Source organism: Elgaria multicarinata, chromosome 7 (assembly GCF_023053635.1).
Source record: "Elgaria multicarinata webbii isolate HBS135686 ecotype San Diego chromosome 7, rElgMul1.1.pri, whole genome shotgun sequence".
Classification (NCBI taxonomy): Eukaryota; Metazoa; Chordata; class Lepidosauria; order Squamata; family Anguidae; genus Elgaria; species Elgaria multicarinata.
In genome coordinates, this window is record NC_086177.1 from 99040695 (window position 1) to 99112783 (window position 72089).

At 43.9% G+C, this 72089-nt stretch overlaps 1 protein-coding gene across 2 annotated transcripts; it reads right to left on the reverse strand.

Annotated features, from left to right (window-relative positions):
* Positions 1-22604: 22604 nt before the first annotated feature.
* Positions 22605-58884, reverse strand: FAM91A1 (family with sequence similarity 91 member A1). Of its 2 annotated transcripts, none has more exons than XM_063131102.1 (24): positions 58738-58884; positions 55353-55437; positions 54073-54224; positions 51197-51254; positions 50046-50113; positions 48589-48702; positions 47100-47190; positions 45894-45956; positions 44497-44603; positions 42068-42106; positions 41833-41945; positions 40511-40629; positions 39331-39443; positions 38577-38663; positions 37327-37459; positions 35170-35318; positions 33628-33762; positions 32594-32707; positions 32061-32133; positions 31008-31157; positions 30561-30668; positions 29549-29672; positions 29367-29436; positions 22605-27356 (listed from the first exon to the last, which is right to left on the reverse strand). In XM_063131102.1, the coding sequence occupies exons 1-24, from the start codon at positions 58807-58809 to the stop codon at positions 27150-27152; spliced, it is 2544 nt and encodes an 847-aa protein (XP_062987172.1). In that variant the 5' UTR covers positions 58810-58884; the 3' UTR covers positions 22605-27149. The 2 variants fall into 2 exon arrangements, with proteins under 2 accessions (XP_062987172.1, XP_062987173.1); XM_063131103.1 differs by lacking the exon at positions 58738-58884 and adding an exon at positions 57746-57790.
* Positions 58885-72089: the final 13205 nt, after the last annotated feature.

Below are 72089 nucleotides of genomic sequence, written 5' to 3' on the forward strand. Positions count from 1 at the left end.
ACCTTAGAATCTGCTTTGATTGTGAAGTACTCCCATGCATCCTGCCTTAAAATTTGAATCAAATTGGGTCATCGGTTGATTTTTTATGATTTTTTTTTTAACATTTCCCCCCTCTTTGCAAAGGAGCTGAGGAGTGCTCAAAGGATCGCTGTAGCTCCGTGCAGGAAAATTAACAAGGGTCCAAAGTCCAAAACTTATGACCAGCGGGGCTTCTGCTAAAACTTTTCAATTTGGTCTTCCATCCCAACCCTGACCAGACCCAACCCAGCTTAGCTTCAGCAAAGTGGCTGGCTCCTATGCACTCAAACTATTCCCCAGGACCTGCATTAAGATGTTTTGGGAGGGGGTTTGTGTGTGTTTATGACTATTGCCCTGCACTCCTGGCTAGGAATGAGGCAGGCAGTGGGCAGAGCAAACCCAGCAGCTTTCAGAGAAGAGGGAGGGAGAACAACAATGTGCCCTGCGGTAACGTTACAGCTACAGAGAACCGATACAGAGAACCACGTTAGAAAGGGACACTAGCAATGTTATAAGACTAGTGTAGATCCGGCCCAGGACACACTCCAGATACAGTTTTCAAACTGTTTTCAAAGTGTCATATCTCGCTTCGTGTAGATCTGGCCCTGGGCTTTTGCATTCATTTGCTCCGCAGGAACACTCAGGTCTGACATCTTGATTCAGGCTCTAGCCTAGCAAACCCAGCTGAACTCTGACCCATATGTTTAAATTGCCTAGCGCTACTTGGGTAGCCTTGATACCAAGCCCCTCCAACCTCCTGCAGAAGGTGGGTTTTCCCCCCTTCTAATTACGGCTCTGCCTCTAATGGAATGAAGATGCCATTGGATTCTGAGGATCCCTCCTGTGCCTTAAGGGAGGCTAGACTTTCATCTACTGATATTACATATTACTGACTGATAGTGAGCTATGGGGCTTATTTGTATTAAGGACTAGTGAAGACGCAAGGGGAAAAACAATGACCCTGTTCAGACGCCACGCTACGCCACGGTGGTTAAGCATTTTGGGCTAAACATTATGGCTTAGCGTGTCGTGTGAACCATTCTTAACCGTGGTGGCTACATAAGCACGGTTTAAACACACTCACTAACCATTTGTTGCAAAAGGTTAGCAGCCTAACCATGGCTTAGCGTGTTGTCTGAACAGGCCCAATCCCAGATTTATACTGTTTACCCCCTTCTACATGGCCTAGTAAGGAAAATGAAATTGTGGGGAGCACTGTCTGCTGCAAATTTTGATGGTCCTTGGGCAAAACACCCTCAATGGATTTCCTCCCTCAGTGAGTCTGCAATCCCACCGCCATTGTCACCAGCTGCTGGCGCTCTTCTTCCTCTTCCTCCTTATTGCTACTACCTGCATGCTTGACCCAGAGAGAACAGAGCCAGTGAGAAAGCAGGCAGTGGCACCTTTCGCTCCTCCTTCTCACCACTGCAGTTGTCTGGCACAGAATGAGAGGCTGGTGAGGAGCAGGTCCAGGGGGCCCTTAGCGAGAACTCGTGGGCAACCCTAATCTTAATGCAAGTCTCAGCTACAGGTTTTATGGGATTATTTTAGCCCTGTATATTTTGCTAACTGCCTTTACCTTCCCAGGGGAAGGAAAGGGAGGATATGAAAGTTATAAATAAATAAAATGTCAGAGTATTAACAAAGCAATGTTCAGAAATGCTATCTCTGGATTCTTCAAATATGTGCTGACTGGAGAAGGAAAAACATGGGCATTACTTGCCTTTACAAAATGGTCATAATAATTAGTGGCCACCTTCGCTCATAGCAGTAAGTCAGAAATCTGGAGGATCCTGGCCTCTCGTTCATGGGAAGAGCATTCATGCACAATGTCTGGTTGCTCCTGCTTGGCTCCTCCTGCCATCGAGAGCAGCTAAACAACCAGAAGCTATACAGAAGGCATAGGACCCTTGGCTTGTCCCTCCCATACAAGGCAGGAATTGGAAACTAAATGCAAAGCCTAGCTTCAGGTCCTGGCATGGTAGGAGAGAAAGAAACTAGGGTCTCATCTAAGCGAGTGATTTATTGCACACTTGTGATTGGCCACTCATGGAAGTTTTTGGGTCAATTTCATGACGTCATCAACAACCAGGAGTCTCCTGTGGAATCCTCTAGAAAACCATAGATAAAAAGAACCACTTTTAAAGTGGTAATAGAGTTTCGGCTATTGGGCGGTATAGAGATAAGTAGTAGCCATTTATCCTTGAGTTACATAGTTAGTATCTTTTACAGTTTAAACAGTCCTTCTGTGGATAATATAGCAAAAGAGACTTTAGATTTTTTGGATAAACGAATTTTGACGACGATACAGGTCAGTCTTTGTTATGTTTGTGTCTGTAGGAGAGCAGAGAACTAGGAGAAACTGGCAGCTAAGAACTATTTATTAAGGGAAGCTTTTTTCGTTTGGTGAGTAGATAACCTATGGGCCAGGGAGTTATGGTTATACGTAAGCTTACACAGCACATTAAAAATATTGGAGTTATAGTATAGGCTCCCTGAGTTCATGGCAGTGGAATCCTTTGAGAAAGATAGGTCGATTAAAAACTGATTGCTGAAAGGCGTTTGCTTGCATGAGTGTTGTTCTTTGCTTGTATTATATATTGAAGATAATATGTAAAAAGTATGTCTATTTTTAAAGAGATGTTTTCTGATAGATTGTATGATTTGTTTGCAGCTCCAATCAATCAATCAATCAATCAATCAATCAAATAACTGGAAAACAGCAGGATCTTCCACCACTAGATGGCGCTGCCTTAATAGAACTCAATGGAACTGAACCGAGGGAAAGTATTCAATTCAAGCCCCTTGTCGCCCATCTTCTCCCATGTAATGCGGCCCATAGCAATAGCGTCAAAGAACCAGGAAGCAGAAAAGCCCTTGGTAAACAACACGATTTGCCTTAATGTAGAGATGCTCTAGGAGTACTGGTTTGAATGTAACTAACTAGCTTCTTAGTTAGTTTGCGATTACTTTCGCTCAGGGATCTCAAACCTGTTTCAGCCTGAGGGCGAAATTCAATTTCAGAGAAGCCTTGGAGGCTGCATTCCAGTGGCGAGTGGGACTAAAGGCCGAAGGGGTGGCACCAAAAGCAATAGAGGTGGGGCCAAAATACCAGCATATTTTAGCTTTCAGCTGTTACTGCTAATAACAAAGCCATAGGACAGGCCTCTCTACCTTTAATAATGGGGTGCAATTGCATAAAACTGGGAACAAACCAAACTATCGGTGGTTGAGGGAAAGCAGTGGTTCCGGGGGAAGGCGGCATGGCCTTCTGGGGAATCCAGGGGAACCCACTGGACGGAGGTTTGACACCCCTGCTTTAATAGTTCCTGTTAATGGGAAGAGCACAGCAGGAGCAAGCAGTGTGCACCAGCATCTGTCTTGTGAACAAAAGCGAGGATTCTCCAGAATTCCGGCTTATCATCACATGCAACACAACCACAGCACTATTGGTTATTTTCATCTACAAGTATTGTGTTTATGGATGCTCCCTAGAAAGAATGATGGTCCGAGAAGATTTTCACAGTATTTTGGACACTGTCTTCTCTCAGTCACAGAACTCCCTGGGTGGCCAAAGGGAAGTTGGCCTCCTCACAGGCATGTTGATAAAGATGCATCACAGCCCGTGGAACTGGGGCAGGAAAGGAAATCTAAATAGATGACTAAAATAAATAAATGCACCTGGATATATTCATCTCCCAGTTGCCTGCCTCTTGACAAATTAGGGGTTTTCCAGATGATTTGAAAAAGCTGGAGCATAATCCAGCTAACGTTTAAATCACAATGAATTCAGCAGGAGAGGACTGGTCCCCAGCGCCATGTCAGGGTCGGGGTATGTGGGTAGGAATCTGAAGCGAGCCAGGAAGTGGGAACCAAGGGTTGTCTATACACACTATATACCCCGTTGTGGCTGCACAGTGATGCCCCACTGTTTATATGACGCAGCCACCAACTCACTGCCACATTGGGCTTTTCTCCCCAAAACTGCACTTTTTCGCAGTGTGGTTTTACTGCAACTTTTTCAGTTTCTCCGAGGTCACCCCCAGATCATCCTGCCTTTTCCCCTCCTTAAGGAACCCAAGGTGGCGTACATAATTCTCCTCCTCTCCATTTTTTCCTCACAACAACAACCCTGTGAGGTAGGTTGGGCTGAGAGTCTATGGCCTTAGCTAGACGGGGCTTTATCCTGGGGCAAACCCCGGGATCGTCCCTGTCCGTCCACATGACGCACAGGGGTTCCCGGGATCAGGGAGGGATCATCCCTCCCTTGCCCTGGGATATAGCCCTCCCCTTTGGCCCTGGTTTTCCTATGGTTCCAGGCTGAGCCCGAGACCGCGGAACGTGTGGCCAGGTGCCGCAGGTTGACCTCAGCAATACTACAAATGAGAAGAATCTTGGAATTGTTGTAGATCGCAAGCTGAATATGAGCCAACAGTGCAATATGGCTGCAAGAAAGGCAAACGCTATTTTGGGCTGCATTAATAGAAGTATAACTTCCAAATCACGTGAGGTACTGGTTCCTCTCTATTCGGCCCTGGTTAGGCCTCATCTAGAGTTTTGCGTCCAGTTCTGGGCTCCACAATTCAAGAAGGACGCAGACAAGCTGGAGCGTGTTCAGAGGAGGGCGACCAGGATGATCAGGGGTCTGGAAACAAAGCCCTATGAAGAGAGACTGAAAGAACTGGGCGTGTTTAGCCTGGAGAAGAGAAGATTGAGGGGAGACATGAAAGCACTCTTCAAATACTTAAAAGGTTGTCACACAGAGGAGGGCCAGGATCGGGCTCCAGTTAAAGGAAGCCAGATTCCAGCTGGACATCAGGAAAAACTTCCTGACTGTTAGAGCAGTACGACAATGGAACCAGTTACCTAGGGAGGTTGTGGGCTCTCCCACACTAGAGGCCTTCAAGAGGCAGCTGGACAAGCATCTGTCAGGGATGCTTTAGGGTGGAGTCCTGCATTGAGCAGGGGGTTGGACTCGATGGCCTTGTAGGCCCCTTCCAACTCTGCTATTCTATGATTCTATGATTCTATGGCCTGACTCCGCGTGATTCATCGCAAAGAGCCGGGAGCTGCGCACGGGTGCAGCGCTCCTCAGGAGTGCTGTGCCCATCGGGGGTAGGGTGGGGGGAGTGGGGGAAATAATTTAAATTTTAAAAAGGACTTACCTGTAGCGCACAAGCGTTCGTGCACAGCTGACCCTTTAAAAAAATTTTAAAAATGGCGGACGCGACGCCTCTCCTGCTGAGGTCTTCGTGTGTCACGTGTAGACAGAGGAGGGATCTTGCATTAAACACAACATGAAATCTTCCCTCCTCCGTCATGGGATAGCAGGTGGGTCTAGCTAAGGCCTGGCCCAAAGTCACCCAGTGACCTTCCATGGCGGAGTGGGGACTAGAACTCAGATCTCCCAACTCCCGGTCCAACACTCGAACCACTACACCACACTGGCTCTCGATGGGCAACTTCAAGGCCCAGCTCTTCCTTTTGATGGTTCTTTATCTTTAAATTGGAGTTGGGACTGGACAGTCCTCTAAATAGAAATTGCCCTTCAAATAGAAGACTGTAAAAGAGGACACCTGGCCACCCTATGGCCAAGGCATAGGGCCTCCTGGGGACAGTGGGCTCTTGACAGCTGTCAATTGCTGATGCCAGTCCTGGGATTATTGATGGATTTCTCAGAACTTTACTTTTGGATGAGTGTGAAAGTCCCCATTGGCACTGTCTGTGAGCCTCCATCGTTGTAACCTTGCCAGTGACCTCGCTTGAATTACACTCCGCTCAGAGCTGTGGCAGGACAAGAGGGGGCACGGAGTCTATCAATGTTGCAAACGAGCTCATGGCCCGAGAGTGGGGATTGTGTTTCTTTTTTTTGGGTACACTTTTGGAACCCGTCTGAGAATTCGAGTAAATGTGAAGCAAGCATTTCACTCCATCTGCTTCTTTCTTTTTCATTTCACATGCCATGTGCAGAGCCAAACTGGCTGATATGAACTCGAGAATACCTTTCTACGTGAATATTTGGAAAGTGAATTGATTTCATTTTTTAAATCCTAGTCTTAGGCACACTGCCGTGAATATCATGCGAACTGGCATATTTGTTAAAAAGTACCGGTAAAACTGAAAGTAAGGAAGGACTGGGGCAGATTCCAACCTTTTCAATCAGTACTGCTTCAGATCTCATTTCAAAACAGGGATATTTTCAGTACAGCTTATTCTGCTTTCACATTCCTGAGCTGCATGAGATGAACTTTGATTTACGTGCAGCTACAGTGTTCTACAATTCTAAGCAATTAACCTGAAGACGAAAACAATAGGGGGAATCATACAATACCCCCTATAAAATTATGTATTTGTTTATTTTTTTATCTTATATAACAATATGATAGTGTAAGGCTTATTACTTGAGACCTGCCAGACTGATTTTGCTCATTTTTGTTTTAAACTGAAGCTCAAGCAGTGTAGATGCGCAGAAAATTTTGAAAGTTTGAAAAAGTTCAAAGCTTGAGCTTGAATAGCAATTTATTTCTTCCCCACCAAACAGTCAGGGCAGGTAATGGAGTTGTATCTAAATACAGTGGAAGGGCTCCTGCTTCCTCTTCCTCTGATGTCCTCAACAGTGACAGCTTCCTCCCCAAAGAATTTCTACAGCCCCCCTTTTAAAGCCATCTAAATTGGTGGCCATCACTACATCTTGTGGTACCGAATCCCATACTATAACTATGCGCTGTGTGAAGAAGCACTTCCTTTACTCTGTCAACATACAAAGTTCATGTATTGGTTTGAAAACGCCATGCGATTCATTGGGCTGTAGGACTAATAATGAGTGAATGACCCCCCTGGGATACCATGCCGCAACACATGGCAAGAGAACCGGTCTCTGAATAATCATAAATACCACAATCCTCTCAAGATTCGTGCTAGGGCTTAACTCCAAGAACTTTGAGCAGTCCTTATGTGTTGATTTAATAACATTTAATACATTTCTATCTGAGCTGTGACTTCCATGCTAATAGCTTCAGATGAAGGGAGCTAGAGTTTGCCCACCCACCCCATTCTCATTTATTCCCTCCAGTACTGCTCTGTTATTTTTAGAATATGAGTCAAATTTCAGCTGAATGCTTTATTTTTGAATTGACTTCCACTCCTGTCTGTGTTGCAGTCCAGTTGTACTTCTGCCCCAAAGGGATCCCTAATTTACTAGAATCTTCGTTAATTTTTTTGAGGCTTTTGTAGACTCAGAACTACAGTAGATCCCAGTATGAATATCTGGGAGATGGAGTAATTATTTATAGCTCTGTATCAGCATGCTCCTGTTACAGAAGCATTGAGGCGTCTGGAGGTTTGTGGGATGTGGGCATCGTTCTCCTCTTCTCCTGGAGTCTAAGTAGAGGAGAGCCGCCTCTGGGAATTGTTCCTCCGCACCAAGGATGAACAACTGATGGCCCTCTAGATGTGTGGGCCTAAAACTCCCATCATCCCTCACGATTGGGCTGTTTTGGCTAGTCCTGATGGGAGCTGTAGGCCAAGCCATCTGGAGCGGCTTCTCCAAGCTGGTGCCCTCGAGATGTGTTGTTGGACTGCACCTCCCATGATTCCCAGCCAGCATGGCCAATGGCCATACTGGCTGGGAATTATGGGAGGTCCAACACATTCTGAGGGCACCAAGTTAGGGAAGGCTGACTTAGAGGGCCACAATTTGCCTCCCCCGCACCTCTTCCACATGTTAAAGCTGTGCTCTCCAATGCAGATACCTCTATTGGAGTCCGCCAGGCTTCCTGACCAAAATATTTTTAACTGGATGGCCAACATGCTGCAAAGTGAAGAGTCATTCTCCAATGCCCCACATCTCTGAGCCTCAACAATTTGCATTCTGGGAAATGAGTGTTGGAGCAGAAACATGTGGGTTCAAGAGAGCCATTTTGTATTTGGGAGCTCAGACCCCGCCACCCCACCTTTTACTTAGGTTTGGGGGGAAATTACTTTTCTTTTAGTCTTACCAGTTTGCCTTCTGGGAAATGGGTGTTTCATAACACCTCCCCCTGCCACGGCAGCCATTTTTAACGGGCAACCTCTAAGGCAGTCATTATGTGAACGTGCCCATGAAACGCAACATTCCAAATGTGCCCACTAACAGAAAAAGGTTGGCAGCCCCTGCATTAAAGGATGTGAGGGGACGGACACATGTTTGACCTACTCACAACATCCTCAACCCCGCCAGCTTCACCCCGGCTGTTGCATATTAAGCAGAAGGTCTGAAAGTGTAACCTACACACTTTCAACTGAACACACTTTGGATCCTCCACACAGGGTTCTTGTGTAAGTTTGCTCTGGTGTTTTTATGCTTTTGATTTGTTTTTGTTTTGTTTTGGGGATGTTATTTGCATGGCGCTGTTGCGTCATATTGTGGCATATCATTCCTTTATTAAAAAGACATTAAAAATATCCTCCCTTCATTACCAAAATCATTACCAAATTTACGTTGGTAGGCTCTTGTATACCATCTTGGAATTTGAAGAGGAAGTTCAGGCAAAAATTACTTTGAACCAATAAATAGTACATAATAAATAATAAGTGAAGACGTGGGTTACACAAGAAGATTTGGAGGGGAGGTGGGGAACTCGGGACAATGAAAATCAATCCCTTAATTAAAACGATGGGCCATGTTTGGCATCAAACGGTTGTTGTTGTTGGTTGTCGTAGCAGTGGTGGTGGCTGTTTTTGCTCGGTGGTGTTTCATTCCGCCCAGAGATCGGGCTCAGCTTGCAACGTTTACTTGTGTTCTGTGTTACATCTGTCCACAGCATTCTTCACGGTGCCAGAATAGAATGGAAAAAGAGATGCTTCCCCCACATTGACCTCTTACGATGGCTTATCGCTTATGCAATTCGGCCACGGGTGTGTTTACTTGGAAGCATGTTTACTTGGAAGCAAGTTCCACCGTGCTCAATAGGGCTTCTTCTCAGGTCAGTGCGTAAAGGGTTTTTTAGTATTACTTTTCAAAGGGCCATTTAACCTGCCTTCAACTCTACCTTAAACTTAAATTATTATTATTATTATTATTATTATTATTATTATTATTATTATTATTATTATTATATTTATTTGTATCCTGCCTTTTGCCCAATACTGGGCCTCAAGGCGGCCTTACAAAATTTAAAACATATACATTTTAAACCCAGGAAAAGAAATGTACAATTATTTTTTTTAAAAAAATACAATATTAAAACATTAAATGTTTAAAACACACAACAATTTTAGAAGACTTTAACATAGATGGAGGACCAGATTATTGTCCGAAGGCCTGTTGGAACAAACAAGTTTTCGCCTGCTTCTGAAAGCCCATCAAGGAGGGAGCCAGCCTAGCTTCCCCGGGAAGAGAGTTCCAAAGCACTGGAGCAGCCACCAAGAAGGCCCTCTCCCATGTTCCCACCAAGTGCGCCTGTGAAGATGGTGGGTCTGAAAGAAGGGCTTCTCCAGAAGATCTCAAAGCACGGGCAGGCTCATAAGGGAGAATACAGTCTCTCAGATAACCTGGACCCGAGCCATATAGGGCTTTATAGGTCATAACCAGCACTTTGAATTGTGCCCGGAAACAGACTGGAAGCCAGGGGAGCTGTTTTAACAGGGGAGTTATATGCCTCCCTGTAACCAGCCCCGGTCAACAATCTGGCTGCAGCTCTTTGAACCAGCTGGAGTTTCCTTCTTCAAAGACAGCCCCACGTAGAGTGCGTTACAGTAATCCAATCGGGATGTAACTAAGGCATGTGTCACCGTGGCCAGGTCCGACATCTCTAGGAACGGGCACTCTCTCTTCCATTTTACCAGACTGACGGCAGGGCCGGCCCTACCATTGGGCAGAGCGAGGCAGTCACCTCAGGCAGCATTTTATTATCGATATACAAAGGATCTCATGTACGTTTGAAATGTAAAGATTTGTTATTATTATTTTTACTAACTGCCTTTCTCCAGACAATTACACAGCAGTGGAAAAACTTGGACAATTTGAACTTATCGGCATGTTACTGAAATATATGGTTAGTGGCAATATCAGAAAAAATAACTCACGACTTGCTTTTAATCCAAGGAAAAACAGAACCACTATCTTTTTATGCTATATGGAGGAGATTTATTCATCATACGTCACAATCGGGCCTACAACAACATATGCCCACTTCAGCTTTGAGCATCTGGACATTGTAACAACAAATGAAGATTATACAGCACACTTATTAATTAGTTTAAGTTTATTAGTTATTTCCCCCCTCTCTTTTTCTTTCTTTTCTCTTTTCTTTCCTTCTCTGTATTATCCCCCCCCCAAAAAAAATTGTATTAATTGATTTTCTATAACAGTTGTTTAGACATCAGTTGTTAGGGGACGGATCACTTTTTGGTTACAATTAAAATAAATATTTTTCCCCCAAAAAATAAAAATAAAAGGGCTGCAAATGGCTAAAAGCAACAACAACCACCAAAAAAACCCACACCCCTCAGCAGCAGATCCTGGTGGTGAAGGGCAACAGTATGGCATTACAGGGCAGAGCTACAGCATGTATCTCAGGTGAGCTGTCCTGTACCCACTAAAGCGTGATGGAGGATGCCATGCCTAATATTCAAGGGCCTATCTAGTTGGCTTCTGAATGTGGAATGCAGGGTGTGTGTGTGTGTGTGTGTGTGAGAGAGAGAGAGAGAGAGAGAGAGAGATGCCATCTTATCTTTCACCATAGGGAGCCCTGATGCTGAAAGGCTGTAATTTACAATAGGTTCTGACTGCCAAAAGAAAAAGAAAGTGTCACATGATTAACCGGTACAATTCAAAAACACAAAACACGCTAATGGCCACTGCTTAGATGGTGTTGAAAATGGATTGAAAAGTTTTATTGCTTTATAAAACTGTACGATGATGTCTACAAATGAAATGGCTATGTACAGAGACAGGACACCATTGGGTACCAGAAATTGGAAGTCATGGAAAGGTAATATGGTTCCCATGGTTACCAATATGCCCCCAGACACCTTCTGTGGTGCCCGCTAAGGTGAACATTTTCTTGCCGGCAGGTGGGACTGCTGTGAAATAGGTTTCTGTTGGTGCCGAAAACTACGGGTTCAAAGGAGTTGTTTCATCTGGTAGGGCCCAGAACCCATCCCTGCCTTGTACTAAGTCTTTTGGGCAAGTTACTTGTCCTTTACCACCCCACCCCCCCACGGCAGCCATCTTGTGATGGTGCCTAGGACAGTTTCTTATGCCAGATCAGGTAATATATCCACCTACCCAGCACTGTCTATTCTAATTGGCAGGAACTCCCCAGGGTCTCGGGCAGATGTCTTTCCTCTCTTCAGCTACCTGATCCTTTTAACTGGGGATACCAGCGATTGAACCCGGAACCTTCTGAATGCATGCTCTGTCAGCCCCACCCTGCTGGTTTAACTCCCAGAGACGTTTAGCTGCCTGGCTGCTGTTGGAAGCACGCTAGACTAGATAGATCTTGACATTCTTACGGTCACACAGTGAGCCATAGAGATGGGACTTGAACCCACATGCCCCTTCCACAGGGCTCCCTGAAAAGACCATCAACACAAGGACAGGCACTCTGGTTCCTAGCCAGGCCAGTTATTCTTGGATAGCCTGGACGGGAACTTTAGCCTCCTCTGGCCACTGTCCAGGCCTCCATGAGGAGACCTACGGCCTATTTTGAGAATTGCTGGGTGCTGGAAGAACTCTGCTCATTGAGTGAAATCCAATTTCTGTCGCTCTGCTGATGGAAGGCTTCCATCAGCGGAACAGTAAGGGGGCGATTTTTCCTTCCGCCCTGCAGCCCACCACACCCCAGAATCTATCTGGACCAGACTTTTTAAGGGGGGCACGTGGGGTAGGAGAGGAAAGGGAAGTTGCATTGCGCAAGTGGAAGTCTTCTCGTGCAACACTGGATGCAGCCCGTTGCCTTAATTTAACACCCCACCCCTGAAATAGTCATCGGCTAGAGCTGTTGAAATCCAATTCCTCCTCACTTCTATAGTTATAAGTGACGCACTTTACAACAGTTGAAAGAAGACAAATCCTGCCCATAGATTCACTTGCCTCCTAGCCTCATGGAAATTACCTTCCCCATCAGGTTGTCAACACAGCAGTCATAGAGAGTTCAGTTCCTAAGACAGCCTTCCCCACACTGGCAACCTCCAGATGTGTTACAACTTCCATCACCCCCAGCTAGCATGGTTGGGCATGATGGGAACTGTACTCCAACGTATCTGAAGGACATGAGGCCTCAGAGTATACAGCATATATGTTTTTGAAATAACAAAGGAGGAAGCATGTTTGTGCATACACACATACTTCTTTTCCACACAGTAAGGTGCTGATCTCAAATTCCATTAATGCCATTTAAATAATTTCTATCTGACATGACATCTTAAAAAAGCAAAAAAGGCAGATGGATATGCCACATGATACCCTGTCATAAATCTGAGACCTACAAAGGCCCAGGGTTTCTTGATAGAATGGTCCATAACTGCAAAGCATAAGAAATCAGTTTATTTCAGTGATGGTAACGCCTTATCATCATTATCATCATCATCTCACTTGTGTATTATTATTATTATTATTATTATTATTATTATTATTATTATTATTATTATTATTATTATTATTCCATATCTATACTAGCCAATAACCACCCAGTGAACTTCACAACAGTTCACAAAAAACACTGATACAAGATAATAAACTACAGCATAAATAATTGAAACAGCTAAAAACAATTTCAACAAAAAATACTTGAATACTTGCCCCATCATATGCCATTAAATGCATGGGAGTAGAGGACAGCCTGGACCACATTCCCCTCACATGACTAGCCCTCCTCCTAACACCCGATCTCCCTTCTATCCGTCACTGATTTCCCCCTCCCCCACAGGCCCTGATTAAGCAAGAATCCTTTCATTTAGGGATCTCTCCTTTCGACAGGGAACGTAGTGCAGCAACGCAAAGGTTTTAAGAACCGGAAGCTTCTTAAAATCTCCCAAAGTGTCAGATTGGATGGGCTCAGCCAGAGATTCGTTATACATTTGCTGAAACGTCTCTTTGAGTGATTGAAGGTCAATCTTAAACAAATGGAAAGTCAGAAGGATGAGCAGATGACGAGCCACAGGGTTTTCCAGCCAGGAATACCACAGAATTCCCAATGGGTTAAAAGTGAGAAATGGCAGAAGTGAGCTCTCTCCCGTGGCTCTCATTAACATTTTACTAGCTGTGGCTTGTGAACCTCCAGCCCTGCCCATATACAGTTAACGTTTGGAGCAAACTAAAAAAAAGTTGGAATGCAAGATTCCCCCCAGGGGCTTCGATACCATCCTGCTTTCACATGATCTGACCAGACTCCGCCCCCCCTTCTTCAAGGGACTGATCTTTCATCCTGTTGAGGATTCATTTTCGCTCTCCAGCCTGTCTTCAGCTAGGGATGGACAAATCTGTCCATTTCAGTTTCGACCCGTTTCTAATTTGGTCAGACTTCCGTTTATTTTGTCCCACTTCCGAATCAGTTTGCAAAGTCTACCTGGAAATTCAAACATTTTCATGTATATTTCTCTTAATAAACACAGTTTTACACACTTTCCCTCTAATATATGCTTTCCTTGGAAGTAATCTTCCTTAATATACACAGGGGAAAGTCACGTTTGCTTACCGTCACTTCTCCACCCATGCATCTGTCCCTCATTACTCCCTCTTTTGAAAGAGGAAGTAAACAATGTGCACGTGGCTCATTCAGTGGGCCATTTTGATCCCGATGCTTTTCCTGCACACAGCAGGAGATAGCAGCAACTTCTGTCTTTAAAAATAAGTCAGATTTACTGGGGTGTTTTTTTGTTGCGTGAAGAAGGCTAGAAGAATGGGAGGCAGATGATGTCATGAGAGGGACCTGCGAAAATCCATGAGTGCCCAGTAACGAGTGTGCAATAAAACACTCATCTGATAGAGCTCATAATGCATATTTTGTACATTATGTTCTGTTACACATTTTGTGTGTGTATTTCTCTGTAACATACATTCTTTTTTTTTTTTTTGGTTGGGGAACTGTATCACAAAATTAAGAAAATTGTGAATATTTAAGTATAACTGTCTTTCAGTTCACATATGGGTTCCGGAAGTTCTTGCTTTTTGCAAACTAAAAACTTCCTGACAGCTGAACACCCACAGCTTTTTTTTGCTGCCCTCTAGTGTACATTGTGAAACAGTGCTAGGAAAAAATACACAAAGGCGGTTCTTTGCTGTTGTCATTTGCTTTTTGTCCCTGTCAGGGTCCCTTCCATGTCCTGGACCCCTTGAGCAACTCTTTAAAGATCTCTTACCTTCTTAAAAGTCCCACTTTCCTTCTTTTTACCTTCCCCTTCCCAATAATAGGGGGTTTAAAATGTAGATGTGGGGTGAGTGACACTCCAGACACTTGTAGCTTAAGACAACCCTTTACTAGTATATTAAAACAACCAAATTACAAATGAAGCTCATTTAGTCAACAGAGCTGAGTGATACAAAGGCATTAAAAGAAAATAAAAGTTGCAAAAGTGCAACTCTTTTACCCTAGCTGCATTTAGGCTTTTCCAGCTGCCTCTTCCTCATGCTCTCTTCTTTTCCTGCTCTCTCGCTCCTTCATACCCTATTTCCCCAAAACCAGAAAATATTGTTTCAATCTTAAAGAAATGAAACTTACCTGGAAAAATAACTGGGAGATGAATGTTAACCAGAGAAATGAAACTACTGCTCTCAGGAATACCCCCACCCAACAGAAAACCCCAGGCTTCTGTGGCCTGACCCTTTTACTTTGCCTCTGTAGGCCTCAAACTCTCACAATCCCCTAAAAGAAACCCTTTATACATCCCACGGACTTTTTCCTAAACAGTAGCTAAAAAGAACAAAGACAATAAGTTTTCCCACACAAAGATTAGGTTCAGACAACATAATAACCAATGATGGTTTAAATAGTCGAGGGATGGTTATTTAACCCACCATGGGTTATTGTGTTGTGTAGAGGGAGTTTTTTAACCAACGGTTCATTATGTGGCTGAAATAACCAATGCAAATAACCAACGCTGTGGAGAGTTGTCTCTATGAATCACCATTGGTTATTGTGTTGTGTGGAGGGCACCGTTGGTTATTTCCTTGGCCATCATCACCGATTTCGTCATCCACAGAGTCGCAAGGAAAGACCGGTCAAAGCACCGGCAGGATAGTTTTTTGGCAGCAATGGCTGATGGGATACTAGCGAGAGGACTGAGGGGGAGAAGGGTGGGGGAAGAGTGAGTCAACTCAGTGTGGACTAATAATCAACCCAACACTGATCCTAATTCACACCACGGTTGATTATTATCATGTTGTGTAGGGAGCACCCCCTAGATAAACAACTGTCAAGTTGATTGTTACCCTACCGTTGACTATCATGTTGTCTGAATGCAGCTTTTGTGTGGAAGACCATGACTAGGAACCCGTATTCCTGCCTATTCAGTCTGCTCTCCAGGACCTAATTGCTGATGGCCATCTTATGGTTATCTTTAGACTAGAATGGGATAGGACAACCATTCAAATAGAGGACTATCCTCTGTAAAAGAGGAGACACGGTTCCCCTACCCCCTCTGGGGCAACAGAGACCAAGTCTGCTCTGTCTTCTGCATGACAGCTCTTCAGATATTTGATGACCACTATCATGTCTCCCCTGAATCTTCTCTTCTCCAGGCTCAATGTACGCAGTCCTTTCAACCATTCCTAATTGGTTTCCAGATCCTTCAGCATTGTCATCCACCCTCCTCTGTGCATGCTCTAGTAATTTCCCAGTATTCAGAAGAAGCTCCATTCTATCTGAAGTCCTGTTTACTAAGACTGTCTACCAATTTGTTTTTATTAGACAGCTGGCTGGCTTTGAATCAATCCATTAACCAAATTTAAATATGTGTCCTTTTTACCCATTTTTTTTAAAAGGATACTGAAGGAAGTGTTAATCATTTACAACAGAATATGAAAAAGGCCATCCTACATAGTTAATATAAACATTTCTCTGAAGGCAGCTCACACAATAAAATCTATGAGAAGAAACTTTTTTTTAATGAAATTAATTGAGCACTAGCAATAATAATAACAACTCAAACATCCACCCCAGAAAAAAAAAAGACATTTTAACACATAATTGTGAACCGCCCAGAGAGCTTCGGCTATTGGGTGGTATAAAAATGTAATAAATAAATAAACAAACAAATAAATAAATAATTGAAGCCAAGAACCATCAACAGCCTGATAAAACACAACACGAGAAAAAGCCAAGGAAAACAAATGGATCTTCAGAGCATTCCTAAAGGCTGGTATGTGTAGGGTGACCATATGAAAAGGAGGACAGGGCTCCTGTATCTTTAACAGTTGTATTGAAAAGGGAATTTCGGCAGGTGTCATTTGTATATATGGAGAACCCGGTGAAATTCCCTCTTCATCACAGCAGTTAAAGCTGCAGGTGCCCTGCCCTCTTTTAAATTTGATCACTCTAGTATAGCTCCTGCACTTTAACCATTGTGATGAAGAGGGAATTTCATCAGATTCTCCATATAGACAAATGACACCTGCTGAAATTCCCTTTTCTATGCAACTGTTAAAGATGCAGGAGCCCTGTCCTCCTTTTCATATGGTCACCCTAGTTTAGCTGCGTCTTCCCAGAAAGATTCAGTTGGGGCCCCACCTTCCCAATCCATATTAAGAGGTATGCTGTCAATACTAGGGTGACCTTATGAAAAGGAGGACAGGGCTCCTGTATCTTTAACAGTTGTATTGAAAGGGGAATTTCACCAGGTTCTCCATATATACAAATGACACCGGCTGAAATTCCCTTTTCTATGTAACTGTTAAAGATACAGGAGCCCTGTCCTCCTTTTCATATGGTCACCCTAGGTAAGTGAGTATCCCTAGCTGCAATGATGTGCCTAAATCACGGGTGTTGAACCTCAGGCCCTTGCCTGTGGACCCAATCCAGCCCTCTGGGGTTTCCCAGAAGCCATTGCCCCCTTCTTCGAGGTGGTTCCCACGTTTCTCCCTCAAATATCTATCATTTGTTTTCATGGGCTAGTAACCAATGTTAGCCCTACTTAGAGTAGACCCATTGAAATGAAAGAGACTTAAGGTAGTCCTGACTAATTCAATTCTCATTCATTTCCTAAAGGAGCAGGTTTGTAGCTTGGGGTTCTCCTAGAACCATCTCTGTCACTTGAGGCCCAGGGTGCCTCAGTGGCAAGGAATGCCTTCTACCAGCTTTGGTTGGTGGCCCAGCTACGCCCCTGTCTGGACAGGGATAACCTAGCTTCAGTTGTCTATGCTCTGGTAACCTCCAAATTAGATTACTGCAATGCGCTCTACGTTGGGTTGCCTTTGAAGACGGTTCAGAAGCTGCAGCCTGTGCAAAATGCAGCAGCCAGATTGATAATTGGAACCAGTAGGTTCACGCATATAAGACCGACTCTGGCCCGCTTGCATTGGCTGCCTGTATGTTTCCGAGCCCTATTCAAGGTGCTGGTTTTAACCCATACAGCCTTACACAGCTTGGGACCACAATACCTGACGGAACACTCCTCCTGACATGAACCTACCTGTACACTACGCTCAACATCTAAGGTCCTCCTCCAGGTGCCTACCCTGAGGGAAGCTCGGAGAATGGCAACAAGGGAGAGGGCCTTTTCAGCGGTGGCACCTCAATTATGGAATGATCTCCCCAATGAGGCTCGCCTGGCACCAACATTGTTCTCTTTTCGGTGCCAGGTCAAGACTTTTCTCTTCTCTCTGGCATTTAACAGCATTTAACAGCATATGCTGAGTTTTTTAACTGACCCAAGAATAGTTGTTTTTAAATGGATATTGTCTGTTTTTGTTTGTATTTTATGCTTTTGATGGTTTAAAATTTTGTATATTTCTTTTTAATGTTCACTGTTTTTAACTTTTGTAAACAGCCCAGAGAATTTCGGCTGTGGGGCGGTATATAAATGTAACAAACAAACAAATAAATAAATAAATAAATAAATAAATATTCATTTCAAAGAGTTTACTCTATGTTGGGCTAATGCTGGATACTCCACCTGGTGTTTGCACAACTCCTTCCCCGTTCTAAAAGGTTGAAATATCTCTCCTAAGCCTTAGTTAGTGGCACTGAGCGTTTCAAGCTAAAGTATGCTGTCATTTTGGGAATTGTGGCCCCACCCCCTTTCCCCTTTGCTCCACCCTCTTTGCCTTCACCCCCACTCACCTTTGGAATGAGGCCCCTGAGAACTTCTCCAAAACTGAAAACGGCAGGCTGGAAGAGGTTCAGGTTGTCGCAAACGCCCCACTGGGTCTGCGAGGGCAGCAGCAGCCACAAGTGTGGAAGGGGTAAATCATGCATCCCCCCCCCGCCCCATGGCACTAGGGGCCTTAAAGGCCCTAAGGCTGTCATCAACACAGGGAGGGAAAGGGAAATCAGGGTGGGCAGTGGGTGAGCGCCCCGGGGAAAGCGCTCGTCCATCTCACCCATCCCTAGTTCTACGTTTCTGGCATAAAGGGATGCTGTATGCACAGATCCATGCCAAAAAATTGGCAATCATGCTGATCAGCACTTTGGGGGGAGGGGAGCAGTGAGAGTTGATTTTAGCCCCCCGCCCCACCATAGAATATTTGATTGGGGCTACTTTCCTGATATTCCAGCTGGACATCAGGAAAAACTTACTGACTGCTAGAGCAGTACGACAATGGAACCAGTTACCTAGGAATGCCATGGGCTTTCCCACACTAGGCAGCTGGACAGCCATCTGTCAGGGATGCTTTAGGGTGGATTCCTGCATTGAGCAGGGGGTTGGACTCGATGGCCTTATAGGCCCCTTCCAACTCTACTATTGTATGATTCTATGATTCTGTTAAGCTGACCAGCCCTGGCTGCTGCACACAAGTGTTGCTGAACCAGGCGATTATATTGAACTGCCAACATCTAAGGAATTTTACAGAAACGCATACCACTAAATCCAAGGAAAAGAGCTACGTGTAAGAGGCTCAGATGCTGTGAAAAAGGATTAACTGACATGGAGAAAAAATTGCCGAGGAAATACAAACATTCACACAGATTTTCTCCAGAAATGGCTGAAGTTCTAGCCAAGAAAATACCAGTAAATATCTCTCCCGCAAAAGCCAACAGGCAGATTTACTGTGCTCTGTTCTAAATCACTAATCACCACTAATTCTGATGAGTGACTAACACATTTTGGGGGGGACACCCAGTTTGGGTTGCACAGGCTTAAAAAGGATTCATTTCAAGAGGAGAACTGGATTAAAATACTTGCACATCAGAGAGTTGGTGAAATAGCAGGATTCTCCCATTACAAGGCTTAATATTTTAATCTTTGCAGGTATAAATAAATAGCTGAAATTGATTTCCAGATTAACACAGATTGGCGCATGATCAGACACGAAGCACACCAACCTGTGGCCCCAAATCCAGCCAGAGACAGTCTCTGGTTCATTCTCTGTGGCTTTCTAGTAGTTAATGGGACTCCATTAACCTCAACTGAACTCCATGGAGCCGGCTTCTAAAGAAAGCGAAAGGGTAAATAAAACGAAGGTGAGCGGTCCGATCCGAGGCCAGAACTCTTGAAGTGTTTTTTTAAAAAAATCTAAGAACAACCACAGTGTTTTGGTGATGCAGGGTGAGAGAGAACTGAATTGGGGGCAATGACCTTGGGAAAGGAAGTTCAAGTCTCTTTGCTGGGCACGTTTTCCCCCCTGAACACCATGTTTCACCCCCCACTTCCATCCACTCCCAAACTGAGCAGTGCCGGGGAAAGAGAGACGCCTGTATTGTGTTTGTTCCCCACCACAACACACAGCAGGACTAATACATTTTTTGAGGTGGGGGGGAAGCTTTGATCAAGGAAGTGGCGCAGGAAAGGGTTAACGCTCCTTCCCCAACATTACTACTCTGATCCAGTCCATTCCCCCCTCCCTCTAACAACCACCATGGTTGAACACACAAAAACGTCAAATGTAGCCATGAATCTACTGTGTTACGTACATTTGGGCCCGGCATGCATCAAAATGTCAAAAGTAAACAAAAACAAACCACATAGCTCAGGAACTGGCCCAGTAAGGCAAGCTGGCCTTACTATTGGGACTTTATTGGAGAAACTAAGCTGACAGGTATTGCTCAGAGGACCTTCTCTTCTGCTGCTCCCAGACTGTGGAATGGCCTGCTGGAGATTCATCAACTTGACAGTCTTTTAGCATTTAAAACAGCAATAAAGACTGATCTATTCTGGCAGGCCTATCCAATGGAATTTTAGAATGTTTTTAGTATGTTTTAATCATGTATACTATGTTTTTAATCAGTTTTATGTGTTTTGTATTTGCTGTTGTTCCCCGCCTCGATTCAAGTGGAGAGGCGGGTAAGAAATAAATTGTTAATTATTATGATTATCTTGATATGCTATTAGGCAATATAATTTATCCTTCTGTTTCCGATTATTTCCCCAAACATGTGAAACTGGAGCCAAAACTGCACCCCTCGGGCACAAGGGATGTATCAGTGGATTCAGAGAAATCCTGAGATTTGCAGATATGCAATTTTTTTTTAAAGAAACAACACACTTAAGTGTGTGTTGCGTGTTTGGGGGCCTCCAAAACAAGCCTCATAAGAACACAGTGGCAGAGAAGGTTGAGAGGGGGGGAAACTGGCAACCAGATGGAAAAGTTACATTGTGGCTGGAAACGAAGGTTTGCACTGACCTAGTTTGGCATGTAACAACAGCCCATGGGTTGCTGTGCACAAGCAGAAGAGAGCGTGCCTGCTGCTTCCAGTTTTAAAGAACAATCTATGTAGGTTGTTAGTGTGATGTCTGAACCTGGATAGTTTGGGTTGTTTGTGGATTAAACCAGCAGTTGACCTACAATTTGTTCTTAGGGTAAGTTTGGGTTGTTCAACCCATGGACAACCCAAAGTGTCCGGGTTCGGATGTTCTACAAACAACCTACGAACAGGTTAATTAACCCATGATTTCCCACTAAATGCCACTATGAACAGTCCCAGATAACGTTAACCCATGGTATGAGTTATTGAATTCTGGGTTGTTATGTGTGAACACAGCCGTGCCAACAAACCGTAGATTGTTAACCATGAACAAAGCAGAATGAGTACCCACGTTTGCTTTTAGATTGTAATTTTGGGTTGTTTAAACCATGGCTTATTATGTGTGAACCCAGAACCATAGGTTGTTTCACCAGGCTACAGAAGTGGTGGGCAAGAGTGGTAAAAACAACAACAACCAGCCGCTCTACATGTACTACAGGGCTGCAAAGGCATCTGGGATACAGGGAAGGAGTGGGGAAGGAACTGAGGGATTAAGAAAACAAACCATGGTTTCTTCGATTGTCTGCCAGACCAACCCTGGGTAGGGCAACAAACTGTGGGTTAAAAATGGGTTACCGTTCTGCACAAACCAGGCCAACAAAAAAGGTAGAAAGAATGGTCTGCACTGCTTCACTCTGAAAAGCTATTTTTAAATGCCACCAAGGACAGAAGTTGGAGCTGTTCTTGAATATCAATGAAGAATTCAAATAGTTAAATGTAGCTGGGACTGGACACACACAGACCTCCACCCCACCCTGAGAATAAGCTAATGAGGATGGAGCATGCTCAGTCAGGATGTTAACTGTTGGGAGAAAAAAAATAGGAACACTGGTATGATTGGAAAGGACGCATTCCACACTGTTTTGTGGCAGGGCCCTCTTGTTGGGCTACATAGACCAACCGTTGAGTCTGCATACGTCTGTACGCAACCCTGATAGATCTAATGCCACATGCCTTTGAAGGTGGCTCAGAAACGGCAACCAAACCCAAACCAAAATACATCCACAAGGCTCCAAACTGGGTCTGGGTTTACCACATTCTGCTTTGGCAACCACACTGGCTGACGCTTAGTTACACTCCAGACTCTGCTCAAAGTGCTGGCTTCAACCTTTCAAGCCTTTCATACCTGGGGTCAAAATACCTGAGGCTGCTTGTCTTCATGTGTTCACGCCTGTACATTAAGATTTTCAATTGAAGCCCTTCTTTCCGGGTCCCCAACATCTAAGGAATAGTGGGTAGCTTCAGGAGTAGGGGCCTACTCAGTGTTGGCACCCCATCTGTGCAATGCTTTCCCCAGCAGCAGGGGGAGGAGGTCAGCCAGTACTTACTTTTTATATCATTTTGCTAGACGGTTTTATTTTCCCAGGCTTTTTAATGCTCTGTGCATTGCTTTTAAGCGGCTTGGTGTTTGCTTTCATTCCAGTGAATGCTTTTATATAGCTCTTTTATATTATTGCAATGTTTTTGTTTTAATTTGTTTTATTGTTCTAACTTTTTGTACGCTGCCCTGGGAACTTGTTGCAGAGCATGGTGATAATCAAAATCAACCACATACAAAACTTGCAAATCACACGTTACCCCAAACACCATGCTTTTCAACAGTCACTTTATAGTTTCCAGAATCAAACCACATATACACATGTGCAAATTCACCCACAGACAGGTGTTCAATTTGTAGAAAAAAGAAGTTGTTCTGCGAAAGCCTTTGACCAGCAACACAGTTTTATTTGTAAACATTTATGTTACATGTTCCAATAATTTAATTGAATACCAAGATTTGTACATGTCACGGTATACTATCAATGTCAGACTAGGAACAGAGCAACTGAATTGCTCTACAGTCGTAAGGTTCCCACACTTTAAAACCTTCAAAAGATACAACTGGTGTTAGCAACACTGGAGAAAGAAATACAAGGAAAAATAAGAACACCATTGAAAGAAAGAATTCAAATTGCTAGGAAGTTAAGAGAGGGGGCAAAATAAAAGATACACGTATAAAGAAGGGATATCCCGGTGAAACTGGTCTTGAAAAGCTCAAGTCTTCCAAGGCGAGTCTGGTTAAAAAATATTATTTCTACATGTCTCATTTATTCCCAAATTTATGAAGCACACAAACTATGAAATGTTTAAGGCCTAAAACATCACAAACCTGGTTCTAGACAAGTAAAAAGCTGCTGAGAAAAATAAAAAATAAAGAATTAAGCCTGACAGATTAAAAGAAAACATTTTTTTGGTTGAATACAAGTTTTGTCTTTGTTCACAGTATATTTAAAGAAGTCAGATTTCATATCACACCTAACACACAGCAGAAATGGCGGATAGGATCAGCAACTGCAGGTTTAAGCAACTGCTTTGCATTTTCATTTTCCATAATGGAATGGGTGGAGCAAAAATATGGCTTGGAATGATTCTAACTCACCCACCATAAACAATCTACGGAATATAGCCATTATTCACCTTTATGCACCCACCTCCCCGCTTAAACCCACTTTAAGCATTCTCTTTTAGGAACTGTGGGCTGTGACAGCACTAGCAATAAATGCCCTTCCATTGAGTTTTGCCATCTTGGGATTAAACCATCCACATAGATGGGTCACAGCATCCAAAATGGCAGCACGCATACCACTAGGTTTATTGACGCTTCTAGACTAGTTACAAGAATAACGTGTGTGTGTGTGTGTGTGTGTGTGTGTGTGTGTGTGTGTGTGTGAAGATAGTATCTTGGGGCCAGGAAGTAAAGCAGTAACACATTTTACTCAAGTTGGTTCTTGTAGGGAATTAAGCCTCTCTTTGGTAACAGTAGCAGAAAAGCCCTGAAATTCAGGGGATTTCCAGATGAAACTCTTGGCACAGGATGCCATTCCATATTTTAGTTTACACAAAACCGAACACTATCATGACAAGGCTCTGTCGCTGCATCATTTTGAATAAGGCCTTCCTGCTCCATCCCTGGAAACTTTTATCAGAGGACCAAACATCTGGGAGATCCATAGATCTCCCAATGTTTTGCTTGTACCTTAAACTAGCTGCAAAGTGGGGCAAGTGCCTGAATTTTATCAGAGCAATGGCAGTGGGAAGTGGTTAGCCCCCCCACCTCCCCCATACTCCAGGGCCAGATCTACACTACTGCTTTAAAGCGCTTTAGAACAGTTATAAAGTGCTTTAACTGCTTTAAAGCGCTATAAAATTGTTATAAAGCGCTTTAAAGCAATAGTGTAGATCCGGCCCAGATCTAAACTGCCCCCTACTGTTAACCTGGAGGTGTGGAGAGAAGAATCAGGGCTAATAGTCACCTGGTGGGACAAGTTACAACAGGAAAATGGTTGTTGCTCTGATCATATCTGGAACCCCACATAGCTGCTTTAAAGTAAAACCAAAAATAGTGTTGGAAGATCCAACCGTAGATCTCCTGTGTCTCATGTAAAATGGCCCAGACTATTGAACAACAGTGAAATGATAGGTGGTGTATACATCAGTTCCTCTTAAGACAGATCTCATGCAAAAGAGGGAAAAGGCCATCGATTTCGGTATTCCAGATACGGGGAAAAACATTTTAGTTGCAATTCACAAATCACTTCTTAAGTGGATCAGATGACTTTGGAGAAACTGCTTTAGCACTGCCAACTCTTTTATTGACACCTGCTCTTGTGGCCCATAAGAGTACCTTGATATGCAGACACCAGCAAGTGATAAAAACATACTGTTAAAGTCTTCAGTCTGTTGATTTCTGCGTATTAGGTCATTATTAGGTGCACAGGAGCAGGGCAGTCTTGTGGTGTGTGCTTTTTTTCCTTATCACTTAATAAACTTTGACTAGAGTAACAAGCTGTGAACTATAACCAGTCAATCCCCATCTGGACCGCTGCCTTCCTTAGAAGGCAATGAAGCAGCCACAGCAGTCTGGAAGTACTGATGCTCAAACTAACTCATTTCATCAGGTGAAGCTCTGTGCTGTATGGAGCATAAAAAATTCCACTCATATTGTATAGAGGGGAAAAAACAGAAGGGGGAAAGGAGAGATGGCTGAAACCATCTTTGTTTATGCAAGGTATGGTTCATTCCTGCTTTTCAGATGAAACAGAACCTTTTGTTTCCAGAATCAGTATGTATAAATAGAGGAGGAAAGAAAGAGAGAAAGAAAGAAAGAAAGAAAGAAAGAAAGAAAGAAAGAAAGAAAGAAAGAGTATAGAAGGAACAATTTCCAGTAATTAGAATGCAAAATAATTGTAACGCGTTTTCCCCATTTTCAAAGTATGCACAACAAATTCTTTTATATATCTATCTATATAAATAGAGAAGGAACCTGCTATTACTACATCGTATTTGAATGTCACTTAGATGGTTCTTGGTCCCCAAATCATCGCTACCATTAAAGCCTGCAAATGTGCACTAAAAAACCCCACACACCCTATTCCAGTAGAACAAAACTAGCCACCCTTCCCAAAAGCCCCGCTATCAAACATTTTAGACCACATTGATTTGACAGCAAAGGTTCTAATTTTTAACTTTTTACAGCTGCATTTTTTTACATTTCACAGCTGTTGCGAAGATCCTGAAACTAGCAGAACCACGAGTATAGAGTTCGTATGAACTATACAAAGCTAACTGTTATACAACACTGCATACACTTTCTCCTGCCCTTCTAGGAAGGGAACATTGATAAAATCTAGAAAGGATCAAAACGCAATAATCTTCAATTAACACTTTTTCATGGTGAAGAAAAACACCCCACCCACCATGGCCACGGTGTCCTGGAACGTTCCTCCTGAGCCATCTCCGCTGAAACAAGCAGGAGCCCCACAAGGTGATCCTAGTGCTCTTGTGCAGCTCTGATTGTTTCAGTGGGGAGTAAGGAGCTCCTCAGGGGATTGTGTCGTAGACTTACCAAAGAAGTTCCAGGCCTGCTTACACTTAACAATGGCTGAGTCCATCTATTGCTACAAGGAAGGTAAAGGTTCAAGGTGAGCTGGACCTGCTTCTGCTTCTGGACTTTCTCCAATAACCATGTCGAGTTATCAGGAGGGAAGAATCCACTAAGAGATGCTCCCCTGCAGCCTCCACAGCATGGAACACACGCTGTGACTACAAGCCTATTGTGGACTGTATCCAATGTTAATCAACTATCCCGTGTGCGTTTCGCTGTTTAGCGCCTATTCACACAACCACTTTCCCCGGGAGCCTGACAAAGTGTGCTTGAAAATCGACGTGAATCTACCGACACGTGCAGGACCCAGCTTTCGGCAACGCCAAATGAAAAGCTGAATTCCACATGGTGTTCACATGGTGGTGGTGGATTCACACAACTGGCTGGCCATGGGCTGTAAGTTGTCACCTGCGAGATTTCTGTAAAGCTACCCCATCATGAAGTGGTCATGTGAGCAGGTTCTGAGTTAACTTTGGACAAAAAGGTGGCAGGAGCAAAAGGCCCCCCAGGTTTTTAGACGTATTGTAAATGTGCCAAGAAAACAAAGTCGGAGAAACTCCGTCTATAAACAAGGATTTCTATGTACAGACAGCACCACATTTAACTCTGGTGTAATTCCATCAAACAAGCGAGGTTCCATCATGGATGAAAAATTACTTCAATCTCTAAAAAAAAATTCCATGAGATATCTGCAGGTGCTTTTGAAGTTTAAGATTCAAACCATTTACAAAACAGCTAATTGATGCTAATATCTCCCAACCATTCTCCTTATCAGGTTGGTAGTAGCTAATATTTAAGTATGTCAGCAACAGTTCCTTAATACCCCCCTCCAATAGCAACACCAGAGTCACTGATGCTTTTGTTACACTACTTGAATATCATTTGTGCCGTTCTAATGCCAAAAACTGTTTAACTGTGTGTTAATAATACAATACAAAAATTATAAGCAATTTTAAGGTCTGCATTGCTAACGTATAAAATTACTATTATCTGTTGTGAAGGCGTACAAATTCAACAATCAGAAAGCCTAGGAAGGGTGCTTTCAGTTAAAAAAGAAAGATCGATTGTCTTGAGATAAAAAGAGGGACAGGCTGACAGCTAAGAAGCTTTCTGTCGCAGCAGGACATGCAGTAACAGATAGGTGAGATGGGGATCCATCTCCCGCAAGTTAAGTGCAACACTAGACACTTTAATAACACGATCATTGCAGAGGTCATGCTGCGGGTAGCATTACACTTCCGAGAAAGTTGGCACTGAAAATCGAATGCAGTGGGTTACCAGGCGAAAAAAGGCAAAATGTGAACACCACACAGTGAACCCTCAAGCTATTTCAGGTGTTCTGGTGGCACGCTTGCAATAAGGACAGAGGAAGGAGACCGTCCATTCCATTCCGATAATACGCCGTCCTTGAACATTAGATTCTTGGCTGGAAGTGGGACGCCGGTGTCGGCAGAAGCCGGGTGCGAAAGTAAACTTGCGGTTGAAGAAGAGAAACTGGCCTCTGAAAGTAATTCCACAGTTGAAATGCTTTCCTAAGGAAGAAAAGGTGGCACACGCTTCAGTAGGATTCAAGGCTGGCTTCCATGTTTGACCCACCACAACCACAAGACCCCAGTTGCATACGACCAGGATGAGGAACCTCCAGTCTGCAGGAGTTTCATACTCGGCCCATGAAGCCTCCTTGGGTTCCTCCAGGGGGCGGTTCTTGACTTCCAAGCCCCACCCCTTGGGGGAATCCCCACTATTACCTAACAGCATGCCTATTCCATTGTATGCTGTTCTTCCTCTTATGGGGCTGGTATGCACAGGGTGAAGCCAGAGAGGTGGCTGCTCTTCACAGCGCCATCAATGTCACTTCACATGGTGCCCCAGCTGAATTCCATGCCTCCCCCAGCACAGAAAAAGGCAGGTGGGCTGGATGTGCAGGGATGATATCAGTCAACTGGCCTGTGGAGGGCGCTCTCGTGGAGATGACAGTGTGGCTGACACCAAGCGATTAGTGCAGCTGCTGTAATAAATACAGCCGAGCGTTTATTCTTTCCTTGAGTGGAGGATCTCTCAGGAAGACCCAAGAATAGAAAGAACTTGTCTTAGAGGCTTTGCGTGATGTACATTTGTGCGGCACTCGGGTAGTAAGTGTTATTTGATTTGTTATTATCGTGTATTATATAAATGCTAAGCTTTTGGCAGGGTTTTTGGAGGAGGTTTTACAGACGGAAGAGCACAGGTGCCAGATGAGTGGGAGGACTTCAGCTTGATATCAACAAAACTGGGTTCCAACAGAAATACTTTCCTGCACAGAATTATGTATTTGATAAAGCCCGTTTGTCGAAACCAATGTGTACTGGTAGTCCGTGGTTGTTGGTCTTTTGAATATATTGTTGCGTGTTTTCTATATGTATGGTGTTTTATATATTTTGTGTATCTTTGTGTAGGCAGGAGGCTTATATACACCAGTTGCTGGGGAATATGGGCAGGAGGGTGCTGTTGCACTGTGGTCTGCTTGTGGGTCCCTGGTTGACAGCTGGCTGGCTACTATGTAAACAGAGTGTTGGACTAGAATTCAGCCTTCCTCAACCTGGGGTGCTCCAGATGTGTTGGACTACAACTCCCAGAATGCCCCAGCCAGCTCTGCTGGGAGATGCAGTCCAACACATCTGGAGCACCCCAGGGTTGAGGAAGGCTGGACTAGATGGATCCTTGTTCTGATCCAGCAGGGCTCTTATGTGTACGTGTTTGAGATAAAAGCATTTTGAATTTTAATTGGGGGTCTTGTGTTGTGGATGGACCCACAATTTGTTTAGTTTGTATCATTATTTGACCAACAACTAACTCACAGCCCCACTATCTAGACAGGCTCAGGCAGGTCTCTCAGTGATAATCTTACGCAGGCAATTGAAGGGAATTGAAACCGCCCCGGACACTCTAGCAATTTGTTTTTGGTGCACAAAAAGTTTTGGGGAGGATAGGTGGGGACTTGCTACTGTACAAAGAACCTTTAATCAACCCCAAACCTCTGCTTTGATGGCGAAAGGATCCCACGGAGTACTGGCTCTTCCTTTGTTCTTCCCACTGTCCACCTTCCTGTCAAGTGCGTAGCACAAAGTGGGCCCTGTGACAACTGAGCCCCTGCAACGTCACAGGGGGCCTTTTAAAGCCTGGCTCAACTAAACGCCCCCCTGTAAACATCCATGCAGATTGAGAGGGACCAAGCAAGTAGACAGGATGGAGGCAAAGGGAGAGAACAAAGCCGAAGGGAGGAGGTGGTGGGTGCAAGTCAGTCAGAAGACACTAATAGCTCTGATGGGCCCTTGCCAGGGGCTCACATTAAGAGGAAATGTGCAGTTAACTATTAGGTCAGTCAAACCCACAGCATTGCCGAATGCAGCACAGAGAATGAGATCACAGAGCCAGGAAGTCTCATTCAGCCCACTCTCTTTCAGAAAAGCATCCTTTAGCACGACGCCCGAATTAATGTCCTAATGCATTTGTACGAAAAAAGAACGTCTATAGAAAAATGGATCAATTTTGCATATGTTTACCTGGAATGAATGAACAAAGCTAAGGACCTGTAGAGAAAGTTTTCTGCTGGAATGTAACAGTTTTTGAAGGCTGTCAAGAGAAGGGGGAAAACTGTCAAAGAAATGAAGTTTCTTCATTTTTTAAGTCTGCAATGATCCCCAAGCGTACATAATAGTAACAACAAAAAGCCCCAACAACTCACCTCTCTCTGCTACACAGCCCATGGCTAGCAATTTTTCGGCAGACTTTCCGGTTTAATTCAGAGCTAAAGAGTGGAATTCCAAAGCACAGTTCCAGGGGAACCCATTCCAGTTCTGTTGTGGGAACTGTAAAGACAGAGGCACAGTGAAACTGACTTAAAGGAATGTCCAAGATTTGTTAATCTGGAGCAGACTTCCTTAGTCTAGGTTCCTCCAGATATTTTAGATTGTAACTCCCAACTTCCCAACCAGTATGGCCAGCGGTCAGGGATAATGGGAGCTGTGGTCAAAAACATCTGGAGGGGCTCAGATTGAGGAAGGCTGATCTACAGGTTTGCTGCTGCTCTCGAACAGCTAGGGCACTTGGGTCTTTTATTTCCCCCCTTCCCTCTGAAAGTCAGATAACATTTAAGAAGCTTGGCACCCTAGCTTGAGATATCTGGAACCATCTGCTCAGCAGATATTTTACTGCTTCTAGTTCCTTGTGATTGTACACTGTGTTCTGTCTCATGGTAGCTCATACACTAAGATAGGGGTGGTCCCCATCTTGTTCCAGATGATTGGACCTGATGGCCTTTTGGTCACTTCTAATCCTGCATCTGAGAGTTGGAATAAATGTTGGTTTCCGAGACTTGGAGCTATTACTACAAGAACAGCAATGAATCAGCTAGCTGTAGATACATACATGACCAACAGGGGAAATAATTTAAGCACTAAAGCAAACACTTTGCAGTTAAAAAGCTTCAATTGAAGCATCTCCGGCAGGAAGGCTGGGAAAGTCCTCTTAGATGCTGCAAGTGAGAGCAGATACATCTGGCCTACATGGACCACTGGCCTGACTCTGTACAAGGCAGTTCACCATGAACAGGGGCACAATGGAATATCCACAAGATGCAGGGAATGAATGTATTGCCAAACTTGCTCTGGATGCATTGTAAAATGCCATCTCTTTAGAAGGAATAACAACCCACTGTTTGCTGTTCACTTCAGTGAAACCTATTTTTAAAGGATTACCTTCGGGAATTTGCTTAGCTGCTGAATCTATGGATGGCTCTTCAGTGACCATTTCAAATGACTCTGTGCTTCCATTTACATCTGAGCCGAATGCCAGCTCTGGCTCACCTTAGAGGAAAAGAATTACATGTTTAGGTTACGCTCATGAGCTACGGCTGCTATGATCCAGCAGCTCTGACTTCTCCTCTGTGCACCCCCATCCCCAATGGCTTCTCTAACAGGAACACTCTTGATATGGTTATGCACAGGATGTTTCTCTCCCATGGGAAAGAAGGGGAAGACCCTGCATGTACGGGGCCCTGGAATTTGGCCTCTTAGCTGGATACTTTCCAGGGGACGCTCAGTGCATGCTTCCATCCTGCTGTGTTTCACAGCACACAAGCACAGACACAAATTCAAATCATACAAGCCACGAAATCTGAAAACCAAGATTTATTGTTAACCAACCTTTTCCATCAGAAGCATCACTCAGCTTTCTGTTTTCATGGTGACTGAAGGGGTTCAACATGGTTACATAGCCACAGAAGTGCTGCAAATCCATCTTTTCCCTTAATATCTTCAGTGCTTTATGAACACCCATGTTGAGCCGAGAAAAATCTAGATTTAAGCCCAAAGAATAGCGCATCAAATCACATTACTATAATAAACCACTTAACCAAACCAAACCAAACCAGAAAAGTAACAGCTAAACACTTAACATTACCACTTTTCATCAGTTCAACCACAATATTCAGTTTTGGTTTTAATGTGTGCATTGTGCTTTGGATTTATGCTTCCGCTTTGTTTAGATTAAATTATCTCTTTGGAAATGTACAGGTAAGGTGTTTTTAAAAAAGAATGCTTCTGGATAATTATACAATTCTCAGAATGAGATATAAGTCTGCCAGGAAAACTGAGCCAGAAGCCAAGAGAAGGATCATAGCTCAGTGGTATAACACATAAAGCTTTGCATGCACAAGGTCCCAGATTCAACCCTTGGTATCTCCAATTAAAAAAAAGATCCGGTAGCAGGTGATGGGAAAGACCTCTACATGAGATCCTGGAAAGAAATACTATTCTTGCTATCCTTTAAAACAGGGGTGCAGAACCTTGGGTCCAAGGGCCAAATCCAGCTCTCCCGGGGTCCCAGACGGCCATGCTCCTTTCCCCCAACCGCTGATGGTTTGGTGGTTTCTCAGTTTTTGTGCCTTTTTTCCACCATTGCAAAAGGTTGAAATGCCTCTTCTAAGGCTTAGTGACTGGCTGTAAGAGTTTTAAGCTAATATATGCTGACCCTTTTGTCTTGGGTCCTGTGACCTGTTGACTTTGGTTCCGCCCACCACTAGCATGTAGCCCCTGAAAGCTTCTCCAAAACGGAATTCAGCTCTCAGGCTGAAAGAGGTTCTCCACATTTGCTTTAACAACAACGTGCTCCTGTGAGCAGGAAGATCCCATTTCGAGGAGCGAACGATGGACAAACTGAGCCTGAACGAAGAATTATAGTTAACACAACACAGTTACCTCCTTGCTGTTCCGTTTCATCGAATGGAAATGGCATATGGATCGTCTCGCCCATGCCATGCCTACCATGTCCCTAAACACCAAGATAAAGCATGAAATCCACATCATTTTCAGCTTTTCATTTTCAAAGGTGCCTAAGCCCTCGTTGTGACACACAAACATTGCATGATGCAGGGCCACCAAGACAGAACTCACATTAGGGAGAAATCTAAGTCAGTTTCAAGACCTCAAACAGCTTGCCTTAGACTGCAATTTGATTTTTTAAGGTCAGATGGGAAATTATTGCCAGGAGGACTAAGAGTCCTGGAGGATTGTTAAGGTGCCAATGACTCTCCCGCTCTTCCCCTGTGAAAAATTACATTTTGTGGAAGGAACCGAATGAAATCCTAACTGCTGTCTGAAAATATGTTTCCACCACTTAGAAAGATGTCAGAAAACGTTCAGTACATAGCTGTGAAGATTTTTTTAACAGTAAGTACCAAATCCCAACAATTCTCCATGAATTGGTCCGTTTTTACAGAAGTAATCCATACCTGAATCAGAACAGCAGAATGGGTTAAAGCATCATTCAACATCGTGAGCACATTTGAAGTTGGGACTACTCCTGGATCATGCCCCCAAGACGTTATTAATAAACGGTCATAACCCTAGGAAGCAGAAGTGAAAACATAGTTCGAGATGTTTTTAGACTTCTATCAAGTGCAACGTTCTTCTGTGTCTACATCCTTCTGCAAATTGTGCTGGAAATTTTTTACAAGCTCTTTTTTCAGCCTGGTTGGGTAAATTACAACGGGTCAGTTTTTCTATTTGTTGGGAAATATCCAAAATCCTATTTGTACTGATTTATCTTACATTTTCCAGTTCTTTTACACCGAGTATGTTATCAGCATATCTATAACTATATATTTATTAATACTTTTTAAACAGATGCTGATTCGTACATTCTGAAGGAAAAGTAAGAATATAAATAAAGAACAATCCCTGTGTTGCGTTGCTCAGTAAAATTTGTTAAGATCTATTAATAGTATTTTATTTATTTATTACATTTATATCCCGCCTTTTTTTCTCTCCAAGGAACCCAAGGCGGCATACATAGAATCATAGAATAGTAGAATTGGAAGGGGTCCATAAGGCCATCAGGTCCAACCCCCTGCTCAATGCAGGAATCCACCTTAAAGCACACCTGACAGATGGTTCTCCATAATCCTCTTCCTCCTCTCCATTTTATCCTCACAACAACCCTGTGAGGTGGGATGGGCTGAGAGTCTTTGACTGGCCCAAAGTCACCCAGTGGTTTTCCATGGCTGATTGGGGACTAGAACCCAGATCTCCCGACTCCCAGTCCAACACTTTAGCCACTACCCCACACTGCCTCTCTGTTTCTTATCTGCACAAAGAGGAAAGCGGTGAAAGGTTTCTATCCCAAATGTAGGTTTTCCTACATTTCCTGTCCTATAGGTTTGTTTTTGGTAAAACCAGCAACTTCATGCTGAGTGTAAAAATACAGAAGGATGAACTACTTTAGAACCAATCCCATTACACAAGATTCTATATACACAGCACCAACCTGAAAGATATCTGGAAGCTTTCGAAGTCTTGTTCCTTTAGATAACAACAGGGATGGTGGGCCTTGTCCAGTAATATGATAAATATACAGCTTGAACCATACTGAGCTGACCTCTGGAATAGCTGGTCCAATATGCTATGAAAAAAAATAAAAAGGTGCCCAAAGTAATAAATGCCACTGCAGCAAGAATGAAAATGGCTTTCCATGTAACTCTTTGCTTTTACCATTTATAAAACAATTTCAATTAGCAATGTGCTTATGCTCTTTATTTGTGATTGCCCTTTCAACAGTGATTTATTATTTGTTCATTTAAAATGTTTTATCCCGCCTTTTGACCGCAAGACCTCCATGCTCACAGCAATATAAACCCCCTCAATATTTTTGTACTCAAAATATTTTTCACCACTTTTCTAAAAGCATTAGTTCCAAGCCAAAAGCAGTCAACAGAAAGATTCTCAAAGATGCCATTGCTAAAAACCATACAGTCATGAGGAACATGCAGTGGGTATTAAAAAAAAAGCTTTGGGAAAACTTTAGTGGGCATTACTAGCTTCTTGGGTAAGCCTAGTGGGTTGGAAGGCAAATCATGTCACAATTCCCAGGCTTTTAAGTTGCCACATTTCCCAGAAAATCAATGGAAGGTAGGAGGATTAGCTCCGAAGTCTGTTAGCATGGCATACAACCCAGGCTTGCTGTCAGTGGTGAACATGCTGCACATCTCTGAAACCGCTTCTCTGCTTTGCGGTACTAGCCAGAAGGGCACCTGCAAATGCTGATAGAAGCAGCTCTGTTGCTGCCAAATTATTATTATTATTATTTATTTATATAGCGCCATCAATGTACATGGTGCTGTACAGAGTAAAACAATAAAATAGCAAGAACCTGCCGCATAGGCTTACATTCTAATAAAATCAAAATAAAACAATGAGGGGAAGAGAATGCACCAAACAGGCACAGGGTAGAGTAAAACTAACAGTATAAAAGTCAGAACAAAATCAAGTTTTAAAAGCTTTAGGAAAAAGAAAAGTTTTTAGCTGAGCTTTAAAAGCTGCGATTGTAGTTCTCAAATGTTCTGGAAGAGCGTTCCAGGCGTAAAGGGCAGCAGAAGAAAATGGACGAAGCCGAGCAAGGGAAGTGGAGACCCTTGGGCAGGTGAGAAACATGGCATCAGAGGAGCGAAGAGCACGAGCGGGGCAATAGTGTGAGATGAGAGAGGAAAGATAGGAAGGAGCTAGACAGTGAAAAGCTTTGTAGGTCAACAGGAGAAGTTTATATTAGATTCTGAAGTGAATTGGAAGCCAATGAAGAGATTTCAGAAGTGGAGTAACATGGTCAGAGCGGCGAGCCAAGAAGATGATCTTAGCAGCAGAGTGGTGAACAGAAACCAACGAACTGATGTGAGAAGAAGGAAGGCCAGTGAGAAGAAGGTTGCAGTAGTCCAACCGAGAAATAACCAATGCATGAACTATGCCAAACTAAAGATTATGACAGTGTTGTGTGTTCTCCCATTCCCTTCAAGGTTTCATTTGAGGATTTCCTTACCTGCGGCGTGCAGCTGCTGATGGGCCGGATTTCATTAGTGAGAGGCGCCATGGAGACAAGCAGCGTGTAGTTTTTGTTCAAAACTCTACTGCACGTTGCGGGGTCCAAGCCGAGCAAGCTTTCACAGCGCAGTAAATCCAGAGGGAAACCTACATTAACAATGTCAAAGACACTTGGAATACAGATAAAGAACAAACATCTACAATTGAAAGGGGTACAGGGAAGGGGGAGGGAAAAATACAAATTTAGATGGTCTCTCTTCCTCGTTATTTAAATCAATTTCCAATTTACTGATTTACAGAGCAAACCTATGGAGGTTGGGGGTGGGAGAAGGCTAAAGGTAGATGCTGGGTAACCATAAATCCATTTTTGAATAGGAGATTTGGATCAACAGCACCAAGTTCCCTGGCTTTTGTCCATTTAAACCAGAAGAGCAAACAGCCTTAGCCAGAATTTCTGGGTCCAAGTAGCCCAGTGTTGTCGACACTGGCTGGCAGCAGGAATATTTCCACCCTACCTGGAGATGCCGGGGATTGAACTTGAGACCCCCTGTGGGCAAAGCGGGGCCCACTCTATCTCTAACCCATGGCCCATCCTCAATTAGCTGATTCAAATCAGCCATGCTCTATACTTTAAAAAAAACATATGGTAAACTCAAGTCTCAAAAGATAAATTTCTATGTTAGAAATTAAGCTTCTCCAGAGGCATAAACCAAGAGCGTAAGACCAACTTCAAAAGGAAACCAATTGCATAAACAGCTAGAAGCCGCATGAGCAGTTTTTTTACCCACTGCTGTGGACATAAGTGACAACTGAAGGCTTGTTTAAGCAATCTTTGAGTCTGGAATAATAGTTCAAGTTCTATTCCCCCCCCCCCCCTTTTAAATGATCAAAGTTCGTAAGAAACTTTATCCATCCATAAAGTGAACTGGAAATGAAAAAAGCTTCTGGATATTAGGGCTCCATGTCCTGCATCTATTGTATTTTATGTTAACTTTTGCTTTCCCCCCAGGATTCTGAATGTTTTTGATAGGGACCAACTGGATCTAGTAATTGTAGGTGCTGCTACAATTGAAAAGAGGGGAAAGTCAGGGAGTTTAACGAATTTCCCCATTAAGACAAAATTAATCTGACTTACATGCAGACATGAACAAGATCGTCTAGACTTTGCAAGGAAATGTGGGACACCAGGATTTATGAAAGTGCATGTGGGGAGGAGGAGATGATGGTGATGTTAAGCTTAAGGAAGTTACAAGCTGCCGTATCCTCCCAAATCAACATGACTCCAGCCAAAAGGCAGACCCCCCAAAAAACCCAGTTTGGTTGATTAAAACTCTGGGTAATTTTTATTATGAACCCAGAGTGCTGGGTTCATATGTCACAGAACACAACCCATGAACGGGTTTACCGAAGTGGAAATGAAGCAAAAGCGGCGAGTGGTCAGGAGGCAGCATGCTCGCTCCTATATGGTCCCAACTAGCCATGATTCAAACAACCCATTGGTAGTCATTACATGTGAACCAGGCCAGTGCAGAGAGAGGGCATGTACTTGCAAGATGGAATGTGAGATAACTAGACTGATTCCAGTTGTGTTAGCATAAGGTAAAGGAGTCAACAATAGTGCTAGTAGCCAATCTCCTGTTGATGGTGGTAGAAGAGAATGGGTCAGTCTCACAGAAAGGTACCAAAGGAACCCTTTTCTAGCGTGAATGCCTTAACTAGCATCTGGGACACAGTGTTAAAATTTTAAAGCAAACACTGTATCTGCTTCTCCCTAGAATAGTACTATGTAAAATTAATGTGCTCCTTTGTACTTTGGACAATGCTTTCCAATAAGTTTAATTACAAACATGATGACTTATGAAGGTTTATCCATCAATCACATTGATTTTGTTTAATGAAACGACCTCACTGCGGCTTGAATTCTTTCTTGGCCTTGTACGAAGTACAACTCTGACTCCACCATCTGTTGCAATGTTAATGCCATGCTAAGATCAATCATGAGAGACGTAAAACAGCGAACAATGGGATCTCTGTTCCCAAATGTTATACTTCTAAGTACCCGTTTGGAAACTTTTTCAAAGTTGAAGAAAGTGTGTCATTAAAAGTAAACAAAAGTACCAAACACATAAAATGGGTGAAGAGAGTTTCACTGTACCATTATTGGGCTGCTCAGGCTGGGTAACTTGAGCCACTAGGTCCTTGTTGTGTCTCAGAAACAGGATAGTGTTTCGCAGGGTAAGTGCGTGATCAAAGTATCTTTGAGCTTCACCCTCTCCCGTGCTTTGAACCTAAAAAACAGAGAACATTAACATGCACTTTTCACAAGGTATTTATGTGAATATAACTGACACAAATTGAATTAAGATATTACAAAAACATTCCCAACTCAGTAATTACGAATGTGCAGCTGCTCTGATACTCTAAAGAAAAAAAAACTATTTCAGTGTCATTTTAATAAGTGCTATTGTTTCCAGTATTACGATATCACATGTTTACCATTTTTTTAAAAAAATGAAGACACATTTTAATGGCATTTTAAATAGCTTTCGTAAGTTAAAATCGCTTGATTTGTTTTCCCCAACCTGGTGCCCTCAGGATGTGTTGGACTACAGCTAAATCGTCCCCAGCCAGCATGTCCAAAGGCCATGCAGGCGGGGGAGGATGGGAGCTGTAGTTCAACACATCTGGAGGGCACCACGTTGGGGAAGGCTGAGCTAGATCCATTTCTCAGGTTAGCTTTCTGCACATATTTATTTATTTAAAACTTTTCTATCCCGCCCTATATCACTAAGATCTCAGAGCGGCGTACAGATAAAAGCATACCGTATAGAACAATAAATATGTAGAGTTAAAAACAAATTAGTTATAGCAATATGCCTAGATGCAGATCTCTTATAAAAGATATCCTGTACTGGCCTTGGGTTGGGAGGAAAGCACAAATGTGATTTGACCATCTGATCATTCAAAGGTCTCAGCTTCCTAGTTACACAATCACGTTTCCCCCCCCCCCCCCCCCCCGGTAGTTCGAATGATTAAATGGAACAAAAGAGTTCTTAAAAAAGAAAAAAGAAAGGCAGGGGGTGGGAAGGTATTATCTTAACACAAAATGTCCACTAATGGGCTACTTCCAGTACCTGAAGTAATTTGATGTGGACTCCGGAGGCTTTTCCTTACCAGGATTAAAAAACAAGCAAAAAAATACACATGCGTTTCCAACTTTTAAGAAGATACCCAGAAGGTTAATGTTACATTCTTTTTGGAATTTTGTGAGCCCACGTGTGATGTAACTTTGAAGCCTTCAATGCACCAGGTTTGTTACAGACCTCTCCTGCAAGAATTGCGCTGTGTGGAAAACACACTGTTGAGGGTGCAGAGGCTGACAAGAGTGAACCATCAACCATTTACCTTTTCAAGTTCTACAAGGAAACTGTCCAGAGACTCATCTGATAATTTTCCAACTTCAAACATCGTGACTGCATGACTTTTCAAATTCTGCAAAACAGACACAAGTTATGTCCTTAAGTTCTTAATATCCGATTTTTGTGCATCTATCCAATATTCAACTCAGTTCACGGTAAACAACTAGAAATACAATCACATTCCCCCCTTGTATTTCCTTCTCACAAGTAAATGCTATTGTTTTTTCGGGCACAGTCCTATGCATGTTTAGACACGAAAAAAAAAGTCTTACCAATCCAGGACTTCTCCAGCCAGCTATGCTGGAACTTGTAGGACTATTTTCTGTCCTACATATACAAGATTGCACTCTTAATGACTTTAATAATGGTCAATAATAGTGGCTATGAACTTATGCAAACGCTTACAAAAAACTTCATTTTGATCCAAAGCTTAGAAACATTTTAAAGAGTTTTAGCACTTTGATAGCAATAAGCTAAATTATTATTATTATTATTATTATTAATTTATTTATATAGCACCATCAATGTACATGGTGCTGTACAGAGTAAAACAATAAATAGCAGGACCCTGCCGCATAGGCTTACATTCTAATAAAGTCATAATCAAACAATAAGGAGGGGAAGAGAATGCACCAAACAGGCAGTATAAAAGTCAGAACAAAATCAAGTTTTAAAAGCTTTAGGAAAAAGAAAAGTTTTTAGCTGAGCTTTAAAAGCTGCGATTGAACTTCTTGACATACCGGTGAGAGATTCCCCATCATTAAAAAGGCCGTAAGAGTTGAATCAAACAGGAAGGCTATGCGCTTTGTGTGCCCGCTAGACAGACTCAAGCTGCTCACACTGGCAGTATCACCTAAGAAAACAAAAACAGAATTGCCATCTTAAATCATTTTGACAGCTGGTGAAGGGTCTAACACTCTGTGTGCATCACTGAAACTCTGCCACTCAATGTTTGGCCCTGCCACTGGCTGACCAGTTTGGATGTCCCAGTGTTATTCTTGCAAATGTCCAGAAGTAGTCAGCGACCTGGGCACAGGCAGCCAAGCCTCCTGCCCCTCGGGACATGGGAGGGGCTAAGGAAGGCTTGAGCTATCACAGAACCTCTGGATGCTATTGGCTCAGCTGCTCTGATGTCACAGATGGGCTTGCAGGGACAGACACTTGGTTACTTATAGAGAGTGTGAAAACCTCCACCTCTCGATGTTGAGGTGCTTGAGTAACTCTGGCTTCATTAGACATCACAGAGATTGCATTTGTGCTACGGCCTTTGGAGTGACATCTTGCTGGTGCAGATCACTGGAGTTACCTCAGAACTTTCACCAAAGACATGTGAAATGCATGCTTGTACGTGTAGCTCATTCATTCAGTGTCTATACTGCTCAACAGCCAAAGCTCTCTGGGCTGTTTACATCATAGTTAAGACATTTCCTTTCTGAAAAGGTTTCAAATGTAATCTACAACGCACTTCTTTAACACAGAGGTAAAGGTGTAAGTTTTAAAGGGAAACAGGTTTCAATGTTGGGGGCTTTGCTACAAAAATAATCTACTGCCTCACTGGTTCTTTTTCCAGCCCAACCAACGATCCCACCAGCTCTGTGAGTGAGACAGCTGCAATTCTACCCTCTAGATTTCGTTGCCTGCAGGGACAAGCCATTGGGGAGGGGGCCCTTAAGGGTTCTAACTAGCTGGAGCAAGCCGCTTTTCAAACAATCGCTGTGCCTGGCAGCCTGGCTCTAGCCCACCACCCAAAGAGCTTCGGCTATGGGGCGGTACAGAAATATAACAAATGAAATGAAATAGTCCAGACCAAAGAAAACCACGCCAGCGAATGACGGGCACTGATCTATACGGAGTATAAAAGGGAATGCATTGCCATTTATACCCGTTCATTAAATTAGCCATTGGTGCACTACGGCTCACCTTGGTCATCCTGACTATTTGTGTCTGTATCCGTAGCAGACGACCCGGTCTCTTGTACGGGACTCCGGCTTTCGGCACCATCCCAGGATAACAGCATCTTCTGTGGATCCAAAGTAGTTCTAACAATGGGAATAAGGGTCATAACAACGTAAGAAGAGCCCTGTTGGGTCAGATCAAAGGCCTATTGCATACAGTATCCTGTTTCCGACAGCGGCCCAACCAGATGCCTCTTCGGAAGCTCACAAGCTGGACAAGAGGGCAATGGCCCCCTCCTGCCGTTGCTTTCCAGCAACTAGACTGAATAACAGATACCGTAACAGTGTTAAACAGCTTATAACTATGGCAGCCTTTGCAAAAGCAGACTGGCTTGAGTCATGGATTTTAGACTTTATATTCCCCTCCTTACATTTACCACTTACTGTAACATATCATGAGCCTCTAGGTCAGGATAGGATGCATGTCCACATACAAATATGCCAGCACACCAAGCTTAGCAGGAAGAACCCTGCTAAACCAGGGCGGTCCAGGCAAACTCCTGATGGTTCCACATAGAATTATGGCCTAATTGGAGTCCACCTAGACAAGAACCTTAGTGTGGTGGCCCCCTTTCTATAGAACTCCACACTTCTGGAGGTCAGGCAGGTATCAGTACTATGCTGTTTCTAGTGCAACCTTTATTTCAGGAAACCTTCCTTGACTGACACACCACGGTTTTATTGATAGCCTGTTTTTTCAAAAAAAACATCAGTTTTTAATATGGTGTTTTATTTCTTTCATCTTTTTATCATTTTATCTTTTATTGTTCACTACTGGGGAATCTGTTTAGATGTGGAGTGGTCTATAACTGCAGCAAACAAACAGGTTCACTGGGGATGAACCCCTGCCAAAGGAAGTGAGGCAGGTGGCTACTAGGAGGAGGGCTTTCTCTGCTGTGGCACCCTGGCTGTGGAATGAGCTCCCCAGAGAGGTTCGCCTGGCACCTACACTGTAATCCTTCCATCGCCAGCCGAAGACCTTCTTATTTTCTCAGTATTTTAACACCTAATTTAACTTAAATTTAAACTTTGCTGTTTTAATTCCGTATTTTAATGTATATCAATTTCTGCTGTGTGGTTTTATCCTGGTTGTGCTTCTTATATTGTATTTTGTATTTGTGTTTTTAAACTGTTGGTTGTTTTATTATGCTTTTCACGGTTTTAATTTTTGTGAACCGCCCAGAGGGCTTCGGCTATTGGGCGGTATAAAAATGTAATAAATAAATAAATGACTGAGAAAGGTGCTCACTTTTGCATTCAGTAGAAGAAACGTAGCCATGTACTTACTTCAGCCTGTTTATTGATGGAACATTCCGCCATGACGAATGAATATTATCCAGATTTATTACTTGCCCCTTTTTATGAGCAAATCCTAACCGGCAGTACATGGAGACAGCATTCTGAAGAGAAGGCGACATTCACAAATCAGCACTTTGCATTTTGGTTTAATGATTTCAAAAGAGAGCAAGCGATGAAGGGTTATTGTTTTGCATTTAAGCAATTAGACTGAGAGGCGGCCTACCTTCACCAGCGACAGGTCTATCTCTAGGACATTTGCGAGCTGAAAATATGCAAAAATAAATAAGGATTACCATCAACTCTACTCTAAATTAAATCGATTAACTGCCATACTTTCACTCAGTTAGAGCTGGACATTCAACAGGTCAAAATATACCCGGTTAACTGAACAACTTCTTGGAATATTTAACGATATTTGACCGTGGTGAAGTAGTAGGAAATGAATGGGTAACATCTATCTCGTCAACTGGCCAGAATTCCAATCCTATTCTAGATCAATTTCCTAAACCAGTTGAAACTCAAATGTTTAACAAAGACTTAAAATTTAGTTTTATTCTGAGTTGGTAACTGTAAGACAGCACCAATGGAGAGTATTCACTCTCTAGTCTTTTCAGAACCTATTAAATTTTCCTGAATGAGTTCGAAGACCCTCCTTCTTTTGGGATGGGGCCACAGCACGCACATTTTGCATTCATAAGGTCCAAGGCTCAATCCCTGGGACTTCCAGTCAAAATTATCTCAGAAAATTGCTTGGAAAGATGGCTCTGTCCAGGGCTGTATAGAGCAGCTGCCAGTCAGCAGAGACAGCAGACAGAAGAATGATCTGACACAAGAAGAAGGTCCATGAAATGTACAACATAGCTTTCTTTCTTTCCCCTAATGTAGAAGCCAATTATCAGTGAATTCCATACTTAAATGAAGAGGCATAATCACCTTCGAGTTAACAGCAGCAAAGTCACTTATGGAAACACTAAGCAGGACAAAATGCATCAGCCTATGCAGATGTCACACTCAGTGACTTGGTTCATATGTAACTGGAAGCCTCACCCAGAGTGGCTTCCAGTTATGTATGAACCAAGTCACTGAGTGTGGCATTTGAAATTCACCCAATTTCCCCATGGGGCTTCTCATCATGGCAGCAGTACCCATTTTGGATATTCGGGGTACAGAAGGGGCACGCTGTAGCTTCTCATTATTAGGGATGTGCTCTGCTTCTAATCGGACCGGAGAAGCAGGAGCGGAGCGGGGGGCTTCGCCTGCCCTTAAGGCGGAGGCGAAGAGGATTGGGGGGCCGGCGGAGCGTGGCGGAGAGGATCGAGGTGAAGGCGGATCCTTCGCCTCGATCCGGAGCTCCGCCGGAAAGGTAAGTGGGGTTTATCGGGCCCTGCCGCTGTCGCCCATGCGGCGACAGCAGCAGGGCCCAGTAACCACCCCCCTGCCCTCCTCTCCCTTACCTGCCTCCGTCCGCGGTCTGTCAGCGTCTTCAATTGAGCCCACGGTTCCACTAGGAAGTCTGGGCCGCATGTGGCCCAGACTTCCTGGTGGAACCGCGGGCTCAATTGAAGACGGCGACGGACCGCGGACGGAGGCAGGTAAGGTCCCCCTCTCCCTTGGTCCCTTACCAGGCTCTGCCGCCGTCGCCGCATGGGCGGTGATGGCGGCAGGGCCTGGTAACCCTCCCTATGGGGGGGGAACGGAGCTCCGATCCGGATCCGGAGCTCCGAGCGGAGCGGAGTGGGCACAGGCGGAGTGGGGGCGGGGCGGCCCGATCCGAAAATGGCGGATCTGAAAGTGAAGCGGAGTGGGGGGTCCGTGCACACCCCTACTCATTATATGTGAATCTGGAGGAGAAGCTGCTGTGTTACTGCTGCTGCTGCGTGGCTGCAAGCTGTTGACCAGCTGGCCAAGAAGACAAGGATGGAGGCAGGTGGTGGGAGGGAGAGAGAGTGGCCAAGCAGTGGCAGGCTCTTGAGTGGGAAGACAGGTGCAATTTGCCACTCTTCCCATTCTGCACTGCCGGATGCGGCCGCATCAGGCTGCTTCATGGTAAAGCCAGCCCTGACCCAAACAATTCACCCCTGCCAGATTCGCATGTAATGAGAAGTTAGTGTGCCCTGCCTTGCTCCACATATTCAAAATGGTGGCCGCTGCTGCGATGAGAAGTCCTGCAGGGAAATTCATCCACAGTGCCTTCTCATTACCTAGGACGGTCGTGGGCTCTCCCACACTGGAGGCATTCGGGATGCAGCTGGGCAGCCATCTTCAGGTATGCTTTAATGTGGATTCCTGCACTGAGCAGGAGGTCAGACTCGATGGCCTTATAGCCCCCTTCCAACTCTACTATTCTATGATTACGTGCAACCGGGCCAGTGCGGAGTGAAGGATTAGGACTGTGTTGGCACTCCTTGTCCTAACTGCAGCTCTCCTTGCAGTTTAGACTTTGAAGCAAATGCTTGTTTAGGAGACTGTGGCCATAAAGCCCAATGTACGTATGTCAGATTTGCACAAGCTTGTACAGATTGTGTAAAATCAGGCACATGTGCATTGGGTTTCACCTCCAAGGCCAAAGGAACATTTGCATAGGATTATCATGTGGTTTCCTGACAGATGCTTGCCTATACGATACAGGGATGTGTGAAAAGAATAACTTACCTCTGCTACATTTGTGTGTTCGTCTATTGAAACGAATATCTTATACAGCAGGGTTTCAAAATAATCACCCTGCAGTCTGTTCATAACAAAACCTTCAAGTGGGGGCACTGAAAAGAGAAGCTATGTTTATGCATGCAATCTAAGGATATAGTTGATGCATTAAAAAGCCCCCCGCCAGTTTTAGTGAATGCATTATACACAGTCAAACACTTAGTCTTACATCTATGTCTAGAAGATGAACCTGATCTGGAGTACAGGGCCTCCCATGTCGAGCTAATAATGCTCTAATTTTTCAAGTTACGTTTTACAAAATGGGAATTCAAGAATATTACACCTGCAGGATCATAATGTGTACATCACACGTTAAGGCCCTTTAACATTAAGTTCTGTGTATGAGGTACCTATGCAGGTGAAGTTTTTAAGATTTTATTTTGTATTGATATTTCAATATTTACAACCAAACAAATGTACTTAAGGTGCAATCCTAAGCATGTTTAGATGAAAAAAAAAACTCCTACAACTCACAGCATTCCTCAACCAGCACTCCTGGCTGGCAAATGCTGGGAGCTGTAAGACTTTTCCCATCTAAACAGGCATAGGATTGTGCCTTCACTTGTTTCAACCATCACATCCATTCTCTTTTCACGTACTGCCCCATATTAACCAATAGTCAACCCACCCCTCTTCGCAATAATCTTGCTACTGAATCACGTCCTGAGCATGCAGCATGCTTTATGGATAGCCCCTCCTCTGAAATACTGTTATAATTAGATAATTTACAAGGTGTTTCACTATATTCGTATAAGATGGGGGCAAGTTAGCTCCCAAATTCCCTTCTTCAGTCACATATTGTTTCTATTCTGAAGCCTGGTCATTTTTGCTTGAATCTTTTTTTTTGGGGGGGGGGGAATTCCACTGACCAACAAATAAGAAATCAATATATATTCCCGTTAAGGCTGGGAAGGCAACAAAAAAGGGCAGAAGTGGGCAAGAAACTAGGAATGGTTAGATTCAAATTCAAACTGGATCTGTGCAAGACTAAGGCCCTTTCTACACCTAACGGTTATCCCAGGAAAATGGAGGGATCGTCCCTGCCTGCTCCCGGGATCCCCTGTGTGGCATTTGGATGCACAGGAACGATCCCGGGATATAGGGCTGGGGTAGACATGCCCTAAAAAGACTTGAGTCCTTCTTATGACAAGTGTTTCTTCTGTGAACCTTTAGCTTCTTACTACTTCAGAAAGCACATAGAGAGAGCTATTTAGGCAATTATCTATGTCCAAATGGAAACAGAAGGCAAAGGAAGGTATGCTACTTCTAGTATTTCAGGTTCAAGTGTGCCCTACGTTGTCATTAGATTGGAGAAAGAAGTCCCTTTAAGGAATACTTGTACCTACCTGCTATACAACTGTCATCTGAAATTGGTACGTCAAGGTAAATAAACCCTTTATTATATAAGCCTAGAGAAAGAAAAACAATGCAATTTTACAAAGATGTGCCACATGGAGGACTTGATAATCAAGGACACATGACATGCCAGATTTAGAAACAGAACTGAAAAATTAAGGAACTGCGTAGTCCCTCCACTTACACAACAAGTGACCACCAACGAAATATGAAAGATGCTGTATATGTGTGTGGAGGGGGGTGGGGTGGGAGAGAAAAGGGAAGCGATACCCTTCACAAAAGTGCTTGCACTCAGCTAAGGGGATCTTTGAATCAGAACACTGTACTTGACTGTTAACTTTATTGAGACAGATACAGCTATAGAAATGTTTTTCAATTGTATCTGCAGAAACAATGCAATCGGAATGTAGCTAAATACAGCCCGTTACATTGAAGCATGATTTAACTTGAGGCCAAAGACTGAAATCCATGCTTTATCCAAAAGACTACCATGTTAGCAAGCATGCAAGCAGCATAACTTTTTAGGTATTTAGATTCTCTGCAAGTTTATTCATATAAAACCCTAAAGATGTTCACGCTTGGAAATATGTACAATTACAGCTGTATTCTTAATAGCACATGCTTAGAAGTACGCTCCACTGAAATTCAAGTACAAGTACTTCTCAACAAAGACTAAGTTGTAAGTCTCTGAACTGTGGTCTTCAGTGGGCAGATGGGAAAAGACAGTGTTGTATCTGAAACAGAAAGAGTGTTCAAAGAAAATATATGCATCCTATGCATGTGACAAGGGTGGTGAAACCCTTGGAATTATACTCCCATCGTCTCTTTGTTCTATGTGATGCCCAGATATTACAGATACATAGACTTTTTGCAGGCAAAATTATGCTGGCCAGGATCCAAACAACTGTGAAACTAGTTCCATGAGCCCATGCAGGCTTTTATTAGCCCCCATCCCCAAACATGACAAGGCAAAACTGCTTCTGAAACGGAAGGGAGCTTCTAAAACAGCTTTTGGTATGGAATGGGGATTAGCTCTTCCAACAAGAAGAAAAGAAAGAATTCTACTGCTCTTGCAGAAGTCTAGGTAATTCTTTGGAACACAGCCATTGTCTGGAGTAAAAGCTTGAAGGCTTCTTATCTTAAGCCTTCTAGAACAGATACAACATGCAGAAATTATTATTCAGTTAAAAACTCACTGTGAACTACATTGAAGTCCAGAGATCCAGCAAGCTGAGGACCTGAATCAATGATCTTATCAATAGCAGATTTTTCAGAGGTAGTGCAAATCTAGTGAGAAACGTTTATATTAAAATATGTATTTGCATTAGCATAAGATCTTTTTAAAAAATTATTCCAGGTAGCATTTAGATTTGACAAATGAAGAAGTGCAACTCAAAACCACTTTGGGAGGCTGTTGGTGGGCTAATCAGGCAGGAATTAAATACTAGAAGAAACTTTCACTAGAGGAAGACATTCCCCACCCCCAACTTTCATAATACTAGAACTTGGGTTCACTCAGTGGAACTGACTGATAGCAGGATAAAGACAGATGAGAAGGAATCTATTCTTCATATAATGTATAAGTAGTTTATGGAATTTACTCCCGTAAGATGAGGCTACAGCTACTAGCTAAAATTGCTTTAAAAAATAAATTACACAAATTCAGAGAATACAGATTTATCAATGGCTACAACCCATGATCAGTAAATGGAACTCCTATGTCCAGAAACAGTTTACCTCTGAATATGGGATTTTGGAGATACTGACCAGGTTCACAGTCATAGATTGTTCTAGGGTAATGTGAGAGTTGTGTAACCCTTGCATAACCCATGACACCCAGGTTCACATGATACGACAAGCCAGTGTTCGCTTGCAGCGGCTTGCATTTTCAAAATGGCTCCCGGCACACACTTCAACCCGCCGTAGCTTAAATAAGCCACAGTGGGCAACAGTGATTGTGTGAACAGGCCCAGTATATATAAGCCCCTTAGTGATTATGTATATTTTCACCAGCAAAAAACAGTTACAAGGGAATTTCAGGGTTATGTTAATGTATCCTGCAAGCCTTAGATAAATTCCTGGAGGAGAAAGCTATCAATGGCTACTAAAACTATGGCTATGTGCTACCTCCAATATCAGAGGCAATAAGCCTATATAAACCACCTGCTGGGGAACATGGGCAGAAGGTGTTACTGCACTCGTTAATTCCTGCTTGTGGGTCCCCGGGCGACAGCTGGTTGGCCACTGTGTGAACAGAAAGCTTGACTAGATGAATCCTTGGTCTTATCCAGCAGGGCTTTTCTTATGTTTGTATGTTCTTGCTAACAGCTAACATCATGGTCATTATCCATAAAGCAACATGACCCATTTTGGGTAAAATACCATTCCTACTATAACTGTAAAGCAACTGTGTTATATGTATTTGCCACAAGAATAGGAATGTGAAAGCCTTGGGTAAAGAAAAAAGGGGGAGGGATAAAGAGGAACCAATACAAACAAAAATGTCCCCCCACAAATTTCCCCAGTTTTTCCCCAGGCCTTCACATCTCCACAAAAGAACATTTTCTGATTATAACAGCAGGTATGTTTACATCCCTGATCTGGAAAGTGGGATGAAACTATCTAAGTGACAGGGCACAGTCAACGCTAAAGTTTACTTAAACCAGAAAAGTGTTGTGAAGATACCTTTATGTCATCCTCTGTGATGTAACCGGCTTGTACCACCCACCAAGCCTCTACGGCAATCTCTACTGGCTTCATGGGCAGCAGGTCACGAGCCGTTTTCCTTCTGAAAAATTTCTGAAGTGGCACAGTCCATTTGAGATTGCACGGGCCAAAGATAAGGAAGTGAGATATTTACTATCTTGTAACACAGAAGGAACTAATACTCTTGTTTTCTGAATACAGTATACGTAAACTTTTAACACCCCCAAAGCACATTTACCTGAATAAAAAGGTGCCACTGTTCATCATTAATCCCCAGACATTTTTGTGCAATAAATTTTCTACAGACTACTTCTGTGCATTTTAAAAACATGTGGATTTTAACCGAGGAAATTTGATAGCTTCTAGAGACAACATATGTTATCCTTCAATTTACACACACAGAAAAGAGATAAGATTGTGTTGTTGTTTTAAAAAACAAAACAAAAACCTGACGCATAGTCATTTGTATTTCTGTACTCTCAAAACTGTATTCTGGGGTGATTGATTGCATGGCTCCAAATCTGGATTAGATTCTGGACAATCCATCACAGCTGTATATGACAGCAACTCTCAACAACTGCACAGACACCCTATAAATCTCTGAACAACATTCAAGGAATTAGTTTTGATCTATAAAGTCTTCAATGCCCTGTGGTTTACATTGCTAGAGATCTGCTTTCTCCATTAAACTGAGACTAATCATTTGCTTACATTTTCCATGCATCAAGCACACAAAATAATGACTATGCTGAATGAGATGAGACCATTTACGAAGTGATAACCACAGCCAGCATAATAACTCTTAGATCAGCCTTTCTCAACCTGAGGCGCTCCAGATGTGTTGGACTACAACTCCCAGAATGCCCCAGCCTGGCTGGGGCATTCTGGGAGATGCAGTCCAACACATCTGGAGCGCCCCAGGTTGAGAAAGGCTGCCTTAGATGGTCATTTAACAGCTCTGGTAAATAAATATCAGTGCACTGTGTAATCCATGGGGCTGCCATCTGTATTCAGCTAATTCAAGCCATCCTAGACAGCAGGCTCAGAAATTTCAAATGCCCTTTGCTTTCCAAAGCCAAATAAACAGCACCATCTCTCCTTCCAGGTTTTTAAGAAAAGCCAGCCAGGCATCTATCGGGGACATTCAAAGTATAGATTGTTGCTGCAGCTTGTTTTCGGGAGCTGGACTGAAGTGACCCAAATCTATGGTTCTTTCAAAAGTGCTGCAAGAACTTTTAATTTTGATAGTGGCCCAGGGCTCAATTCAGGAATGGCATGTGGGGTTTCAAAACATTTTATACTTGAGGTTGCAATTATTTGTTCCTTTTAAGCATATGTTGTTTTAAGGGCATATCACACACCTGCAGGATAGACTACCAGCATTGGACAGGTGGAGAACAAGGTGAGGGGACAAACAAAGAAAACTGACCACATACTTTTGATGATCTACACTGGTTCATTAGATCGATGTACTGGTTTCTTCCTATGCCAAGCAACCTTAGGCCTGAAAAAGATAAAAATTTTTTTTGTAAATTCCTTAAAACAGAATTACAGCCATGAAAGTATTCTGAGACACAGGAACATTATCCTCTAAAACTGCTTCCATTTTTCGCTTTGTAGCCAAAGAGGAGGAGTTTTTTTCTTTTCAGCAATGCCTGTGGGTGCATTCAACTGTGAGATGAATTTGATTACAGAGCATTCAGTTGGAAATATTCATAACATTCTTGCTTTAGTTTAAAATACACATATTTAGTACCAAATAACTTCACCCTTGATTCAAAAGATGCCTGGGAATTCAATCTGAATCATACTAATGAATGACAATAGTATTTGACTGGCTTGGAAATATAATAGATTTTTTAAAGTCTTTTACAGCCTGGAGGTTTAAGGCAATGAAAGCAATTATTGTTGTTGTCATCATCATCACCAAAAAAAATCTATTGTCTTAGACGTTTGCACGGGAATTGTGGGCTTTTGATGCAGCATTTGGGACAATGGAGAAGGGGAAGACCTAATGGCTTTCTTAAAGAGATAAATATAGAAGTCAGTTATTGTAGGTCAGCAATGGTCATGGTCAGCAATTCAGAAAAACAAGTTCTAACTTAACGGGAAGGATAAATTACTCAGAAGTAGCCACATTTGCTTCAAAGGCTGGTAAGCTGACAGCTAACTCCGTGAAAGCCAGTGTGGAGGGCTATGAAGTGGGTATAGTGGATATAATAATGGGGTATAATCAAGTGGGTATAATAATGTTTAAATGTATTCTAAACATTATTATTATGGCTTATAGCAGAGAAAATAAGAAATTATGCACAAGACAGTCACTTGATGGACTCGTATTTTATTTTTGCAACTATTTTGTGTTATTTTGTTGCTGGTGCCTCTTTCGTTCGCTTTATAAAAGGCATTTAACCTTAATTTCAAAAGCACTTTTAAACAAGTGTTATAACTTCAAAAAGGAGCTACCATGCAGCTATGCTTTTGAAAGCAGCAGGAGATATAGATAGATAGATATAGATATATTAAAGGTGTCTTTGGAATGGACATTTATTTAGCCCATGGAAACAGAATGTAATTGTATACTTACAATCTGCAGCAGTAAAATTGGGCAAGGAGTCATAGCTTTTTTCACTGTTCATTATATCCTTTATAAAGTAAAAGTAAAAGTTGCAGTGTCAGTTTGTAGCCTCTTATTTTGTAACTGTGCATTGATATTACATCAGCAAATATGTGAAACCAAGTTTGCACCCACAATCTACCTATTGGGTTTTTGTTTTTATGACGTGGTTCTCATGTAATGACAATCCATAGGTTGTTTAACCAATGAATTGACAGGGCTGTGAGCAAGCACGTTGCTTCCCACATGCTTGTCATTTCTGCTTATCAGCTTTAATCAACAACTTTAATAGGGCATTCTGGTGTTGTTTGACGTGATGTCCAAACCTGGAACTCTGGGTTGCTGAAGGACAAACAACCCAGAGTTTTAATCCAACAACAAACCATGGATGAGTATTGGGCTAAACTCTGAGTTGTTGAACCCTAAACAACCCATAGTTTTGGGTTTAGACATCACATCAAATAATGTCCTGTTCCTGGGTTGTCTGATGTGAGGTCTGAACCTGGAACTCTGGGTTGTCGAGGGACAAACAATCCAGAGTTTTAATCAAAAAACAATGGGTGATTGTTGGGTTAAACCTTGGGTTATTTAAAATTAAACAACCCAGAGTTTTGGGTTAGGATGTCACATCAAACAATGCCCCATTCCTGGGCTGTTGATTAAAAGTAATTCAAAACAGAAGTGGGGAGCATGTAGGAGTCAACGTGCTCATTCCCTCACTTGCAGCTCCTATTGTTGTTTATTCGTTCAGTCGTTTCCGACTCTTCGTGACTTCATGGACCAGCCCACGCCAGAGCTTTCTGTCGGCCGTTGCCACCCCTAGCTCCCCCAAGATCAAGTCCGTCACCTCCAGAATATCATCCATCCATCTTGCCCTTGGTCGCCCCCTCTTCCTTTTGCCTTCCACTTTCCCTAGTATCAGCATCGGTTTAAACAACCCACGTGTTGTCGTTAGGTGTAAACTGTTACTTGGAAATGTTTTGCATTAAAACCAAATTCTAACCCTCTCCCAACAGCACAATCTAAAGTTATATGCACAGAATTAAGGAAACACTTGATTTTAAGCAAGAGCACCCATATCAAGTCATGCACACAGACTGTCCCCTCCATTTTACTTGAGGGAATTGATCTGCACATGAAAATAATGTATTCCAGTGCTGCCGCTACTGAAATGCGCTGGGCGGAGGAGGAAGCGACTACTACGCTCGATGTGCAAAATGGCTCTCCTGCACCAAGAACAGCATGTTGGATTGGGACAGAGATGGATGTGAACCTCACAATCCTCATGCCATCAAATGTGAAATGATCCTGTACAATTTCTTATTGATCACAGTTGTACCCAGCCATTGCTCCAAGGAAGCGTATATAGATTCATCCTCCCTGTTTTAACCTCTCAAGTACCTTGAGGGAGGTGGTTTGCCCAAGGTTACCCAATAAACTTCATGGGCGAATAGAGAGGTCTCACCAGATCAGCTCTATTCCAGATTAACCAGTTTGAGCATTACAGTAAATATCAGGCTGCCCAGACAGTAGATGCTACAGCATCAGGAAGAGGCTGTCATCAGATGTAGTGCAGCAAAAGAAAAAGAATGCTGAGAGAGCAGGTCTAGAGGCTTCAGCTGCCACCAGAAGGAACATCATGCCCTGAGGAGATGGGAGAAAAAGCAGACAAAACTTGCTGAGTGGCCACTATCTAGCTCCCAGTGGCAGCCCCTCTACTGGCACCAGAAGGCCATCTGGGGAAACATCTGGCCCTGAGGGGATGGGAGAAGAAAGAGGTTAATCTTGAACTCAAAACAAGAGGAACCGCAGAAGACAAGAAAGAAAAGAGGAACAGGACAGCTCAGAAGGGCAAGAGAGGCAGGGCAAATGCAAGCTAAAATGGTTCCAGAAGAGGTTTATTCCTAACCATTTGTGCAACTGAATCAAGCATCACCATCAGGCTTTTTCTTCCTTCCCTCCCAAATCCCTTTCCTTCTGTCTCGTGTCATTTTAGATTGTAAGCCTGAAGGCAGGGGCTTCCGAAATACTGATGCTCTAATGTTGTGAATTGCTGATTCTATTATGATCGGTGGTACAGAAATGTTACGAATAAATAAATACAAATCGTAAACCTCCCTGGGAACCTTTGACTACAGAGCGGGATAAAAACACTTTGAATAAATAAATAAATACATCTTAAAAGGTCTTCAATTCAACAAATAGATATAATCCTAGACCTAGTCACCTTTCAGGGTAGTAAAAAAGTTATAATGGAAATGCATCTGAGGGATGGTAGACAAAGATGAAATCCCCTCACCCCCAGCTTCCTAGAAGAAGGGCTGGCTAAAAAAGAGGTAATGTAATAACAATTCCACTTTTCCTATATAGAATGGTGCTGTAGCGACACCTGCACACAAATCTCAGTGTGCTCCAAAGCAGTTCCGGCGCATAAATGGGGGCATAAATGATCAGTTTCACAGAATCCAAAGGCAACACTCTCATTAGAAAAGCGCTGGCCACTAACCGCAGTTAGCAGCAATTACCAATTTATTCTGCACCATAATACACATATTTGTTCTGCCCACATGAGGAGACACTCGAGGGCTTTTTGCCGCCTCTACTGAAAACACAAACACGTTTGCAAGTTCCTTCATTGCAGTAATTTGACTGCCAGCCCAAAGGGCAATTGTCAAAGCGGTGTGATGCAGATTGTGTTTCCTGATGCTTATTGTGAACAGTAGTCTGGCAAAAAGCTAACAATAACGGACATACGACTCCAGTTGGCAGGCATTATGTTACGCTGCAGTAGCATGAATTGCTAGAAGGACACAATATGCCTCATTGATGCATTTCTCCCCACTCACCTCCATTATTCCTGTGTAATATGAAAAGGGTGTTATCCTCAAACCTTTCACCATGATGTCAGACAAGTGGTAAGGGTATAACATGAGATGATCTCTGCTGTACTTTAACAGTTCCTCATAGTATTTGCGTTCATCTTTCTTCACATGCTTAACTGGGAGAGAGAAGAAGCATTATCAGCACATTGAGCAACAGCCTCCATCAATTAGTTATCTTTTTATGGGGTGTGGATGAAAATTTGGAGAAGTCTCAATACAAGCTCGGAGGTCCTCTTGCATAGAGATGTGAAGAATGCTCTGTGCTACCATACCAGAAAAAAGGGGCAAAGCAAGAGGAAGAGAGTCGGTAGACATATTGAAGTTTACGGCAGAGCGACAGAAAAGCCATATTGCACCACATGCTAGTCGTCGCTTGTGCAGCAGAATTATTTCGTGACTTGTTCCCAATAATCCAAACAGTGTTAAAGAGAGGACAGCAGGCCAAAAGCACTCAGGAACCTGAATAACCTTGTAGCTCAACAACATTATCACCCAGAATGGAGACTAAGTTCAGAGCAGGGAACGGGGTAGGCAGAATGGCCTGCAACTTGAGAATTATGGATCCCCCAGTAAGATGTGTTTAAGAGCAAGGAAGGGGAACACTTCAAGGCATGGAAATGGATGGGGAGGAAGAAGAGATAGGATAATAGTATAAAATGGACTGAGGGTTAAATCTCGAGTTATGTGCACACCAAGATCCTAAAACATCGTTTGTGGAACTAAAATTCAAGAAAATCAAGTCCCCAAAGTTAATAGATCTTACTTCCATGTCAATGCTCGTATGATTTTTCAATGAATTTCTTTAAAAACCATACACCTCACCTGATCTACTCAAGGTAGCTTACAAACATGTTGGCATCAAGTACATTCTGATGGAGAGCAAAAAAATTCCCCACCACCCTTCCCTCAGTTGCTCCTCAGTTGTGTAAAAACATTTAGGCCCTGTTCAGAAGACACCTTAAGCCACAGATTTAACTACAGTGAATAAGGCTTTTTGCCTTATTCACCGTGGTTAAAGCCATGGCTTAAGATGTCCACTGAACAGGGCCTTACTGAAGTTTTTAGGAGGTTGTGCACTTTTTTTGTTCCTTCATCTGGGCTTCCTACGCATTAGTTAAAGTTGTCTGCTTAGTAACTTTAGCACAAAGCAGCTAGCCAGCATAGAGACATTTCTTCAACCAGTACAGCAATGTTAAGTTTTCAAAAACATTTTCCCTCTTCCAGTTTTGTATTTCTCTACTCACCTAAGTTATTTCGGTACCGTAGCTGATTGCGGATACTATATAGTACAACTTGCTTCTCATAGTCTCGCTGTGAGTTTCCAAGACCCTATGAAACAAAACATATTAAGCTTCACATAATGCATTAAATTGGAATGTTTACAAATTAACCCCAGTCCTAGGCACACAATGCTTGAAAGTGTCCTTTGTCTCAATGGGACTTCCTTTTTAGTAAATAAGCCTGTTAAGCTGCAACTGTATTTTAATACATAGTTTAGCCTAAAAAGTTGGTATAAAATCATAGAGAGGTTAAAAAGTGGCTTGAGGTTTTCTTCCAGATAAATATGATTGTCAGAGCTGATTCATGCATCCTTTGGTCAAACGGCAGCTGCAAGGGCTTGAAAATACAGCGCATGCTTCCTTATTTGTGGCCTGCTGGTAGCATGCAGTCACTGTCCTGGTTTAGTGTTATGAGGACAAGCTGCAGGGAACCTCAGCTTGCACACTCCCCGCTCCTGCGTAGCTGTGTGGAGGAGAATGGGAGCTCCCACTTCCATTTTACATTAAACACAATTTAGCATTATGTCCAAACCATAAACTGTGGTTTATTTTACCTATGGTTTGCAGAAACAAACAGCTTCTTAAGCTATGGTTTGAAGTTGGCTTGTTTAAACAAGCCATAGTCAAGATTAATCAACTTGTCAGGTTCAGACAACATGGCAAGCTGTGATCAATCTAAAATGGAAGAAAAGCTTCTGAATTCTTCGGAGAAGGATGGAACATACAAGGCCAAAAAATGCTTAGGCCCATTTTGTAACGCTGAAGTATGGTTAATCCTTTAGCATTATGCCCAAACCAGCCCACTTCCAGGTGCTGGCTCCTGCTACTGGCAAGCCACTGCAAATGCCACCCCCCCAGCATTTGCTAATGCTTGTAAACAGCTAAACTCTGCCTGTGTTAAGAAGTTGTGCCTGTCATTGAAAGAGGGCTGGCACTTGCAGGCTGTGGGCCATTAACTGCCTTCAGTCTCCTTTGTGCGGTTCATGGGCTTAAATGCTAGGAACTTCAGATGTCACTTGGAAGAAAATAAGAAATTCTAACTGTCACAGTTATAGTGATACACTTGAACATGCAGTGCTAGGAATTTCCAATAAGGACTTGAGTGCTGAATAAGTTGCTGATCCTCAAGTCTAATAGGTAAATTTATAATTTAGTCTTGCTGAAATTTGAACAGTGAGAATTAAAATGTTAGAAACAAACAAAAAATGTTGAAAGTTACCCTAAACATGAGTTTTATCTAGCAGCATGGCCTAGACCAGTCTGATTTTCACACATATAAGTGATGCTTTCTCAGTTAATCAAAACACATCAACGCAGAGCTCCTACAACATACTACTACATACAATTAGTGTCCTTAATTTTTTTTATTTACAGAACTTTTGATTGGCAAAGGTGCTGTTTGTGAATAGACATAGCATTTCTTACGGAACATCAAGCGTTCACTGTGCATCACACAATTTTCATACACTACAGGCCTGTTTTTGTGAAAAGCAAAGAAATACTCATATTGACACCACTTCCGTGATGTATCCTTAAAAGTAATCACTGCCTAACTATCTGTGCTTTGCTTGATGTCAGTATTGATCTGATGCTGACGGGGAAGAAAAATGTAGTTATACCTATTCATAGAATCATACAATCATAGAATAGTAGAGTTGGAAGGGGCCTATAAGGCCATTGAGTCCAACCCCCTGCTCAGTACAAGAATCCACCTTAAAGCATCCTTGGCAGATGGTTGCCCACCTCCCTCTTGAAGGCCTCTAGTGTGGGAGAGCCCATGACCTCCCTAGTAACTAGTTCCATTATTGTACTGCTCTAACAGTCAGGAAGTTTTTCCTGATGTCCAGCCAGAATCTGGCTTCCTGTAACTTGCGCCCATTATTCTGTGTCCTGCATTCTGGGATGATTGAAAAGAGAACCTGGCCCTCCTCTGTGTGACAACCATTCATACTAATTAAGTGACAAGCAGTAATACAATTCTAAGCTCATGGTTTCGGATTCACTTCTGTTGGGATGCTAGATGGTAAAAGAACACAGGTGCCAAGAGGAATCAGCACTGGACCAACTGGGCGAATGCTCACAAGCCCAGGTATTGTGAATTTGAGTATTCTGTATCTCAGTGGCAAAGCACACACTTTGCACAAAGGTTACATGTACAGTAATTGGTGTGTCAAGTTCAAAAGATCTTCAGCAGGAATGCTGGAATTACATGGGGAGGTCATTGCCAAGCAAAGTGGGAAATACAAAGAGAGATGAACTAATGCTCTGTACTATAAGCCAATCACATTATTTCATAAGAGTCTCTTCTAATGAGAGCCAGCTTGGTGTAGCAGCTACTTAATACATTTATATCCCACCTTTCTTCCATTGTGGAACTCAAGGTGGCTACATGTGGTTCCCAGGGTGTTCTCCCCTTCAAACACTGACCAGACTCAAACCTGCTTAGTTTCAACAACGTGGCTGCCTCATATGCCTTCAGAACATGCCTTGGGTTAGTTTTATCCTAAGGCTGGGGAGACCATTCATCAGTTCCCCACTCACCATGAAGCTCATTGGATAGCCTTGGGTAGAAATGGGATTTTTAAAAAACTAAATGAATATATAAAATAAATTGGCATACTGACATTACGCTACACCACTCTCCTCCAACCTGAGGCCCTCCGAGTTAGACTACAATTCTCATCTGGAGAGTTATATTTACCTTTGGCAGTGCTGGCTGGGACTTATGGGAGTTAGTTAAAGTCCAAAACATCCAGAGGGCACCAGGCTGGAGACTACACTAGTCATCACAGGTAGCACACCCACAACTGCTGGCAAAAAACACATGGCTGGCAGGCCCCAGAAGGCTGTAGAGTTCAATAAGTTTGAGAAGAAACTTTTGACTTTCAGGTCAACCCTTGAGACTACCTACCCTGAAGTAAGTTACGCTTGAGTAATTGCTTCCAGGGAAGTGGGTAGAAGACCGCAGCCTTTGCACTGGTCCTGATATTAGACAGGCAAGAGACCAGGAAGAGGTGAGGAATTAAGTGCCTAGGAAGGACAGGGCTCTTCATCAGCTTCCCCCAACCCGGTGCCCTCCAGATGTGTTGGACTACAACTCCCATCACACCACCTAGCACGGGAGCTGTAGTCCAACAAGTCTAAGGGGCACCGGATTGGGAGAGGCTGCGCTACATCATGCCTGGAAACAAAATTAGGGCAGGAACTTCTGGCGCCGACGAGGAGCGAGAGGGGCGCGCCCGACATCCACGCGTCCCCGGGGTACGGGTAGCGGGAGGGGTCAGCTCCCTGGGGAGGGAGAGGGGCGGGGCGCTGCTCTTTACAGGTGCCGGGAGGGGTCAGTCAGTACCTGCTTGACGCTGGCGGGGAGGCGGGCCCAGGGGTAGTTGTGGCGAATGTGAAACTCCACGTCCACATTCATGGCAGGCACCCCCGGGGTGGGGTGGAGAGGGCGGGTGTGAGGGGGTGGTGGTTGGCGGCCCCCAGCCCTCGTCAGAGCCGCCTCAGTCCCGGACCTGAAGCGAGGCGCGGACCAGCCACGGCTCAACGCAGCAGCCAAAGCCTGGACTTCGCTCGCCCCACCCCCTTCCCTACTCCCTCCCTCCCCACTCACGGCGCGCTTCCGCGTTACGGACCCCGCTGGCCCCGCCCCCATTCATCGTCACTTCCGACTCTGGCGCGTGGAGGAGGGAGGGAGGGAGGAGGGAAGTTTTTGGAGGGGAAACGCTGCCCACGACCGTTGTGGTAAAGAGCCGTTGAGCGAAGGTAGCGGCTTCTCCTCTTTATGGACAACGAGTTCTTCGGATCTATACATCTCTCTATCTATAGAACCCGACGAACTTATAGTAAATAAATGTTGTTTTTTAAAAGACCCTCTGGCTCTTTTAAGACCTCGAAGTTAAGGCGCGTCATTTTGCGTCATTGTCTGTGAGAAACTACAAATCCCGTGGTGCTTTGCGAGGAGCCTGCCCTTTCGTTTGTGACGTAAGAGCGAATGGGAATGCAGCCGGGGCGGGGTCTAAGTGCTCCCTTGAGGCAGGTGTTTGTTTGTCGGCAGGCATGTTTTTTTGGATTTACAGCGCGACGATTTTGGACCGGTGGCTGATCGTTTGTTCAAAATATATTTTGTGTGCTACTTAAATGTCATTTAATATAAAGAATATATTTTATATAACTGCCTTTTGAATAAAACGTTTTTAAATTTATTTATTGTGCAATCTTAGGCATGTTTAGATAGAAAGAAGTTCTACAACTTGTAGGACTTTTTTCTGTCTAACCCTTTTTCTGTCTAAACACGCATAGGATTGCAACCTTTTTATCCAGTTCCTCATCCCAAATGTTCCTCCTTCCCCTCCATCTCATCTCCGTCTACACCTGGGGCCCACCAAGACCTTGTACCCCACCCCCCACCCCGTACCTTCCCCAGCCCCTAACCACAATCTTCCTCCCCTACTCCCAACTTACATGCTGGCTGAGTTCGGACGACACGCTAATCAATGGTGTGTGTAAAATAGGAGGAATATTGAAATCAGCCATTGATTGGCGTGTCCTCTGAACTCAGCCATTGCCTATCTTAACAATGCATTGCCCTAAGAAGGAAACGGAGAAAGCAGATTGGGGGAAAATTGTTGGTGGTGACAATTGAGGGAGGTCGTTCAACAAGACTGTCCCTGCATCCCCTGTCCTTGCACCTGATGACAAGGGCTCATGACCAAGAATGCTTTTGCCATAGTAAATCTGTTAGTTTATAACCCTATACCGACTTACCTGAAAATTAGCTCAACATAAGAAGAGCCAAGACCTTTCTTGTTTGCCATCCTGTTTCCCACAGTAACCAACCAAGTGCCCACAAGCAGGAAGCAAAAGCCACAACAGCCTCCCGCACATGTTCACCAGCAACTGGTATTGAGAAGCCTACTGCCTCTGGTCTATTTATTTTGTCACCTTTCAGTTGAAGAAGGCCCAAGGCGACTTGTAACAAAATTATTAAAACATACAGAATATAAATTAGCTAAATAAATAAATGAAAATAGTGGGGTTAATCTTTCCTATGGCTTCATATATTTGATTATTAATGTGCTGCTTCTTGTCTCTTTGTATTTTTTGTTTTCATAATGTGTGATAAAACAGCTATTTACTACTCATTTACTCTGGAACAGTCTTACTTCCTTTGTAGAACTACCGTTAAGGAAATTGGCTGAAGTCGCTTGCCAAATGCATTTTTCAAAGTAGCAGAGAGCTTCAATCAAGATAATACAAATTGTCTGTAATATTCATGCCAATTGAAGCTTTATTTTCAATGCAAGTAGCGGGAGGGTGATATGGATCAGGACTGCAGCTGGGGACAAAGGGTTAAATTAGGGTGACCACATGGAATGGAGGACAGGGCTCTTGCACCTTTAACAGTTGTGTAGAAAAGGGAATTTCAGCAGGTGTCATTTGTATGTATGCAGCACCTGGTGAAATTCCCTCTATCACAACAGTTAAAACTGCAGGAGCCCTGCCCTCTTGACCAGATACAAAAGTGTAAGCGGCATATCATCCAGTTTGGCCCTCAGATGTGTTTGACACGCTCTTCACAAATCCTAAATGTTGTGTCCTGGTCAACCCACAATAACAGCAGTCATATTTACTTTTCTATATTTTAAAACTAGACTGCACTTGGAATTTTCTTTTCCGCCTGCAGGTGTCAGCCGTTTGCCTTTTTAATACTCTGCAACTGCTATCTAACTGAGAAGGCCTGCTGAGAGATATCACGCTTCATTCCTGAAGAAAGCGGTGGTAAACTGTAAGCAGTGTGTACAGTACTCAAAGACATTGTTCCTGACGAAGTGAGGGACTCAGTGGTGGAGCACCTGCTGTGCCTGCAGAAGGTTCCAAGTTTGATCCCTGACATCTTCAGATACGGCTGGAAAAACTGCTTAAAATCCTGGAGAGACATTGCTGCCAGTCAGTGTTGACAATACTAGTATAGATGCACCTATGCTCTGATTCATTACAGCTTCCTATGCTCCTGACTTACCCATTTATGTTCAGATTTCCAACTCAGCCTTATCTGGAGTGCCTAGGCAAGTTTGCAAAGGGTTTTTAAATGACGCCTATCGCCCAGGTTGAAAATCTATGGAACCTCAACCGGACAAAATCCAAACCAAAGATGTTCTCTCACAGAGGCATCCTATAAGAGAACATCTCATCTTAGCTGGTCTATTAAATTGGGACCAGTGGAGAGAGCTTTTTCAGTGGCTACGGAGGGAAAGTTGCCTTGCCTTGCCTGCTCTTGTATGGCCTCCTACCATTTCGCAAAGATTTTTTGGTTTAGGAAGGCATTTGGATGAGAGCTTCTGATATTGTTTTAATCTTTTCTACCAGCTGATTATCATTATTTCTTTTATTATATTTCTATACCATCCAATAGACAAAGCTCTTTACAGAGATTAAAAACCTTAAAATGCAATATTATGTATAATATAACAATTTAGCTACAAACATATAGAAAGAGCAGACACACGTATACATACACATCGAAACAATATCTCATGACCTGTTTAAAAACCTATCCTGGGTTGATGAGTGAAATATATAGAATATTGGTGGAGAAAGGGTTGATGGATAATTCAGGCAAAATGGTTTGGGAGACAGATTTGAATGTACAAATAGGACAACAGGGCTGGGAGGGACTATGGAAACAAAGAGCGTTGAGAAATATGTCAGTAAGAATAAAAGAATTATTTTAAAATTATATGGAGGTGGTACCTAACTCCGGTTAGATTGAATAAGATAAATAATCAGCAGTCAGCAAACTGTTGGAGAGGATGTGGGGGTAAAGGAACGTATTTACATATGTGGTGGGAATGTAACTATGTTCAAAAATTTTGGAAGATGGTGTTTTTGGAGATTGAAGAAATTGTGGAAATGAAGATAGAACGAACACCAAAAGTTGCATTACTGTCACTATTTGAAGATTTGAACTGTAAAAAGGAAATCAAGGAATTGATAACGAATTTGCTGACTGCAGCAAGATTGATTGTAGCTAGGAACTGGAAGACTCAAGGGGAATATTCTATTGAAGAATGATATAAAGAAGTATGGGATATAGCTATTAATGATAAATTGACAAGTAATATTAAATGGAGAAGAGGTATAGCTAAATCAAATGATTTTGAAGGAATTTGGAAACAGTTCCTAATATTTGTGTTTTCTAAGGGAAGTGGGAAACCACCAGCAGAAGAAAGTATGAGATTCTGGAATCAGGAATGAGATCCCGAGGTGGGGGGTGCACTTGTATGTTAATTTGATTATGTATTTAGATAAGATATTATGTATTCAACGTTTCAATATTATGTAGTATGTTGTTGTTTTTTCTTTATGAGAGGATGTAATGTGTATGTTTAAGTATTGTAGAAAAATAAAATTATTTTAAAAAAACCAAAAAAAAACCCTATCCTATGCTGCCAAACGCCTCGGAGCGAAGGAAAGTCTTAACCTGGCACCAAAAAGATAATGTTGATGCCAGACGGGCCTTGCTGGAGAGTTCATTCCATAATTGGGCGCCGTCACCAACAAGGCCCTAACCCTTGATGCTACCCTCCAAGCCTCCCTCAGAGGAGGCACCTGGAGGAGGGCCTTAGATGATGAGCATAGTGTACGGGTAGGTTCATGCCGGAAGTGGTGGTCTATCAAGTGTTGTATTATTTTGAGGTATTCTTTTCCGCTAATGTTTTAATGATAGTAATGATTCTGCATGGTATGGTGCTTATGATGCTTCCTGTTATGGTATTATTATTATTTTGTATAATAATAAAAATAAATAAATTTATTTCTTATCCTCCTCTCCGTCTGGATCGAGGCGGGGAACAACAATAAGAATAAAATACATAAAACTGAATTAAAAACATAGTAAACATTATAAAAACATCCTAAAATGCCACTGGATAGGCCTGCCGGAATATTGCCATAACAATATTTATTAAAAGCATTTATGAATAAATCTGGACAACAGGCCCTCAACGTGATGTACAATTTAAAACCAAACAATAGAGCCACAACAATATAAAGGCAAAAGCAAAACATTTTTTTGAAACATGGCCAGTATCAGTGGATGGGGAACAGGGCTAGGAGGAGGCTGTTGCACCGTGTCTGCTTATGGGTCCCTGGTTGACACTCTGGCCACTGTGTGAACAGAATAGACTAGATGGACCCTTGGTCTGATCCAACAGGGCTCTTCTTATGTTCTTAATATTAAAATTACATATTTTAAACAAATAATATCCCTTCCCATCCTCACCACCACCACAGACACACATACGGTACCTGCCTAAAGTTGGTTACATGCCATGCTTTCAGAAAATGGTCAGGCAATCCTTTGAGTGGAAAGAAGTTTCCTATGTCTGGAGCATCTTCTTCAGACATCTTTTCCAATTATATTCCTTTGCTGACTAGCCTGTGCATGGATGGCATAGTCAAGAGAGTGTTTGGTTGGGAAAATATGATATTGTTATGGGGTTACTTTCAGAATTTTGTGAATAGGACGCTGTGGGATGAGTTATATTACACCCAACCTTCTTTGGTAAATGTGCACATTTGAGTCCTCCTTTCAAAATAAGAACCATGTTCTCTCTGGGCACTCATCAAGATGCATCCATTTGTGTGTACGCTTTAATTAAAAAGAACTGAATGGGCAGCCTGGGACCTTATATCAGTCTAATCCGTTCTACTGTACAGGGACTGGTTCCTAGCACATTCTCAAATGTCCCTCAGTAATTAATCAGTGTATAAATAGATCCGCCACACACGCACGCACACAAGAAAAGAGCACAGTTTAATTGAACCACGGATCAGGCTGAAAGTGTCTTAATCACAAGGTTTTGGGGAAGGCCCTCAGCGAAACACAATTCGTACAATCGTACATGCACTAGAGACAAACCAGTACTATGCAATCTGTAGGCAGAAGAAAACAGAATGGTGTCGTGTGCCTAGTTTCTGAAATTTTAATTGCTTTCCTTCCCCCAGGTCTGCTTGGAGCTAAAAAGCAAATGTCAATCTGGGAGCCGCGCTCAGATGCTTGCTAAATGGTGCAGAAAACCAAACAAACTGCAAGTTTGTTCCAGTGGACTATATTATCATTTTCCTCCTATAAGTGTCATGAACTCATGAAAGGAGGTTAGGGCTCAACCTAGTGAGCTTATATAGGACTATTTGTGCGCTCATCCGGCAGAGCCCTCTTCAGGCAACGAGGGGGATTGCAGGATGCAATATCAGACCCTACGATAGGCAAGCAGTATGAAGACTCTGGATTGATCAGTCCTGGGATGTGGTCCAGGGACTCCTGCTTCATCAGTAGTATCTACTCTGCTTGCTTCATATTTGTTATTGAGAGAATTGTTGTATTCAGGCATGGTGAATTGGCTGTGTGTGTGCTGATGACTTAAATACTTTCTCCACCCATCCCTTGGCAAAGAAAAGCCCTGCTGCAGGCTTGCATTAAGAACCACGGATAACAAACTTGTTAAGTTACGTATGTGACACCTGAATCAAGGCTCAACAGCAACATAAAAATGGAGGTGAGCTTAAAGGTGAGCTTCCCTTCCCACATTTCCTTCTGGGTTTCTAATTGTCATTTGGAGTATAAATGAAGGGCGAGGTACTAAATAGTAGGGATGTGCTCCGCTCCGATTAGGAGCGTAGAAGCAGTAGCGGATTGGCCTGCTCCGCCTTACCCAGAGGCGGAGTAGGAGCGGACCGCGGACCCCCTAGAAGCAAGGCGAAGAGAAGCGACCATTTTTCGGAGCTCCGAGTTCAGTCGGAGCGCTCCGGTCGCCATCTTGAAAACATTTCGCCATAGGATTGCATTGCGGCAAATAATCGCGCATAACTACGTTGTTTTTGAAGCTATCGTTCTGGAAATTCTTGTGCACAGAGAGTCGTGGATGGGGGTCATTTTGAGACCACTCTCACCTCTCTGCGTGCTGTGGTTCACGTGCAATATTTTTTTAAAAATCGGGTCAACCGCGGGGCTCAAACTGCGTTTCGGCTTTTCGCCCATAGGATTGCATTGAGGGAAAGAATCGGGGATAACTGGGGGGGGGTTTAAGCTATCGTTCTGAAAATTCTTGTGCACAGAGAGTCGTGGATGGGGGTCATTTTGAGACCACTCTCAACTTTCTGCATCGTACGGGTCGCGGGCTAGAAGTTTTTTAAAAATAGGGTCAACCGCGGGGCTCCGTTTCGGCTTTTCGCCCATAGGATTGCATTGAGGGAAAGAATCGGGGATAACTGGGGGGGGGTTTAAGCTATCGTTCTGAAAATTCTTGTGCACAGAGAGTCGTGGATGGGGGTCATTTTGAGACCACTCTCAACTTTCTGCGTGCTGTGGTTCACGTGCAATATTTTTTAAAAAATCGGGGTTTGGGTTTTTTTTATTTTTTTATTTTTATTTTTTTGGAAGCGATGACAGGCACATTCAACTCCCAATCCTGATGAGAATTGATCTCCTCAGAAAGCATCCTCCTCCAATCCCAGCGTTGGAGGGGGGACTAAGGCAGACCCACCCTGAGAACTTTCTGTTTTGTGTCTCTTTGTGGGTTGGCGTTCGTGGAGGGAACACTTAGTTAGTTAGTGCTCCTGCTTTGGACTTTGGAGATAGATTAGGATAGGTTTAGTTTGGCGTGTGTGTGTGTTTGTTTGCTTCTTTCTGACTTGTAGCTTAGTTTGCCCTGTGTTTTCCCCTTACTTTGATTTAATATAAACTTTATTTTTGAATTTTGGAGTGTGTGTTTGGGTTGGTTGGGTTGGTTGCCCCCCCCCTTCCCTGTATTAAAGCCTGACTGTTCTGCTTTTGTGAAAGCTTTCTTTTGAAAGCATACACACAGTTTTTGTCCCATTTCCCTACATTTATATTCTTAAACATATTTTATTATATTCTTTCACATAGTCCATTAGTATATATTCTCATACATATTATATTAGTATTCATATTTTGTTCTTCTTATAGTAGTGGTTGGTTCTTTTCCCCCCTCCCCTCTCTTAAATCCTGATTGTGTTTCCTTCTATCTTCTATACCAAATATACCAAAAAAATTGGATTCTCTTTTTCTTCTCTGTGTAACTTCGACGGAGTGGGCTGCTTTTGTCAAGTTCAACAGGCAGCCACAGATTGAGCATTTTGGGGAAAGCATACGCACACCATTTCCCTATTCTTAAACATATTATTATTATATTCTTTGACATAGTCTTAGTAGTCTATTAGTATACATTCTCATACATATTATAGTAGTGGTTGGTTCTTTTCCCCCCTCCCCTCTCTTAAATCCTGATTGTGTTTCCTTCTATCTTCTATATACCAAATATACCAAAAAAATTGGATTCTCTTTTTCTTCTCTGTGTAACTTCGACGGAGTGGGCTGCTTTTGTCAAGTTCAACAGGCAGCCACAGATTGAGCATTTTGGGGAAAGCATACGCACACCATTTCCCTATTCTTAAACATATTATATTATATTCTTTGACATAGTCTTAGTAGTCTATTAGTATACATTCTCATACATATTAGTAGTAGTAGTATTCATATTTTGTTCTTGTTATAGTAGTGGTTGTCCCATTTCTTGTCCCATTTCCCTACATTTATTAGTAATATTCTTAAACATATTATTATATTCTTGTAGATATTCTTAGTAGTAGATATATATATATATATTAGTATATTCTCATACATATTAGTAGTAGTATATTTTATTGTTCTTGTCCCATTTCCCTACATTTAAACATATTATATCTTCTTATACATATTCTTAGTAGTACCTTATACATAGTATTAGTAGTATTAATATTTTGTTAGTCATCATGAAAAGAGGAAGCAGGCGTGCTGAAAGCAGCAAGGCTCAGTCTGCCAGCAGTAAGCAGGCTTCCTCTCCTCCTGTGAAACTCAAACGGGCAACTCCTTGGCTGACTGCTCCAAAACAGAAGCAGGACAAGCAGCAGGCAGAGCCACTCTCTTCTGCAACTTGTGCCCGGCGTTCTCTTTTTGAGGGTGGGAATGGGAAAAGTGCCCGTTTGCAAGAGGCACGTGGCAGCAGTGCCATTAGAGGAGGAGGAGTATCCCCAACTCCTTCATTCTCCTTTCAGCCCACGAGCCCGATGATGGACCTAGACGAGGTCCTCAGCACAGTGGAGGGGGGGGAGGAGGAGGAGGAGGCGGTGGGCCTCCAGGATGTGGGGGCTGAGGAGGAGCAGCAGCAGGCCGAGGCTCTCTCCCCAGTCTCATCCCACACCCCTGTTTCTGTGGCAACACCAGAGAGCTCAGGCGGGCAATTGGTGGTGTCACCACGGAAACGAAAGACAAGCATCGTGTGGGACCACTTTGAGTTGGGAGCGGATCCCCGCTTTGCTGTCTGTCGCCACTGCAAACTCAGCCTAAGCAGGGGTTCATCGACAGGGCATTATGGAACCAGCAGCATGAAGATGCATCTTAAGAGGCAGCACCAGTCGGTCTTGCTGGGGAAAGAGGCGGGCAAGGCGACTGGTTCCAGGGGAAAGCCGAAGGCGGCGGCTGCTGCTGCTGCTGCTGCTGCTGCTGCTGCTGGCACTTCCAGTCTCAGCTCTCCATCTCCCATCCCCACAAGGGTTAGGCAGGCAACCCTGCCGGAAATGGGGTGGGGGAAGTATGGAACCACAAGATGGCGTTTTCCAACGCCCTCCCAGATCACCACGTCAATCGGTGAGATGGTGGCGTTGGACGACCAGCCATTCAGCCTCGTCGACAACGCAGGCTTCAAGAGGCTGATGGCGCTTGTGGTGCCATACTACAAGCTGCCGTGTCGCACCACCCTGAGCAGGCGGGTGGTGCCTTCCCTGTACCGTTCCTGCAGGGAGTTAGTGCTGGGTCGTCTGTGCCAGGCAGAGGCACGGATGGTGCACTTCACCTCGGACATTTGGTCCAGCGAGGGCGGAGTGCACGCTTACCTGTCCCTGACGGCACACTGGTGGGCAGCCGTGGGGCAGGAAGGATCCAGCACTACAGGGACTGGCAAGGAGGGCTACTGCTGGGCCCTCCTCCACACGCAAGTGATGGACCAGTCCCACACGGCAGGGGAGATTACGGAGGCCATGAACCGCATGGTGGATGGGTGGCTAGCTGGGCAGAAGGTCACCCGCGGTTACATGGTCACGGACGGGGGAGCCAACATGGTGAAGGCGGTGCGCGACGGCGGATTCGAGGGCGTCCGCTGCATCGCGCACGTCTTGAACCTGGTGGTGAGGGATGGCCTTGGGATGGGCAGCAGCAAGCCCAACCTCGGTCCCCTGTCCGGGATCCGTAACCTCCTGGAGAGCTGCAGAAAGGTGGCAGGCCATTTCCACCACAGCGTCAAGGGCAGTCGCTTGCTGCGGGAGAAGCAGGAGGAGTTGAATCTCCCGCAGCACAGGCTAGTGCAGGATGTGGTGACACGCTGGAACTCCACCTACCTGATGCTGGAGCGGATGGTGGAGCAACAGCGTGCCATCCACGACTTGTTCAGGGTCAGGGACATGGGCGTCCACCACCTGGGCAAGCAGCAGTGGGACGCCATGTCCCAGCTGGTGGCGGTCCTCAAGCCGTTCCTGAACGCCACCGAGACCCTGAGCAAAAGCTCTGCCCTCCTCAGCCAGGTGATCCCTGTATGCAGGCATCTCCAGAAACAGATGGGCGACTTTCTGGAGTACAGGGATCCCGTCACCGGCAGGCGCTTCGAGCCCGAGGTCCGCGAAGCGGTGACTAGGCTGAGGGACGGCGTGACGCGGAGGCTGGAGCCCATCCAAACCGACAGGGTCCACATGTTGGCAGCCATGTGCGACCCTCGTGTGAAGGATGGGCTTTGTGGGCCAAATAGCAGGCAGCACTGGGTGGAAACGCTGGTGGGCGAAGTGCGGGCGGCATGGGCCAAGAGGGTGGGGCAGAGTGAGGCAGAGGAGCAGGCCACCCCTCCCCGCAGCAGCACCAGCAGCACCAGCAGCAGCCTCACCTGCATCCCTCCCAGCAGCAGCACAGGCGAGGGGTATTGGGAAGAGGCTCTGCACACCGTGTTTGGGCAGAGACCCTCCCCAGCCACCAGCCAGGATGACGCTGCAACCACCGTGCAGCGTTACCTGTCAGAGCCCATCGAGGACTCCTCCATGGACCCCCTGGCCTACTGGTCATCCCGTTTTCAGATTTGGCCGGACCTGGCGCGGGTGGCCATGGATCGACTCAGCTGCCCACCCACCAGTGTTCCAAGCGAGAGGGTGTTCTCTATGGCGGGCGACATAGTGACCCCTCACCGCTCTCGCTTGGAGCCGGACTTGGTGGAGCAGCTGGTCTTTCTGAAGGGCAATCTCCCCCTGCTGGGATACCCCACCCTCAAGCCCTCGTGGGAGTGACAGGCAGGCTCCCTTTAATTCCACCCCTCCTTGGGTTGGCAGGCACACTACAGTTCAGGCAGGCTGGTTTTTTCTCTGTAGGCACTAGGCAGAGTTTGTCACCGTGCGTGTGTGTGACTGACTGTGAGGGCAAAGCACCGCACTTGAGTTCATTTCATTTCTGTGGCGTCCGGTACAGCTTAGTCAACTCATCCGGATAGTTTTCCACCCAGTTCCAAAAGACTCCATTTATTTATTTATTTATTTATTTATTTATTTAATTAATTACATTTATATACCGCCCCACAGCCAAAGCTCTCTGGGCGGTTTACAACCGTTTGTCCATGATTGACTGCACGTTTAGGTGAGGTGCAAGCAGGGGGCAAGGCAATGCCTGGCACCACCACCACCACTAGCCAGGCTGCCTCTCTCCAGCAGTCCACGGGTCGCCCTTTGGAGTGCCCTGGGAGTGGAAGACGTACTCCCTGATCCAGAAGTATGGTTTTTTGAGAAGCAAACAGGCGAGTCCTCGCCTTTGAGAAGCAACCTTTCACTTGAACTCATGGAAGTCATTGACTTCAGCACAGCCACTACATAGAGGCTGTGGACCTCTGGGTGACTCCATCAGTGTGCTGATTTTGAGAAGCAACCTTTCACTGAAACTCATTCACTTCCCCAATTGAGGGTGAGGGAGGTTACACTCCAGCAGTCCACGGGTCGCCCTTTAGATAGCTCGGGGATCAAATGGAGTCCTTGATCTGTGTGCTGATTTTGAGAAGCAACCTTTCACTGAAACTCATTCACTTCCCCAATTGCGGCTGGTACTCCAACAGTCCACCGAACGCCCATAGCACAGCCACTTAGTGCATAGGGACAGTTTAAGTTTCCTCCTGAGAAGTGAGCACTCACTTCAACTCATGACAGCCATTGACTTCACCACAGCCACTACTGCGGATGCTGTGGTCCTCCAGGATGTGGGGATAAGTAGCAGTCGCTGGTCGAGCTTCTCTCCCCAGTCTCATATGGAGCAATTTTGAGCTCTCACTTCGACTTCAAGTTCAGACACTTGAGCACAGCCCCTACGGTGGAGGCACAGCTGGCCGTGCCTCTCTCCCCAACCACTGACTGCACAGGGACAGTTTAAGTTTCCTCCTGAGAAGTGAGCACTCACTTCAACTCATGACAGCCATTGACTTCACCACAGCCACTACTGCGGATGCTGTGGTCCTCCAGGATGTGGGGATAAGTAGCAGTCGCTGGTCGAGCTTCTCTCCCCAGTCTCATATGGAGCAATTTTGAGCTCTCACTTCGACTTCAAGTTCAGACACTTGAGCACAGCCCCTACGGTGGAGGCACAGCTGGCCGTGCCTCTCTCCCCAACCACTGACTGCACAGGGACAGTTTAAGTTTCCTCCTGAGAAGTGAGCACTCACTTCAACTCATGACAGCCATTGACTTCACCACAGCCACTACTGTGGATGCTGTGGTCCTCCAGGATGTGGGGATAAGTAACAGTCGCTGGTCGAGCTTCTCTCCCCGGTCTCGTCCCACCCCTCTTCCGCTGTAACCCTGTCTTTGAGAAGCAAGCTGTCACTTCAACTCATGGACTTCCCCTATGTGCGGGTGGTACTCCAGTAGTCGACCGATCGCCCATAGCACAGCCACTTAGTGCGTAGGGACAGTTTAAGTTTCCTCCTGAGAAGCAAGCTGTCACTTCAACTCATGGACTTCCCCTATGTGCGGGTGGTACTCCAGGTGTCCACCGATCGCCCATACCACAGCCACTTTGTGTGTACGGACAGTTTAATTTTCCTGAGAAGTGAGCACTCACTTCAACTCATGGACTTCCCCAATTGCGGCTGGTACTCCAACAGTCCACCGAACGCCCATATCACAGCCACTTAGTGCATAGGGACAGTTTAAGTTTCCTCCTGAGAAGTGAGCTTTCACTTCGACTCATGACAGCCATTGACTTCACCACAGCCACTTCTCGGTGGATGCTTTGTTCCACCAGGATGTGGGTGAGGAGGATTAGTTGCAGCAGCTGGCCGAGCGTCTCTCCCCAGTCTCGCAATTCAAGTTATCTGAGAAGTGAGCTTTCACTTCGACTCATGGACTTCCCCTATGTGTGGGAGGTACTCCAGCAGTCGACCGATCGCCCATAGAACAGCCACTTAGTGTGTACGGACAGTTTAATTTTCCTGAGAAGTGAGCACTCACTTCAACTCATGAAACTCATGAAAGCCATAGACTTCCGATGCAACCTCTCTCTCCTCAGTCTCATCCTCTTCCTCTTCCCCTTCTGCTGTAACCCGTCTTTGAGAAGCAAGCTTTCAC

What these genes read in the sequence shown, in the direction of transcription:
- FAM91A1 (XM_063131102.1), bottom strand. Translation starts at nt 58,809, where the DNA reads ATGAATGTGGACGTGGAGTTTCACATTCGCCACAACTACCCCTGGGCC. An exon ending in AACACACAAATGTAGCAGAG is followed by an intron (nt 42,107 to 44,496) that starts GTAAGTTATTCT and finishes GCATATTTTCAG; the next exon opens with CTCGCAAATGTCCTAGAGAT. An exon ending in TCCTTGTAGAACTTGAAAAG is followed by an intron (nt 37,460 to 38,576) that starts GTAAATGGTTGA and finishes TCTGTTTTTTAG; the next exon opens with GTTCAAAGCACGGGAGAGGG.